Source organism: Cololabis saira, chromosome 1 (genome assembly GCF_033807715.1).
Source record: "Cololabis saira isolate AMF1-May2022 chromosome 1, fColSai1.1, whole genome shotgun sequence".
NCBI lineage: Eukaryota > Metazoa > Chordata > Actinopteri > Beloniformes > Belonidae > Cololabis > Cololabis saira.
In genome coordinates, this window is record NC_084587.1 from 6,468,612 (window position 1) to 6,540,700 (window position 72,089).

At 41.5% G+C, this 72,089-nt stretch overlaps 3 protein-coding genes across 6 annotated transcripts in view; all 3 read left to right on the top strand.

Moving 5' to 3' along the window:
- The window catches only part of rhbdl3 (rhomboid, veinlet-like 3 (Drosophila)), a 180,189-nt gene extending 178,157 nt beyond the window's left edge, over window positions 1–2,032 (top strand). For all 4 annotated transcript variants that reach the window (XM_061732531.1, XM_061732618.1, XM_061732705.1 and 1 more), the window contains one exon: window positions 1–2,032. This exon is cut by the window's left edge and continues 2,355 nt beyond it. The gene's annotated coding sequence lies outside the window, so the exon portion shown is untranslated.
- A 34,522-nt stretch (window positions 2,033–36,554) lies between these two features.
- LOC133453037 (caspase-6-like) lies at window positions 36,555–40,458 on the top strand. The gene is made up of 8 exons (XM_061732913.1): window positions 36,555–36,633; window positions 36,879–36,917; window positions 37,390–37,432; window positions 37,545–37,697; window positions 37,863–37,939; window positions 38,030–38,199; window positions 38,318–38,471; window positions 38,669–40,458. Exons 1-8 carry the CDS (start codon window positions 36,597–36,599, stop codon window positions 38,893–38,895), a joined length of 900 nt encoding a protein of 299 aa, XP_061588897.1. The 5' UTR covers window positions 36,555–36,596; the 3' UTR covers window positions 38,896–40,458.
- A 6,416-nt stretch (window positions 40,459–46,874) lies between these two features.
- Window positions 46,875–49,945, top strand: LOC133453118 (caspase-6-like). Its single transcript, XM_061733034.1, has 5 exons — window positions 46,875–47,070; window positions 47,236–47,312; window positions 47,403–47,572; window positions 47,802–47,955; window positions 48,153–49,945. The coding sequence occupies exons 1-5, from the start codon at window positions 46,955–46,957 to the stop codon at window positions 48,377–48,379; spliced, it is 744 nt and encodes a 247-aa protein (XP_061589018.1). The 5' UTR covers window positions 46,875–46,954; the 3' UTR covers window positions 48,380–49,945.
- Window positions 49,946–72,089: the final 22,144 nt, after the last annotated feature.

Genomic DNA, 72,089 nt, shown 5'->3' on the forward strand with positions numbered 1-72,089 from the left:
AGGTGATGCAGGATCTAAAGCCTCTCTGGCATCGTTCCACCGTTGGCTGGTCGTACGGGCCAAACGGCGGAACTGCAGCCCAGCGTAGCCGCACTTTGCTCCGGGGATGAGCAGCGGACGTGTTTCCAAATCTGCAGCCGGTAAAGAAAACCTGGACACCTTCCCGGTCAACTCTTCTACCCGACGCCAACAATCGCACAACTATGGCAATTAATGAGCCGTGCACAGGCATATGTCAAAAAAATGTTTCTTAATGCACAATATTTTATACTGACCTCACCATACTACGACTTATGCCCATAACCGTGTTGACGTAAGCTGGCGTATTCAGCAAAATAAGTACAAACTGGCTCAGTCATCACGGCGTGACAGGCCTTTAAGGGCAGTTGCACAAGCCTGAACTGGAACTCTGGGTACTGGATCACATGATCTGGTGAAGCACGATAATACAGAGATAGATTAATCATTTAATACATTTAATTTTGTCCAATTTGCTGATTCTTTTTGTCAGACAACAATATTTAATTTTTTTAAATACCTGACATGTCTTGTCGATCCCTTTCGCCTCCATCAGTCACAACATGTCAGGTATTTAAAGAAGCTAAATATTCTTGTCCAACAAAAAGAATCAGAAAATTAAACAGAGATAGATTTAAGGATGCAACGTGAGAATTTACTGTCCAAAAAAAAAGACCTTTGTAAATCAGGAAGCATCTGGGATGGGATTACAACATCAGTGACCTTATTAAAGCCCGTTAAAGTACTTTACACTTTAATAACCCGTTTCTGTTAGTCCATTCCTTCCTATGGGAACCTCCTTAATCTCAGATGTAGCTGCAAACCTGTTCCTTCTGGAGTGTTTAAGGTGTTTATTCGTGCAGTGGTTTTCAGAGCAACCACGGTGCTAGCATCCAGTGCTAACTAGTGTAGCACAAATAAAAGTTATGTTTTTTGATCATGTCTTGAAATTGTATTCACTACAAGAGTCTGCTGTTAGTTATAATAACTTTTTCTAACAGTGAAAAACTAGTCCTGTTAACTGGAAAAATGAAAACTAAAGGTTTTTATAAGACGACATAAAGAAAAGCTGAAATTAACTTTGTTTTAATTTTTGTTTCTTGTTTTTTTACATTTGGCACTTTATTTTTCTATTTACTCTAAGAAAAAAATAGTAGAATATTTTTATCATAAAGCATTGTTTGTATGTTTCTTTCATATCTTTAAATTAAGTCCCTTAAAAACTAAAACTATTGGACTTTTCAAAACTGAGACTAAAACTACGGGCGCACTTGTCAAACTAACGAAAACTAAACTGAAATAATAAAACAAACTGAAAGATGAAATAAAAATAAAAACTATAAAAAAGTTCAAAACTATTAACACTCTGGTTGACGATAGCAACATTAGCATTATTAGCATCAATCTGACCTATTCTTAAAGAACTGTAATTCCTCATATTGAACAGTAGGGGGCGTGTACCGACTTTTATAGGAACATATTGAGGGCGAGAGGAAATCCACTAAAAAGCTTAAATATTCTGGATTCATACTGTTTGATAAGAAGCCAAAGTTCATGTGATTATCAACCCTTATTTTCATTTTCATCTTTTTTTCTGATTTGGGGAATTTATTGTTGTTAACTAATTGTGTGGTAACTTAAAGCGGGCTAGCCCCGAGCCAAAGCTCTCAGACTGTGTTTTAACCTCATGTTACAAGGACGACTGCTTAGCACAAACGTTACAATATCATTAAATACAGATAATAGTTTAACATGCAGTTGTTGCTTTTATTTCCTTCTAACCTCCTGTGGTGATACCGGTTTGTTGTGTTGTGTTGGGTCGATCCTCGTTGTGATGTGTTATCTATATCCTGTATGTACCCTATTTAATTAATGCTTAATTATGGTCTGGGATTGTAGAAAACAAGGGCTACGATACCAAACTGCGTGAGGGGAAATCACTGATAGTATTTTAACATTGTGCATATTTTGTAGATTTGATATGTACATAAAGTGGTTCATTAAACAGTTTTATACAGAAACTAAAAATAGTGTCTCTGGATTTCTAACATCTTCCTTGTCAGTTCATTAATTTTGCTTCTTTTTATTTTCTACCTGTGCTGGGTTTTATGGATAATATCATCTCTCACGGGATTCACATGTTCAGAACAAATGAAAAGTGTGAAACGGTAAGTGTTATCTTTCCTGCAAAAGTGTGGAGTTCTGCAGGTGTGATGGAAATCGTTGCACACTAGATGGAAGCAGGAGGACGAATCTGACCCGAGAACTTAAATGCCATAGAACCAGGGGTGTTTCTAGATCCCCTGGGGGCACTGGGCAGGAGAGACCATGGGGCCCCCCAGAATCATGATGAATGAAGTCCCGGATCACAGATCAGTAAGGGGATATTTTATTTAACAATTAACACATCTTAACAACACTTCTTACCAGCATGGTATTAACCATTAATATAATCAGTACTGGAGTTGAGGAGGGATGAGGGAGGATGGCATCCCCCCCTGAAATAAAAACGGTCCAAATCATCCCCCCTGAAATAAAAACGGTCCAAATCATCCCCCCTGTAAAACTGCCATCCCCCCTTTCCATCCCTTATGTCATTTCATCAATGAATGTGGTTTTACTGCTATTTCAACATTTAGAGTCATCGCCAGAAAAATAACACCAGAAAAATAACTTATTTGACAATTTTCACCTGTTTCAAGTAAATTTTCACTTGAAATAAGTAGAACAATCTGCCAGTGGGACAAGATTTATCTTCTTATTACAAGCAAAAAAAATCTTGTTCCACTGGCAGATTTTTCTACTTATTTTAAGTGAAAATCTACTTGAAACAGGTGAAAATTGTTGTTTTTTCCAGTGATGTCTTGTTTTAAGTGTAATGACATTTTTTTTTACTAAAATGAGACATTTTAACTAGAAATAAGACAAATATTCTTGTTAAGATTGTGAGTTTTTGCAGTGATCCATGTTACTTATCCTGTGAAGGACAGAGTCATATTGATAAGTTCAGAAAAGTGTTTTTTATTGTTGTGTTTTGATGTACTTCTGCGGGGCTCTGAGCTCCACGCCCCGCCCATTTTCGTCTCGACTGCGAATCGGGAAGGAGGGGGAAGTGACGTATGCCGTAAAGCAGTCAAAGTCGTAACGATTTGTAGTTTTTTAGTGTGGCAGGGTTCCTACCATGCTCCTCAAAGTTACATAGTGCCAGTGAAGGCGATACAGACCCCTCAGACCATGACAGAGGTGTCATTAAACCTGTTGGAAGTTGATGTACCATCACAATGACTTTGGAAATATGATATTAAGGTGGAAAAGTTACGTAGTGTCGCTTTAAGTTTGTGTTTTGGAAGTCCTCCCTTCTTCTGCCGGAGGTTACGAGCTCGTACTCGGAGTAGAGGATGTGCAACACGTCTGACAAAAGTCTAGGAGCGCTTCCGTTGATGGATGGGATGGAGGGAGAGCTTTTCAGTCCTTACCCCCGACTGGCAGCGCCTCCTGGGTGGAGGGCTGATACATCTCCAAGAGATGTAAAGGAAGTCCAGATGCCTTGATTCAAGGTGCTTTACATAAAGATTTTTTTTAATGCATTAAAAAGTAAAAAAAAAATTAAACAAATGAGATGCAAGAAATTAAAAGTTGCAGGAGCCCTGCATAGCTCAGTGGGTTGAGTGAGCGCCATTTGTAGAGGCTATGCCAGGGGTCGGCAACCCAAAATGTTGAAAGAGCCATATTGGACCAAAAACACAAAAAACAAATATGTCTGGAGCCGCAAAAAATGAAAAGTCTTGTATAAGCCTTAGAGTGAAGACAAATGGCGAAAGGTGAAATGTTGAGAAAAAAGTCGAAATGTTCAGAAAAAAGTCGAAATGTCAAAGAAATAGTCAAGATTTTGAGAAAAGGGTCAAAATGTTGAGAAAAAAGTTGAAATCTCGAGAAAAAAGTCGAAATGTTGAGAAAAAAGTCAAAATGTTGAGAAAAAGTCGAAATGGTGAGAAAAAAGTCGAAATGTCGGAATGTTAAGAAAAAAGTCAAAATTTCGAGAAAAAAGTTGAAATGTCGAGATTAAAAAGGAAAGGAAAAAGGAAGAAAAAAAGAGAAAAAAGGGAAAAAATGAGAAAAAAAGAGAAAAAAAAGAAGAAAAAAAGATCAAACATTTTTGAAAAAGCTCCAGGAGCCACTAGGGTGACTAAGGTTGCAGTGCATTGTGGGAGATTACTGAAATGCAGCAAATAAAAAGGTTTTTGACTTCTCAGCAATCCTGATGCATTCTGGGAGTTTTGTTCCACAGGTGAGGAACTCGAAAGCTGAACGCCGCCTCATCGCGTTTGGTTTCTAACCCTGGGTACAGGAAGTAGGCGTTGCCATGACGACCTGAGGGACTTACCTCTGAAAGTGGACATTAAAATGTGGAATATTGACCCTTTGAAGGGTCACTTTAAATTCACAACAGAGGTAGAATAAAGAAAGGATCTCAGGTACATCTTTATACCGTGACTCTCTGAAAGGTCCTGGTATCTAGGATAAAGTGTCATCATCAGCAAACATCATTACCCACAAACCTCAGGAAACAAAGGCTCAGTTTGGTGATAAACTGGATTCATCAGGTGATCAAACCTCCGGGGTGAAGGGTGAACTTCTACGGGCTCTGAACAGTAAATCCTGTCACGCACGGCTGCACAAACGCAGGATTTAACCCACCCCACCATGTCGAGAAAAAAGTCAAAATGTTGAGAAAAAAGTTGAAATTTCGAGGAAATAGTCAAAATTTCAATAAAAAAGTCGAAATGTTGAGAAAAAAGTCGAAATTTTGAGGAAATAGTCAAAATTTCAATAAAAAAGTCGAAATGTTGAGAAAAAAGTCGAAATGTCGAGAAAAAAGTCGTAATGTTGAGAAAAAAGTCCAAATTTCGAGAAAAAAATTGAAATGTTGAGATTAAAAAGGAAAGGAAAAAGGAAGAAAAAAAGAAAAAAAGGAAAAAAAGAAGAAAAAAAAGAAGAAAATTAAAGCTGCGAGCAGCGATGAACGGGCCCTCGCACTCAGGGCCACCGCCCCCCATAAGCATATCAGAAATGACACCACCCACGACTTCCTATGTCAAACCATTCAAAAGTTATAGCAGAAAAAAGGGACAACTAATCAGAAGAAGGGGCGGGGCTAATTCAGGCCAATGAAGGTCAAGGACTCCATACAGAATCTGATGACACCACCCACGACTCTCTATGTCAAACCATTCCAAAGTTATAGCAGAAAATCGGGACAACCAATCAGAAGAAGGGGCGGGGATAATTAAGGCCAACGAAGCTTAAGAACTCATTACAGAGTCCCATGACATCACCCACAACTTCCTATGTCAAACCATTCAAAAGTTATAGCAGAAAAAAGGGACAACCAATCAGAAGAAGGGGCGGGGCTAATTAAGGCCAACGAAGCTTAAGAACTCATTACAGAGTCCCATAATACCACCCACGACTTCCTATGTCAAACCATTCAAAAGTTATAGCAGAAAAAAGAGACAACCAATCAGAAGAAGGGGCGGGGCTAATTCAGCCCAATGAAGGTCAAGGACTCCATAAAGAATCTGATGACACCACCCACGACTCTCTATGTCAAACCATTCCAAAGTTATAGCAGAAAATCGGGACAACCAATCAGAAGAAGGGGCGGGGCTAATTAAGGCCAACGAAGCTTAAGGACTCATTACAGAGTCCCATGACACCACCCACGACTTCCTATGTCAAACCATTCAAAAGTTATAGCAGAAAAAAGGGACAACCAATCAGAAGAAGGGGTGGGGCTAATTCAGGCCAATGAAGGTCAAGGACTCCATACAGAGTCCCATGACACCACCCACAACTTCCTATGTCAAACCATTCAAAAGTTATGGCAGAGAAAAGTATTCTAGGGGGCGCTGTTGAGCCGTTAGGCCATGCCCATTAATGCAAACCGTGAAATATCAAATTTATCGCCAAGTCTGTCTTGCATGCAAAATTTGGTGACTTTTGGAGAACTATCAAATATGGACCAATCAGATTTCAAAATGGCCGACTTCCTGTTCGGTTTCGGCCATGGCTCCAAGAGACTTTTCTTTAAGCTGTGCCATGATACAGGTGTATAGCGATTTTGGTGCATGTACGTCAAACCGTATTGTGGGGCTTGAGGCACAAAGTTTTCCGGGGGGCGCTGTTGAGCCATTTTGCCACGCCCATAACAGTCCTGGCTTGCGTGCCAAATTTGGTGCCTTTTGGGGAACTATCAAATATGGACCAATCAGATGAAGGGGGGGTGCGCTTGCTGGCGTCTAGCGTCGCCACGGTAACACTTTTGAAAGAGAAAAGTAATGCGCGTAGTCGCAGGATGGAGACGCACATTTTGATGTATAACACATCTGGGTTCACGATACGGTTCGGGCCGTATTAATTCTCGAAGGAATGGCATATATTGCTCCAAAATTACGCGATTAATTCAGAATGTTCAAAATGGCCGACTTCCTGTTCGGTTTCGGCCGTGGCGCCAAGAGACTTTTCTTTAAGTTGCGACATGATACAGGTGTGTAGCGATTTTCGTTCATGTACGTCAAACCGTATTGAGGGGCTTGAGGCGCAAAGTTTTTCTGTCTGAACCAATCAGATGAAGGGTGGGCGCGCCTTTCGGCGTCTAGCGTCGCCACGGTAACGCTTTTGAAAGAGAAAAGTAATGCGTGGTGTCGGAGGATGGAGACGCACATTTTGATGTATAACACACCTGGGTGCACGTTACGGTTCGGGCCGTATTAACTGCCGAAGGAAGGCATAAATTTCGCCAAAATGACACGATTAATTCAAAATGGCCGACTTCCTGTTCGGTTTCTCGACATGACGCCCAGAGACTTTTCTTTAAGTTGGGCCATGATACAGGTGTGTACCGATTTTCGTGCATGTACGACTAACCGCATTGTGGGGCTTGAGGCACAAAGTTTTCCGGGGGGCGCTGTTGAGCCATTTTGCCACGCCCATTAATGCAAACCATTAAATATCAAATTTTTCGCCAGGCCTGACTTGCATGCAAAATTTGGTGACTTTTTGGGCACGTTTAGGGGGGCAAAAAGGCCTTCCTTTTGTCAGAAAAATAATACAAAGAATTCCTACAGATACAATAGGGCCTTCGCACTGAAGGTGCTCGGGCCCTAAAAAGGAAAAAAAGGTCAAACATTTTTGAAAAAGCTCCAGGAGCCACTAGGGCGGCGCTAAAGAGCCGCAGGTTGCCGACCCCTGGGCTATGCAGTGTCCCCCTCTCTCTCTCTACCTGTTTCCTGTCTACCTACTTTCTCAATAAAGGCCACTAGTGCCACAAAAACCTTTAAAAAAGAAATAAAGGTTGCAGTGCATTTTGGGAGATTACTGAAATGCAGCAAATAAAAAGGTTTTTGACTTGAAGCAAATGAGAGTTTCAGCAGTCCTGATGCATTCTGGGAATTTGTTCCACAGGTGAGGAACTCAAAAGCTGAGCTGGTATCTAGGATAAAGTGTCATCATCAGCAAACATCATTACCCACAAACCTCAGGAAACAAAGGCTCAGTTTGGTGATAAACTGGATTCATCAGGTGATCAAACCTCCGGGCTGAAGGGTGAACTTCTACGGGCTCCCAACAGTAAATCCTGTCACACACGGCTGCACAAACGCAGGATTTAACCCCCCCACCCTCCACCCCCCAGAGCGGCCTCGTAACCACCTTCCCAAACTCCTACCCAGAGATTCGGGCAGTGAGGAGCGAGAGCAGCGTCAGAGTGATCAATGAAAGCACGAGCTCAGAAGAACCGGCTATTATTCATTCACGGGAAGGATCCCTTAAGCTGTCACTGTCAGCCACCGTGGTGGTACGGGGGGGGGGTTCTAAAGAAACAATGAAAAATTCATGGTGTGACCAAGGAAGTCCGCTCGGCTGTGTTACCCACCATAAATCTCCAATTTCAGAGGCAATCATTCACGCTGGCGCGTACGAGAAAGGTCTTCCTGGAAGGCTTTGGAAAGTTTTCTACAGTTACCCCCCCGCCCTCCGGGAAAAGCACCTTCACAAACTTATATGTGATATAATACAAGTTTCAGTTCACACCAGCTCATAAAAACACTGTTTTTGGGTGTTAATTGATCTGCTTACTAATAATTGGATTACTAATCCGTTTCTGCAAACTAATGAGTAAATCCTTTCCTTTCCTTTCTTGCCACTGTTTGGCTTAACGCTTTCTCCCACTAGGGGATTTTTTACCTGCTATTGTTTGTTATGTTTATGGTATATATATATATATACAAGACTGTCTCAGAAAATTAGAATATTGTGATAAAGTGCTTTATTTTCTGTAATGCCATTTAAAAAAAAAAAGTCATACATTCTGGATTCATTACAAATCAACTGAAATATTGCAAGCCTTTTATTATTTTAATATTGCTGATTATGGTTTACAGTTTAACATTAAGATTCCCAGAATATTCAAATTTTTTGAGATAGGATATTTGAGTTTTCTAAGCTGTAAGCCATGATCAGCAATATTAAAATAATAAAAGGCTTGCAATATTTAATATTTAAAATTAGTTGATTTGTAGTGAATCCAGAATGTATGACATTTTTGCCTTACAGAAAATAAAGGACTTTATCACAATATTCTAATTTTCTGAGACACTCCTGTGTATGTATATATATATATATATATATATATATATATATATATATATATATATATATATATATATATATATACCAAAAATATATATATTTTTTTGTATTTTTTTATTTTTTTTTATTTTTTATTTTTTTATTTTTTGTATACGATTTACGTACTTTGGGTTATTTGTGTTGTGGAAATTGAAAGGACCAATAAACTAAACTAACTAACTATGTAATAATTGCTCGGGGTCATGTTCTGGGTCTCTGGAAAGCGTCTAGAGACAACTTCTGTTGTAATAGACGCTATATAAATAAAATGGAATTGAATTGAGTTGAATAAACTTCCCTTTAAAGCACAGTAAACTCGTTCAGTGGTTGTTGTTAGAGGTTGAGTTAATCAATCTGCAGCTTCCCTAATCCAGTGGTTTCAGGTTTTAGATGAGCAGTTACTGCAGGTCAACCCTGAGTTTACTTATAAATACTTATAAATCAACTGAAGACGGATCAGCAGTTCTTCCTCTTGTTAATGTACAGTTTTGTAAACTATTTGTATTTTGCATCTGATTCAATGTTTTGGTGCATCTGCATGTGTGTCTGTATTTAATTACAGTTTTGTGTTTATAACGGCCTTGTTTGAATAAATATATGAATAATATTTGTATATCGTTGTGATTGATTAAGCATCAGGTCCATTTCAGTGATGCTGATATACAGTGTAATCTGATTACTATAATGGTAAATAATGTAATTTCAAGTCCATAATTGTGTCTTTAATATCTTAAATTCATGTTTCATCTCCAAATTAAGTCCAATTTAAATCAGTAACATTTACTATTCATTCCTTTTCTGAGGTGGAGCCAGTACTGGAGTTGAGGGGGATTAGGGGGGACGGCAACCCCTTCTGAAATAAAAACGGTCCAAATCATCCCCCCTGTAAAACTGCCATCCCTCCTTTCCATCCCTTATGTCATTTCATCAATGAATGTGGTTTTACTGCTATTTCAACATTTAGAGTCATCACCAGAAAAATAACTTATTTGACAATTTTCACCTGTTTCAAGTAAATTTTCACTTTAAATAAGTAGAAAAATCTGCCAGTGGGACAAGATTTATCTTCTCATTACAAGCAAAAAAAAATCTTGTTCCACTGGCAGATTTTTCTACTTATTTCAAGTGAAAATCTACTTGAAACAGGTGAAAATTGTTGTTTTTTCCAGTGATGAGTCTTGTTTTAAATGTAATTTTTGCAGTGATCCATGTTACTTATCCTGTGAAGGACAGAGTCATATTGATAAGTTCAGAAAAGTGTTTTTATTGTTGTGTTTTGATGTATTTGATGTAAGCCCAGTGGATATTTAAAGCTTACAGAAGGCTGCATTTAACTGCTGCTATGTCATTCCTGCAGTATTTCTGCAGGTGTTTTGGTCACTGCTATTATTTGTAATATATTATATTATTTGTAATCAGCACAAATTATCTGTCCCCATATGATAAAATCCACCATCCCCCCTGATTGTTTTTTACAACTCGAGTACTGGGTGGAGGGGGGTGTTGGAGCTGGTTATTCTGCTAGAGACTTTGGGACTAGTTAGTAGTCGTGTCAATCCTTAAAAGCACTGGAGTCAATCCTCCAATAGTGTAGAAATAGCGGTAGTGCAGTCGCCACACATATCTGATCTCAGCTGATGGATGAAAACATTTATAGTGAGTTCAACATCATCATCCACTTCTCTGTGTTATTGAGCTGCAGTTGAAAACAAGCTCATATGGAAACTAGAACCAGGATGATGGAATACAATCACGCAGGATCAGGAAATAATAGGTTTGTTTTGGTCTCGGTCTTGAGCTGAACTAGTCTTGGTCTTGATCCTTCCTGGTCTTGGTCTTGGTCTCGGATTAGGGGGTCTTGACTACAAGTCTAGTCTCTACTGAGAGGACTTGTGTCCAGTACTCGAGTTGTAAGAAAAAAAATCAGGGGGGATGGTGGATTTGATCATATGGGGACAGATAATTTGTGCTGATTACAAATAATATAATATATTACAAATAATAGCAGTGACCAAAACACCTGCAGAAATACTGCAGGAATGACATAGCAGCAATTAAATGCAGCCTTCTGTAAGCTTTAAATATCCACTGGGCTTACATCAAATACATCAAAACACAACAATAAAAAACACTTTTCTGAACTTATCACTATGACTCTGTCCTTCACAGGATAAGTAACATGGATCACTGCAAAAACTCACAATCTTAACAAGAATATTTGTCTTTTTTCTAGTCAAAATGTCTTATTTTAGTAAAAAAATCTCATTACACTTAAAACAAGACTCATCACTGGAAAAAACAACAATTTTCACCTGTTTCAAGTAGATTTTCACTTAAAATAAGTAGAAAAATCTGCCAGTGGAACAAGATTTTTTTGCTTGTAATAAGAAGATAAATCTTGTCCCACTGGCAGATTTTTCTACTTATTTCAAGTGAAAATTTACTTGAAACAGGTGAAAATTGACAAATAAGTTATTTTTCTGGTGATGACTCTAAATGTTGAAATAGCAGTAAAACCACATTCATTGATGAAATGACATAATGGATGGAAAGGAGGGATGGCAGTTTTACAGGGGGGATGATTTGGACCGTTTTTATTTCAGGGGGGGATGCCATCCCCCCTCATCCCCCCTCAACTCCAGTACTGCTTGTGTCACCTCTGAGTCCAGATTCACCATGAAACCTAAAACTGTAGTTCATTTCTGGAACTCTGTCTCCATCAAGTGGGTGAATTTAGAACTTAATTAACAAATGCAGAAAAAGAGAGGAAGGAAAAAAAGGAAAAAACATACATATGTAGAATATAAATGTAGGGATTAATTTTCCTGCTGCATCACTAATCCTTAGCCTGAAGTCTGGACCTCGCTGGCCTCACGCCCAGTTCCCTCTCTGTGCTTCCTGATTAAACCTCTCCTGCAGCTTTGCTCAGCCGCTGTGTGTTTGTTGCTCTTTCTGCCCTAATATTTGTCTTCAGGGAGGGATAAACAAACTCATGAGGCCAGCTTTTTCATTGTGGGTAACAGATAAATAGAATAAAAGCTCAAAATGCTCAAAAAAAAAGCATTTGAAGCAGGTTTAATGACGCAAACTGGTCTGGACTGTTCAACATGCAGCTCAGGATGTCACACATGTCCTTACTTTAGGAAGTGTCACGTCAACATTAACAAATAAGGTTTATCCTGTAATTGTAGAGACAAAAAGAGAGAATGGACTGTTTCAAATCGATGTAATAACTACGAATATGCGTCCCAGGTCCAGAATCGCTTAAGGAGATGATGAATAAGGACTTGTAAAGCAAACAAGAAGTAAAGAAAGAGTTCTGAGATGGATTACAAGGTATAGATTTAAGAAATGAATTTAGGAGGAGTAAAAAATGAAAGAACCAGAACGCTCAGAGAGGGTTTCCTCCTTGAAGGTCAAAGCTGCAGTTATTTCACTCATGTTCCACCAAGTTTTAGCAAAATTATCACAACAGTTTTGTATGATCTTGCAAACTAACAGACATACTGTGGTTTATGGGAAATATTTACCTTCTCTCTTCTCAGGCCACTGCCCTTAAAATCATTCCCCTTTATGCCCTTTAAGTGTTTGTCTTCTATCCATCTCTCTTCTCATCCTCCAGCCTCTAATATCTGCAGTTATTAACCCTTGTGCTGTCTTCGGGTAAAGGAAGGAGGAAGGGAAGAAGGGAGGAAAGAAGGACAGAAGGACAAAAATGCATGTATAAGGAAAATGAAAAACAAAATACACACATTTCTTGACAAAAGTGCATGTGTAAGGAAAATGAAAATGAAAATATATTTATCTCTAGACAAAATGCATGTGTAAGGACAATGAAAAACAAAATATATTTATTTCTAGACAAAAATGCATATATAAGGGAAATGAAAAAGAAAATGTAAACATTTCTTGACAAAATTGCATGTATAAGGAAATTAAGAAAAAAATATATACATATTTTTTGACAAAAATGATTTAAAAAAGAGTTGTACATATCTTGACAGAAATGCATGTAGAAGGAAAATGAAAAACAAAATATATACATTTCTAAATAAAAAAAAATATATATATATATAAATATATATACGTGTATATGTGTGTATATATATATATATAAATATATATATGTGTATATGTGTGTATATATATATATATATATGTGTGTATATGTGTGTATATGTGTGTATATACATATATATATATATATATATATATATATATATATATATATATATATATATATATATATATATATATATATATATATATATATATATATATATATATGTATATATATACACACATTATGGCATGCCGTTCAGGAAATTTATATTTGAATATATTGAATGAACCTTGAATATATGGAATGAACTTTGAATATATATATATATATAGCCTATATACCTTGACTGACTTCATCATTACCGCCATCTTGAACATCATATTTGCTGCTGCTGCAAATATGAGCCAGTCAGCTCGCAATCTAGCCACAGAAACCAGAGAAAAAAAATATCAGTATCACGTTATAACAGGAAATGTTTATTGATATAGCAATAAACGTTTCACGTTTATCTACTATTAATCACGTGATACGTGTGTTGTGGCTGGAGTCGGGCCGAGCTGAGTCATGTGTTCCGGTGTTCTGCCATATTTTGCTGCTTTGCCAAAAAATGCTACCTAATGGTTTTCTACCTTTGTAGAGCTACAATTTTATTGTTTTACTCCCTAAACCACGTCCTTTTCCCCAAGTGGTCCTTGTCTCTTGCCAGGCCGTCATTGTAAATAAGAATGTGTTATTAATGACCTGTCTGGTTAAATAAAGGGGAATAGACGAATGAGTATCAAATAAAGCGATAGAATTGTTTTTTTTCTCTCTTTATCATATAATTTTCACAAAGTGTAATGCAATTCATGTCATGGGTAGTGTATTTTGAAGAATCAAATACTCGACATCCCATATCATCCTTTTTACATCGTGCAAGAAATGATTGGTGTCGCAATCAAACTTTGAAAATCGACTGTGCGCATGTGCAGAACCACAAAGTAGCATTTTCTGGCAGGGAGCATGGAATGGCAGAACACCGGTTGTGAACTGGCATCACCACGACCCAAAACATGGATAAAGTTACTCCACTGTTGAGCTTTCTTTGAAATCGCGGTGTACCAGAAGAGTTCCTCTCACGTATGGAACAAAAACATGTAAGTGTAGAAAACTTCTTGTGAAAACTTGATTTCACTGCTGTCAAGGCTCAGTCATGCAGCTAGTATAACCTAGTTAACTTTGGCGCTTTTGCATTAGTACCGCCTTAACTCGGTTCTACCCGCCACGGCCCCATTTTGCACTTTGCACTAGGGGCTGAGACGGGCAGAGCCGCTCCAAGCCGATACTATTTCTGTAACCATTCTGGTGAGGTTCTAATCAGGGCTGAGCAGGGACTTTTTCTGACGTCACCACCCTCCACGCCACTGATTGGTCGGGGGGCGGGGCCGTCAGACGTTTGAATCAGGAAGTGGGAGTCAGCGCGAGAGCGACCCGCGGCTCGCAGCGATTTTATTATACAGCGCAAACGTCTGTTTGGTGATCCAACTCTGAGGTGCAGATGTTCATAAACCTGGGGGCTGAGGAGAGAATTAAAAAAGGGATGTAGACGGGCTGTTTTACTCTCAGCCGATCGCGGTTCCAGCTGATTTCTGATCAGCGCCGACATGAACAAAGGTGTTGCGCAATCGAGTACGTCACAGCTGCTTCACCCCAACCTGCCCACTTCTCCCCTGGCTGTGGAAAAACAAACGGGGACAAACGGGTAGAGCCGCGACGAGCCGAGCGGAGCCGAGCCGGGCTAAGGCGGTACTAATACAAAAGCGCCATATATAGTCAGCCAGCCAGGGTTACCGGGTAACACCGGTACTATGCACAGTTTTGCATCCGTGCCCCGAATTACCATGTGATTTCTATCAAACTTTGATTTTAAAGAGTCATTACTGAGTGTTAAAGGGTTGAGTTGCCGCACGGTGACGCAATTCTAGCAGGGATGCAAAACTCGGCATAACACCGGTGCAGTTACAACAATTACCAGGAGAAAGAGATGCTGGTTCTTCAGGTCCTCTGTATGAACCGAACTGAACCTACATTCAACCAGAATGACCCAATTTATACAAGAAACCACATCTACTAACATTACAACAAAATCAACAGTTATTGGGCTACTTATAAACTGTTAATCCCATACATACACCCCAACATCTCCCAAGTAATCTGTCAACTATTTAGGCAAGGCAAGGCAAGGCAAATTTATTTGTATAGCACAATTCAACACAAGGTAATTCAAAGTGCTTTACATTGACATTAAAAGCGGCAAGACATAATTAGACAGTAAATAATTAGACATAATTAGACAGTAAATAACAATGATATATATATGATTGAATAAGATGATAAGAAAAGAAGTAAAATAATAAAAAGCACAATCTGTTAAAAATAAGGGCAGTAGAATACAGCAGGTACGTTTAATTTAAGAGTACGCTTGAGTAAACAGTAATGTTTTTAACCCTGATCTAAAGGATCTACAGTTGGAGCAGACCTCAGGTCTACAGGAAGTTTGTTCCACCGGTGAGGAGCAGAATAACTGAACACTGCCTCACCTTGCTTGGTTCTGGTTCTGGAACCACAACAAACCAGATCCAGATGAAGCTCAGGGGTCTGGGAGCTTCATAGGAACTAACAGATCAAGCATGTATTTTGGTCCAAGACCATTCAGTGCTTTGTAGACCAGCAGGAAGATTTTATTTTTTTTATATTTAGATTTAGCACTTTTAAAACAGTATTACAACGTGCACAGATTTAAGCTTCAGGCCCCAGTATAGTTGTTAAAGGGAGCCAAGTGTGTGTGTGTGTGTGTGTGTGTGTGTGTGTGTGTGTGTGTGTGTGTGTGTGTGTGTGTGTGTGTGTGTGTGTGTGTGTGTGTGTGTGTGTGTGTGTGTGTGTGTGTGTGTGTGTGTGTGTGTGTGTGTGTGTGTGCACATGGCAGGGTTCCCACAGTGTCCCCTCATTTTATTTATTCTGCTTATTTTAAACTACTATTAAAGTCATGGAAATGGGGTCAAATATTATGGAAATGTTTAGTGGTGGGAGGATGTTGTCTTGTCCTTGAGTTGTAATAATTCTGTATTGACAGATTGATGTCACAGTCATTGACTGTATGGATGATGACACTCTGGCTGGAACATCCCAACATATGGAGATCAGATATCAGCTAGACACTTCTGTATGGAAAATCAAGGTGCAAGTGCAAGAGAACCAAAATAACATTCACTGCTTGAAAAACTAAAGAAAAAGATGGGCATTGATGGGAATGATGATAAGAAATCTGATCAGGAGGAGACGTCTTCTCCAAAACAGAAAATAAGTTATCCAAAAAACAACAGATGGGCTGAAAAGAAAGACCAGCAAAGTTGAGTTAGGGTGGAAATGTAAATGAGGGGGAACAAAGGCCATTGATGTACCCAAAGAATCAATAAAAGCTGACATGTTACAGTATGCTAAAGACCTTTTTTCCCACACGGAAAAAAGAAATTTGGAAAATTTGAGACATTTAGTCATGACATATTAAACTATCAGGAGGAAGCTGTATTTGATGAAAATATCACAGTTGGGGAACTGTGCATGGTACTAAGGATGGCGGAATGTATCAATATGGTTAAGTCTATGGTTTTAGACACGTCATTTTGTGATATTATATATTATATAAGATGCATGTTGCTACTATGGTTGAATGAAAATAAATGAATAGTTGCAGCTTTCAAAGTGAATGTTCACTGTCATTTTTGGTCTTTCATAAAATTTCATTTTTTTCTCTTATGTGTATTCATAGAAACCATATCAAATATTAAGACCTCTCTTGTTCTATATGAATGAAAATAATGACAAGTGCATGACAAATATACTTGATCTATAACATGTTTTATTTATTCTTGAATGATTTTGACATTTTTCATATTTTGGCATTTAACAGAAATCTGTCAGTAAGTGAGTGTTAGTAGTTTCACTGATTATTGTCATCCAAATAAGATTTAAAACAAATCCACATTGGAAACATGAAGGTTGACAAATGTTTTTGGTATCAACAGTGAAAAAATGTCTGTTTTATATCATGAAAACAAAAATAAAGGGATACAAACAACACAACAGTCTCAGAGTTTGGGCAGGAAGAACCTCTTCTCATGATGAGCAGGACACACCTCTGTATGAACTCTACTGCCACGTGGGACTCAGGAGCCTGGCCCCTTCTTGATAGTTTTAAGTGAGCAGATGTGCAGTGCAGGCAAAATATTTTGTTAAACCCATTTAGATATTCTCTTTTTTGCACAGATTAGGACATGCAAACTGGTCTTATACATTTTCCATCTGCCAAACTGGTTATCAGCAAGTTGTTGCATATGACAGCAAATGTGTTGTCACCCAATTATTATTTTTTCCTACTTAATGCAAATATTTGTAAACAAACAAATGTCCATGGTTATTTAAGGTTGATCATTTCTTTGGAATTTAACTGGAATTTGTGTCTTTTTCATTACCAGTGGTGTTTATTGCACTGTGATTGACGGTGCAGAAACAGTCTTTAAAAAATGAATATAGGATATATAGAATATAGGGCTGTGGGAACATAGACACGCTCCCGCACAACCAGTACACTTTATTTCAGTCAGCAGGTCAGAATGCTTGTCTGTGATTTCCAGACAAATATATAAGGCTTTAAAGGTATTAATTGCAATCGTATTCAAAAACATTTATTGTTATACTGGGTGAAATGGTCCTTCCATCCTGAGAGTAGCCAGTGAATAATGTATTCAGAAAAAGGAAAGAAAAAAATCAATCCTCTCTGAAAGCTGTAATCCTGTAAAAACTCTAACCAATCAGTTATTTGCGCACCGAATGGCTCGGATTGGTCAGAAGACCAGAGGCTTGGCAGGAAGGGAAAGAACCAATCAGATGCCTTCATTTTAAACCCCCCCCCCCCCGCCCCCCGTCCTAGGCGCGCACTCTCTTCCAGCCCCCCGTGTCCACTTCCCACGGGTCCTCCTGGGCTCACAGTGTCCCAGTGTAACCCTCCCCTCTGCCACGGACCCCCAGTATGTAGTTATTATGTAGTTATTTCCAGAGCAGCTCGGTCCCGCTGTGTGTGTGAGAGCGGGGAGCAGAGCCGTCGGTCCGGGCTGCTGCTGCAGGACTCTCTGCCCAGCAGCAGCAGCCCGCGGGGATACGAGCAGCCGCAATGAAGCGCTGCAGCAGCTCCGGCTCGGAAGCAGTATGGGGGTCCGTGGGGATGGAGACGTTTCCATCCCGGCGAGAGCGGAGAGTGGTGCGCCGTAGGCGTAGACGCCGTAGGCGTAGACGCCGTAGGCTACGGCACACCGCCACCCGCTCTCCACTCTCGCCGGGATGGAGACGCCAGTGGGTAGGATGCACGTTTGGGTGGGCACAGCACCCCCCTGGCCCCCCTAAAACCGGCCTCGCTTACAGGTGAATGAGACATGGGGTAGTTTTGTTGAAAATGTGCTGTCCAAAATGTCCTGGAAACCTCGACTCCTGCAAATGCACGTTCCCCAAAGTTTGTGGGGGCGTGGCTTTGGACGGAGCGCTGACGGGAGGGGGAGGAGGGGGTGGGACTTAGAGGAGGCGCCATTTTCAAATCTTGCTAGCTCTCAGAAGTTGCATATTGCAACTTTAAGTATGTATGTTCTTAGGAAGGGTATAAGAATTTATCAGCCATTATAAGGCAACACAAGCTGAATACAGTTTCATCACAAGGATAAGGTCCTCTTTATGGCATTCTTGTTTACAAGCCTCCACTGCTTCCCGAGAGACCTCTTTCAGGTGATCTTGTCCTCCAAATAGACGAGGGATGGTGTACATAAGAATTGGACGTCCACTAGGAGCTACTGCATTTCTGCTGTTGTGGATAATGTGGGTATTCCACAAATGCGCACCTTGCTGCAGCTCTTCCTGTAGAAGAAAATACCAGTAAGAACAAAGATTAATGTAATGCTTCCTGTTATGAGTCAATATGCAGGGCTGCACATAATTATTTTGGTCTGGTGCTCAGAGGAGCCCCTGGATATGTGACTTGGGGCTCCAAAAACGCGGTGACCCGTCTCGCCGGATCGATAAAAGAGGGATGCAGGAATAAGTTATAGGCAAAACTATATTTATTCACTTATAAAGATGAATTAACAAATTATGGTGCGTGTTAGTCTGTAGAGTCAGTATAAAAGTTACAGTTTTTATCGGCCAGATTGGGATGCTCATGGCATATTTTGCACATAGAAATAAAGGACGCCCCGATTTCAGCAGCGCAGGAGCCAAAAAAAAGCCCCAAAACTTCTAAACAGCATAAAAATGTGTTTATTTTATATGAAAAAACGTGTTCTTTAATAGCATTGAACTTGCATGACTGTACAGACAGCCAACCATATAGCAGCTGAAATAGCCTCCTATGCTCTGTATGTCCACATCAGCCAAGGTGTAGAATATTGCTTCAGGTGAAGAATATGATGTAAAAGTTAACTTATTTCAATAATTCAACTAGAATATGGTGTAAAAGTTAATCTATTTCAATAATTCAACTTAAAAGGTGAAACTAATATATTACCTAGTCTTATTACATGCAAAGCAAGATATATTGAACCTTTATTTGTTATAATTTTGATGATGGAATTGTTTATTGATTTCATAAAATATTCTTTAATTTAGTTTTCATAAACTGTGAGCCATAATCAGAGAGGAGCGTCTTGCTGGCGCAGGAAACTGCTGCACGCAGTGACGGACACTTGCTGATTTATGGTTCCGCGTTGCACCAACGCAGAGCTTACGGGGTAGGATACGCGGGAACGCGAACGTACGGTGCGCGTCGCCGCGTAACATCATGCAGCCACTTCTCGGCGAACACATGTTTTCTGTTCGATTCGGGTAGTGGTTCAGTTTGGCGTCTCTTTGTAGTTGGTGCTGGTGGAACGCCAAAATAATTACTTAATGGCGCTTGCTTCTTGGACATTTTGACGAGACGTGTCGGGGTTTGTTCAGTAAAGCTGATCCTTACCTCTCTTCCTGCCCAACCCACTGCCGCAACGAGCATGGAGGGGGAGTAAGGACGCGCTGTGATTGGCCAGTACCAACTTTGAGTGGCGGTTCTGGGGAAAAGCTCTCGCAATAGATTTTTTAATATTAGTATTCTGGTCTAGCCACAACCAATAATATGAGACCCAGCTGTTGGTACGCAAAAGCGCTTCGCAGCACAAGATTGACAGCGCACTGTGGATTTTGACGGCGCATGCGCTCTGGCGGCCCACTTATGTGCAGCCCTGAGCATGAGGCTCCTTTTAAGAAATGAGACTCTCTAGCGCCACCCTTCACCACGACGGCCGTCGGGGGTACTGCAGCCAACAGTGAAGCCGGCACGGGAGAACGGGGAGAACGCACATGCAGCGTCATGTGACGTCACATCCGCAGGACAGCGCGGGAAAAGCGGCCCCAGCCTTGCAGCACATTTAGCAGCACACAGCCTGTTCAAGGCAACGGAGAGATACGCTAGAGCAGTGGTCCCCAACCCCCGGGCCGCGGCCCGGTACCGGGCCGTGGATCATTTGGTACCGGGCCGCACAGAGAGAGAAAAAAAAAAAAAAAAAAAAAAGGTTTTTTTTTTTTTTTTTTTAAATTCAAAAATAATTTCTGTAGAATCCCGACTGATGATGGATGACTCTCAAACTGATGGTTCACAATGTTTTTATTCCTTGGATGTAAATACACTGCAAACACACCGTAAGAGCTATAAGGGAATAAAATAAAATAGTTAGTCTTTCTACATTCATATAAGTTTAACTTAAATACAGACCGACGCAGCTGCTCGCTCGGTTGGCAATAAAGCAACCACAATACATGAGCGACCAAACTCAAGCTGGACATAAATACGGTATAAAATTTGCACAAATCCTCATCAGCAGGTGCTTTTTGTGTCAGTTAGGCTCCACTTTAGCATTCCCGACACTAGTTTAGTCTTTCAGACACACTTTCTACTGCTGTTAAACTTTTACCCTTAAAGTCCGAAGCGCCGGATGTTTACGAGGTCTCGGTGAGACGCCTTCAAAATAAAAGCACTAAATATCGGTCTACTTAATATATAACAATAAAATAAAAGCCTGGCTTTAAATAACGTTAATGAGAAAACAAACATAAAAACACATTTATAGAAACACTGATTATATAGGTAATTTACAATTTCCATTATTTCATTTTATTTCTTCAAAAATGATGTTTTTTTATTATTATTATTATTATTATTATTATTATTATTATTATTATTACTACTACTATAGAGAAAATACCACAGTTTTTAATGCCGGTCATTTTATTTAGTTTTTATCAGCTACACCTTTGGGCCGGGAAAATATTGTCAGACATTAAACCGGTCCGCGGTACAGAAAAGGTTGGAGACCACTGCGCTAGAGGGCTCATTCTTTTTGGTTTGGAACGCTTCATCTGACATTATTACTAGAAAACTTAAAATGTTTACGAATTTTTTTCATAAATCCTGCCTCAAGCTCCTTTAAGGCCTCCAAAAAGGCAATTCATTTCTCGGAAGAATAATAATGAGGGAGATCCCTTTGTCTCTGTTATCTGCCTTGAAGAAGGCCTACATGGCTGAAACATATTGGCATTTTTTTTAACTTTTACAAAACCATGATTTAATAAAGGCTTTTTATATTTTTCTATCTTCTTGAGTGCCTCGATTTTTCTAAATTGTTTTTCAACAGAAAAACAACATTCAAGGAACCTGGAAATTACTGAACAGTCTAATTAAGAAAGCCCCAGGTTTAGTTTAGTTTAGTTTATTTCGGTCATGACATCACAAAAAAAGAATAGAAATAAGACGAACATCAAAATAGCTTTTACAAAATTAAGAATAAAATAAAAATGACCACAAGGAAACGATTACACTGTTCAAAGAAAACATTACAAAAAGGTTTCCAATATACAAATAAGATCTAGACTGAAAAAGGTGTAAGCTGAAGCAAAGCTTATTCATTGCCCACCCTCAAAAAGATTATTTAAAGTAAGGAAATAAAAGCAAGAAGTAAGAGATAAGACTGCCAGTAAAACAAATTGTCTCCATGGAGAGAACAAAGATTCCTCAAGAAATAAGAAAAAAAAAAAAAAAGTGCAGTCATCTTTCCTTCATCCCTAAATAATCAAATCAAATCACCAATTAATTGAATACCAAAATCAACACAGCAAGCATCACTGCTCATTAATTTGATATAGAGAAATCATCCTTTCTTTTCTACCTTTTTTTCAAATAAGGTTAAGGTAAATATCAAATTTTTCGCCAGGCCTGGCTTGCGTGCAAAGCAACAAGTATTGTATTACAACTATTTGGTTTCATTTTCAGTGAAAGACAGTTCAGTTTCACTGTTGACAAACACATCCCCAACGGTTACCGAAACTGGAGGCGTTGTCACCAAGTGTGATTAAAAATCTCTAACTGATGGAAGAATGCCAAAACGTGAAATACAGTAAATCATGAAATTTATATTCAAAGTTTAGCTGTTCCTATCCCATGATGTCTTTGGTACATGTTAACAAACATCTAACGCGCAGTAACTAAAATTTGTATCATAGTTATCTACAAGATGTTGAAGAATTCACTTTACTATAAAATTAATTTTTTCTATGACCAAACCATCAAAAAAATTTCCTGATCAAATATAATAATATAGTGTTTTTGATGGTCTAAAGCTTCATCGGAAACTCCTATTTCCCTCCCGGGCTTCTTTGAGGCACACCTGTTTCTCATCTCATCAAGCTCCCCATGAAAAACCGGTTCAACCTCCACTACCGGGGCTACCTGATGTGAGGTTTTCCCCCATGCCTGAGTTCCTTGGTTGTTTCCTTGTTACTGTGGCCAAGCCTGCCTTCTGCCACCGCCCTCTGGATTTAGTTTTGTTTTTTATCCACGAGTGGTTGGTGTGTTTGGAGTTTTTGTTTTTTGTGATAATTTTTGTGACGATTAAACATCGTGAGACTTTTCCTGTGTACACTATCCTCTCTAGCTACAGTGGTCCATACTAAACCCTTCTGAACGTAACAGAACTTTCTGGCCAAAACATGGACCCAGCAAATTAAAGCACATCCTAGCGACCCAAGGGGTTTTGGTCAGACAGCATGACGCCACTCTCCTGAGTGTTTTGGAAAACCTTCAACATCTAACTCCCAGTGTAAGTCAACTCGGTGGACAGAGGGAGAACATGGCTACCCACTTTTCCGCCACAGGCACCGTGTCACCATCAGCGGTGGCTGCTCCACTCCAACATCTGCAGCACCAGCACCAGTGACACCAGCTCCCCTGCCCCGTGAACCCCACATCCCTATCCCGGCTAGGTACACAGGTGATCTAGGGACATGCGCTCAGTTTCTACACCAGTGCTTGTATTTAATCAACAACCAGCATCTTACTTTTCCGATCAGTCCAGGATAGCCTTTGATATGAGCTTATTGGAAGATCGAGCTGCATCCTGGGCTATAGCCATCTCTAATAACAACCCACTACTGTGTTCTGATTTTCAGGCGTTTACACTTGAGATGAGCAAAGTATTTGACCATCCCGTTAAAGGGAGGGAAGCAGCCAGCCGATTACTGTCACTCTGACAGAGTAGTGATTATGTTTCCCAATTTTCAGTAATTTTTCGCATTCTGGCGGCAGAGAGTGGGTCGGATCAGGCAGCCCTTGCTGTATTTGTATTAATTTGGGCACAATTTATGCCATGTCTTCGGCCGTTAAGATTGCCCGAACCGTAACGTGCACCCAGGTGTGTTATACATCAAAATGTGCGTCTCGATCCTGCGACAACGTGCATTACTTTTCATTTATTTAATATTTCATGGTTTGCATTAATGGGCGTGGCCTAACGGCTCAACAGCCCCCTAGAAAACTTGGTGCCTCAAGTCCCACAATACGGTTTGACGTACATGCACGAAAATCGCTACACACCTGTATCATGTCACAATTTAAAGAAAAGTCTCTTGGCGCCATGGCCGAAACCGAACAGGAAGGCAGCCATTTTGAATTAATCATGTAATTTTGGCAAAATTTATGCCATTCCTTCACCAGTTAATACGGCCCGAAACGTAACGTGCACCCAGGTGTGTTATACATCAAAATGTGCGTCTCCATCCTGCAACGTCACGCATTACTTTTCTCAGTCAAAAGCGTTACCGTGGCGACGATAGATGCCAAAAAGAACGCCCCCCCCCTTCATTTGATTGGTCGATATTTGATAGTTCCCCAAATGTCTGAACGAACTTTGCAAAGTGTCAAAAAGTATGAACTGTATTTAAAATTAAATTATAGCTACTGTTGAAAATGAGATGAAACTTGTAAAGAAATGGTTTGATGTAAATAAGTTATCTTTAAACATAAGTAAAACAAAGTTTATGATTTTTGGGAACCGTAAAATAGATAAGGTAGTTAAATTGAGAATAGAAGATACAGAAATAGAAAGGGTGTTTGAGACAAAAATTTTTGGTGTCATCATGGACCATAAATTAAATTGGAAGATGCATATTAATCATGTCAAATCTAAATTAGCTAAATCGATAGCCATATTATACAAGGTAAAAGATATGTTGAACCAGCGTGCTTTATATATTTTGTATTGCACTATGTTTATTCCCTACATTACATACTGTTTAGAAATATGGGGGAGTGCATATTTTACCCATACTAAACCGATCTTTATTCTTCAAAAAAGAGCGGTAAGGATTATCACAAAATCAAGTTATAGAGAACCATCAAATGAACTATTTATTAAATTAAGGGCATTTAAATTCATGGATTTAGTGGAATACAAAATAGCATTGATAATGTACAAAGTGTTCAACAGATTGTTACCTAGTAAAATTGTAAGCATGTTTAAAATAAGAGTAAGTAGATATGAGCTTCGAGGGAAACGTATGATTGAAAAACCAAAGTCTAGGACTAAAATTAAAGATCAATGTATTACTGTAAGGGGTGTAAATATATGGAATGCACTTGATGATAAATTGAAGATGTGCCAGTCGATTCAAGCATTCAAACGTTTGTTTAAGTTAAATGTGTTTGAAAAATATGAGGGATCCAGTAGATGATTCTATTACGGAATTATGTTCGGGATTGTGTAAACAATATGATTTATTTTTTGTACTATGTTTTGTATGTTTGATCTGAATAAGTTGATCATGTGAGAAGGGTAGGCGTAAATAAGCAATAGCTTCAGCCTATTCCTTTTCGGTTAGGTCTCTCTTTTTTTTTGTGAACTAATGCTTTCAGTTGGTGTATACATTAAGAATGACCTGACCGAAATAAATATATTTTCATTCATTCATTCATGTCACCAAATTTTGCACGCAAGCCAGGCCTGGCGATAAATTTGATATTTCATGGTTTGCATTAATGGGCGTGGCTAGAAAACTTTTCTCTGCCATAACTTTTGAATGGTTTGACATAAAGACTCGTGGGTGGTGTCGTCAGACTCGGTATGGAGTACTTGACCTTCATTGCCCTGAATTAGCCCCGCCCCTTCTTCTGATTGCTCAATAGTTGATATTCCCTATTTTCTGGCATAACTTTTGAATGGTTTGACAAAGAGAGTCGTGGGTGGTGTCATCTGACTCGGTTTTGAGTACTTGACCTTCATTGGCATGCTTTAGCCCCGCCCCTTCTTCTGATTGGTCGATATGTGATACTACTTTTTTAAATAACTTTTGAATGGTTTGACATAAAGACTCGTGGGTGGTGTCATCGGACATGGTTTTGAGTCCTTCAAATCAATCAAATCAAACTTTATTTATATAGCACTTCTCATACACATGATGCAACACAAAGTGCTTAACATAAAACAAATAAACATAAAACGTATTAATGCCCCCCTCCCCCCTCCCCGCAGACACAAGCACACTACAATTCACCTAAATTACACACACAGACACACACGCAGACACATGGTGTAGACATGGCTAGGCACAGAGGATCCAGGTGAGGAAACGGTAACAGGGAGCCGTCCACGCCAGGAGGTCTCATCGCCCGCAGCTACAAGGGGGGGGGGCCCTCAGAGACCATCCCGGCCCGGACGGATAGAGGAGTCCACACCACAGCGGTGAAGCCGTGGTGCAGAGCTCCACAACCATCCAGGCCAGAACCACCCCCAGGACGACCCCCTGCAGGCCAGAGTCACTCCCAGCATGGAGGCTCCCCATGAGGAAACACTGGAGATAAAAGCTGCAAGAAAGCAGGATAAAATACTCTAAAAGAGTTTAAAAAGTGTAACATAACATAAAATCCTAAAAGTATGACTAGAAAGCAAGACATTAAAAACTAAAAGAATAAGACAGTAGAATGTATAAAATAGACCATAAATAACGACTAAAATATTTAGATAAAACATGAGATTAAACAAAAATAAAATATGATAAAAAAGGATAAACTAAATATAAAACAGAGCAGTAAGATCCAATAAAAATAAGGGTGAGCATAAGAAATTTAAAAGAGTTAAATGAGTCAGTTAAAAGCCTGATTAAAGAGATGGGTCTTGAGCCTCTTTTTAAAAACATCAACAGTCTCTGCGGCCCTGAGGTTCTCCGGGAGGCTGTTCCACAATCAGGGACCATAAAAACTGAATGCCGCCTCCCCGTGTGTCCTGGTTCTAACTTTTGGTATGGTTAAAAGGCACCGGAGGACCTCAGGGTCCGTGAGGGTCGATAGGGTAAAAGTAGTGCAGACAAATAAGAAGGCCCAAGACCATTAAGACACTTAAAAACCAGTAAAAGAACCTTAAAATCGATCCTGAAGCGCACGGGGAGCCAATGCAGCAATTTTAAAACAGGTGTAATGTGCTCCCGCCCTCTGGTCCTCGTCAGCACGCGAGCGGCTGAATTCTGTAATAATTGTAGGTTCTTAATACTCTTTTTAGGAAGACCAGAGAGCAGGGCGTTACAGTAATCTAAACGACATGAGATAAAAGCATGCATTAGCACCTCCGTGCTGGCCTGAGAGAGAAACGGGCGGACTCTGGCTATGTTCTTAAGGTGGTAAAAACCGATCTTTGTTATGTTTTTAATATGTGGAATAAAAGTGAGCTCAGAGTCAAAAATCACGCCCAGATTTTTAACTGATTTTGAGGGTTTAAAATCCTGTAACTTTGGTAAAAGTTTCTCTCTCTGGCCTTCAGGACCGATGAGTAAAACCTCTGTTTTGCCCTGGTTGAGCTGTAGGAAGTTTGCTGCCATCCATGACTTGATGTCTAAAATACAGTTAAAAAGGGCATCAATTGGCCCAGTGTCATCAGGAGACACGGCGATGTACAGTTGCGTATCGTCAGCGTAACTATGGAAGCTGATGCCGTGTCTCCTGATGACGTCCCCAAGGGGCAGCATGTACAGATTAAAAAGAGTTGGACCTAAAATTGACCCTTGGGGAACCCCACACCTTATCTTATAGATTCCTGAGGAACATGTATCCATACTTACGAAGAAACTACGATCAGTGAGGTAGGACGTGAACCAGTTAAGAACAGTACCAGAGAGGCCGACCAGGTGCTTCAGTCTGTTTAATAAAATGTGATGGTCTACTGTATCGAAGGCGGCGGTTAGATCCAGCAGAACCAAGACTCTGAGTTTTTGGTTATCTAAATTGCACCTGATGTCATTTAAAATCTTTAAAAGTGCTGTCTCTGTACTGTGGTTCATCCTAAAACCGGACTGATGAGCCTCTAAAATGTGTGTTGAGTTTAAAAATTCATTCACTTGATTAAAAACAAGTTTTTCTAAAATTTTACTTAAAAACGGTAAGTTGGATACAGGCCGGTAGTTATTTAAAACATTGGGGTCCAACCCACTCTTCTTCAGAAGGGGCTTCACCACCGCTGTTTTAAAGGCGGCGGGGAAGACACCCGTCTGAAGAGAACAGTTGACCAAATACAAAAGCTGTTCCTCAAAGAACCCATAGAGTGTTTTAAAAAACGGTGTGGGAATGGGGTCTAAAAGGCAGGTTGTGGGCTTTACCTTGGAGAAAACTCTACAAAGTGTCCCCGCATCAACCAAGGCAAAACTCTCCAGTGTTTCCTCAGATAAAAGCACTGATCCAGGTGTGTTAAGAGTTAAAATCTGTTGAGATAAAAGACTGGATCTAATGTCATCAATTTTACCCCTGAAGTGGTCTGCAAAATCCTCACAGAGGGCACCTGTTGCTGTTTTATGGGATCTGTTCAGGTTTCCATTTGTTAGAAAATCTATTGTAGAAAATAGGAATTTGGAATTGTTTTTGTTGTTTAAAATTAGGTTTTTGAAATGGGCGGTTCTTGCTTTTTTAATACTGTTATTGTAATACTTAAGGCAAAAAATGTCATGATGAACTGTTAATTTTGATTTCCTCCATCTTCTTTCGGCACTCCTGCAGTTTCTTTTTAGTTTCTTTATTTCCTCAGTTCTCCATGGGGGTGTAGGTTTTCTGCTAATTCTTTTGGTTAAAATCGGAGCCACTGAGTCCAGCGTTGTTTTGAGTATTTTGTTAAAATTGTCAACGATAAAATCACAGGGTCCTGCTCTGCAGGAGTGTTCTGTAAAATCTGGATAAAATTTGCAGCCACTTCAGGAGTTAGGTAACGTTTCCTCACCGTTCTCACCGGGGCCTCCCGCTGGTTAAAACTGGTGATGTTAAAAAACACGCAGAAATGGTCAGACACAGCCAGGTCCACAACAGAGCACGCACCCAGGGACAGGCCGTAGGTTATGACCAGGTCCAGGGTGCGCCCTCTGCTGTGGGTCGGCTGTGTGACATGTTGCTTAAAATGTAGACAGTTTAAAAGGTTTAAAAATTCTCTAGATACTGGGTCTGAGATGTTGTCTAAGTGCAGATTAAAATCACCAGTTATTAAGATCCTGTTGTAGGAGGTGTGAATAATTGATAAAAGTTCAGAGAATTGGCTGATAAAACAGGTGGAATACTGGGGGGGTCTATAGACCGTTATGCAAAGAATTGGGGGGTTGCTAAAAACAAAAGCATGATATTCAAATGATGTGTAGCTGTTAAAAGAAACTGCATTGGATGACATAGTGATTTTTGTTATTGATGCAGTTCCGCCCCCTCTCCTGTCCCCCCTGGTGGAAAATAGAAAGTTAAAATCTGGTGGGGAGGCCTCAGTGAGAACAACAGGTGCATCTGTGCCAAGCCATGTCTCTGTAAGGAGAATACAGTCCAGTTTCCTGTCTATAATCAAGTCATTTATAATAAAAGATTTGTTTAAAAGAGAGCGCACGTTCAGCACAGCCTTGACCATAATTGGTGCAAATCAGCCCCGCCCCTTCTTCTGATTGGTCGATATTTCATAGTTCCTCTTTTCTGCCATAATCTTTGAATGGTTTGACATAGAAAGTCGTGGGTGGTGTCATTTCTGATAAGCTTATGGGGGGCGGTGGCCATGAGTGCGAGGGCCTGTTCATCGCGGCGGGGGTAATTTGCACCAATTATGGTCAAGGACTCAAAACAATTTCCGATGACACCACCCACGACTCTCTATGTCAAACCATTCAAAAGTTATGGCAGAGAAAAGTTTTCTAGGGGGCGCTGTTGAGCCATCTTGCCACACCCATTAATGCAAACCATGAAATATCAAATTTATTGATTTAACATCCGCTCATCTCGCTTGGAGTACTAGAAGACATGACAATTCCTGGTGCCAACAGGTGGCGCTACAACCGATCCTGAATATTCCACCAGAGATGTGTTCATGCTCAGTGTACGATCGTGCACATACGTTTTCGACCACATCAAATCATGTATTGCTGAGTTACAGCCAATTGATGTTTCATGGCCAGCCTTAAAAATCACCTCAAACTTCGCCGGATCACTACGGTCAAGCCCTCTGGTAAAAACTTGAAAGCTTCGCAATTTAGCGTCGACCATGTGTCTAAATTGTACAAACCAAGTTGTAAGCCAATCCGATAAAGTCTCTAGGAGGATTTGTTAAAGTACGAGGCCTGGAAATGACCAGAATTCATGAAAAATTAAATTTTCTGTTCAAAATGCTGGACTTCCTGTGTAACTTAGAGCATGGGTATAAGAGACTTTTTTGTAGGGCTTTGTCTGATACAATAGACACATAAATGTCATTGCTGCAGGTCAAACCATATTATGGGGCTCGTTGAAAAACATAAAATAGGAGGCGCTATGGAGCCCATTCTTGTCAACCCATGCCTGTCGCCCATAAAATACGTAATTTTTCGCGACTCTGGAAGCGTGTGCAAAATTTGGTGAGTTTTCGAGCATGTTGAAGGAGCATGAGCAGGGCTGCACATAATTATTTTGGTCTGGTGCTCAGAGGAGCCCCTGGATATGTGACTTGGGGCTCCAAAAACGCAGTGACCCGTCTCGCCGGATCGATGAAAGAGGGATGCAGGAATAAGTTATAGGCAAAACGATATTTATTCACTTATAAAGATGAATTAACAAATTATGGTGCGTGTTAGTCTGTAGAGTCAGTATAAGTAAGTTACAGTTTTTATCGGCCAGATTGGGATGCTCATGGCATATTTTGCACCTAGGGTTGCCAACTTTCAGAAATAGAAAAAAAGGACGCCCCGATTTCAGCAGCGCAGGAGCCAAAAAAAAGCCCCAAAACTTCTAAAATGCATAAAAATGTGTTTATTTTATATGAAAAAACGTGTTCTTTAATAGCATTGAACTTGCATGACTGTACAGACAGCCAACCATATAGCAGCTGAAATAGCCTCCTATGCTCTGTATGTCCACATCAGCCAAGGTTGTAGAATATTGCTTCAGGTGAAGAATATGGTGTAAAAGTTAACTTATTTAAAAAATTCAACTAGAATTTGGTGTAAAAGTTAACTTATTTCAATAATTCAACTAGAATTTGGTGTAAAAGTACACTTATTTCAATAATTCAACTAGAATATGGTGTAAAAGTTAATTTATTTCAATAATAAACTAGAATATGGTGTAAAAGTTAATTTATTTCAATAATTCAACTACAATATGGTGTAAAAGTTAATTTATTTCAATAATCAACTAGAATATAGTGTAAAAGTTAATTACTTCAATAATCAACTAGAATATGGTGTAAAAGTTAATCTATTTAATAATTAAACTTATAAGGTGAAACTAATATATTACCTAGTCTTATTACATGCAAAGCAAGATATGTTGAACCTTTATTTGTTATAATTTTGATGATGGAATTGTTTATTGATTTCATAAAATATTCTCTAATTTATTTTTTAATTGGGGTTTTCATAAACTTGAGCCAGAATCAGAGAGCAGCGTCGCAGGTAACTGCTGCACGCAGTGACGGAGACTGGCTGATTTATGGTTCCGCGTTGCACCAACGCAGAGCTTACGGGGTAGGATACGCGGGAGCGCGAACGTACGGTGCGCGTCGCCGCGTAACATCATGCAGCCACCTCTCGGCGAACACATGTTTTCTGTTCGATTCGGGTAGTGGTTCAGTTTGGCGTCTCTTTGTAGTCCCAGCTGTTGGTACGCAAAAGCGCTTCGCAGCACAAGATTGACAGCGCACTGTGGATTTTGACGGCGCATGCGCTCTGGCGGCCCACTTATGTGCAGCCCTGAGCATGAGGCTCCTTTTAAGAAATGAGACTCTCTAGCGCCACCCTTCACCACGACGGCCGTCGGGGGTACTGCAGCCAACAGTGAAGCCGGCACGGGAGAACGGGGAGAACGCGCATGCAGCGTCATGTGACGTCACATCCGCAGGACAGCGCGGGAAATTCGGCCCCAGCACTGCAGCACATTTTGCAGCACACAGCCTGTTCAAGGCAACGGATACACTAGAGGGCTCATTCTTTTTGGTTTGGAACGCTTCATCTGACATTATTACTAGAAAACTTAAAACGTTTACGAATTTTTTTCATAAATCCTGCCTCAATCCTGCCTCGAGCTCCTTTAAGGCCTCCAAAAAGGCAATTCATTTCTCGGAAGAATAATAATGAGGGAGATCCCTTTGTCTCTGAAGAAGGCCTACATGGCCGAAACATATTGGCATTTTTTTTAACTTTTACAAAACCATGATTTAATAAAGGCTTTTTATATTTTTCTATCTTCTTGAGTGCCTCGATTTTTCTAAATTGTTTTTCAACAGAAAAACAACATTCAAGGAACCTGGAAATTACTGAACAGTCTAATTAAGAAAGCCCCAGGTTTAGTTTAGTTTAGTTTATTTCGGTCATGACATCACAAAAAAAGAATAGAAATAAGACGAACATCAAAATAGCTTTTACAAAATTAAGAATAAAATAAAAATGACCACAAGGAAACGATTACACTGTTCAAAGAAAACATTACAAAAAGGTTTCCAATATACAAATAAGATCTAGACTGAAAAAGGTGTAAGCTGAAGCAAAGCTTATTCATTGCCCACCCTCAAAAAGATTATTTAAAGTAAGGAAATAAAAGCAAGAAGTAAGAGATAAGACTGCCAGTAAAACAAATTGTCTCCATGGGGAGAACAAAGATTCCTCAAGAAATAAGAAAAAAAAAAAAAAAAAAAAGGTGCAGTCATGTTTCCTTCATCCTTAAATAATCAAATCAAATCACCAATTAATTGAATACCCAAATCAACATAGCAAGCACCACCGCTCATTAATTTGATATAGAGAAATCATCCGTCTTTTCAATCTTTTTTTTCAAATAAGGTTAAGGAAAATATCAAATTTTTCGCCAGGCCTGGCTTGCGTGCAAAGCAACAAGTATTGTATTACAATTATTTGGTTTCATTTTCAGTGAAAGACAGTTCAGTTTCACTGTTGACAAACACGTCCCCAACGGTTACCACAACTGGAGGCGTTGTCACCAAGTGTGATTAAAAATCTCTAACTGATGGAAGAATGGCAAAACGTGAAATACAGTAACCCTCAAAAAGATTATTTAAAGTAAGGAAATAAAAGCAAGAAGTAAGAGATAAGACTGCCAGTAAAACAAATTGTCTCCATGGGGAGAACAAAGATTCCTCAAGAAATAGGAAAAAAAAAAAAAAAAGTGCAGTCATCTTTCCTTCATCCCTAAATAATCAAATCAAATCACCAATTAATTGAATACCAAAATCAACACAGCAAGCATCACTGCTCATTAATTTGATATAGAGAAATCATCCTTTCTTTTCTACCTTTTTTTTCAAATAAGGTTAAGGTAAATATCAAATTTTTCGCCAGGCCTGGCTTGCGTGCAAAACAACAAGTATTGTATTACAACTATTTGGTTTCATTTTCAGTGAAAGACAGTTCAGTTTCACTGTTGACAAACACATCCCCAACGGTTACCACAACTGGAGGCGTTGTCACCAAGTGTGATTAAAAATTTCTAACTGATGGAAGAATGCCAAAACGTGAAATACAGTAAATCATGAAATTTATATTCAAAGTTTAGCTGTTCCTATCCCATGATGTCTTTGGTACATGTTAACAAACATCTAACGCGCAGTAACTAAAATTTGTATCATAGTTATCTACAAGATGTTGAAGAATTCACTTTACTATAAAATTATTTTTTTCTATGACCAAACCATCAAAAAAATTTCCTGATCAAATATAATAATATAGTGTTTTTGATGGTCTAAAGCTTCATCGGAAACTCCTATTTCCCTCCCGGGCTTCTTTGAGGCACACCTGTTTCTCATCTCATCAAGCTCCCCATGAAAAACCGGTTCAACCTCCACTACCGGGGCTACCTGATGTGAGGTTTTCCCCCATGCCTGAGTTCCTTGGTTGTTTCCTTGTTACTGTGGCCAAGCCTGCCTTCTGCCACCGCCCTCTGGATTTAGTTTTGTTTTTTATCCACGAGTGGTTGGTGTGTTTGGAGTTTTTGTTTTTTGTGATAATTTTTGTGACGATTAAACATCGTGAGACTTTTCCTGTGTACACTATCCTCTCTAGCTACAGTGGTCCATACTAAACCCTTCTGAACGTAACAGAACTTTCTGGCCAAAACATGGACCCAGCAAATTAAAGCACATCCTAGCGACCCAAGGGGTTTTGGTCAGACAGCATGACGCCACTCTCCTGAGTGTTTTGGAAAACCTTCAACATCTAACTCCCAGTGTAAGTCAACTCGGTGGACAGAGGGAGAACATGGCTGCCCACTTTTCCGCCACAGGCACCGTGTCACCATCAGCGGTGGCTGCTCCACTCCAACATCTGCAGCACCAGCACCAGTGACACCAGCTCCCCTGCCCCGTCACTGGCGGTTTTAGGATTTTTCTGAAACAGGGGCTATTATGGGGCCAAATATAACCTTCCAACAGTATTACCACCATTTTCATCCAGAAATAGCGCTGCTTGACTGAACATCAATTGGCGACAATGCAATAAGCACATTATCCAGCAGGTGGCGGTAAAACATGTTGACTGACTAAAAAAAACAGGAAACCAGTGTTTTATCCAGTGTTTTATATCTATGGCTGGAGTGTCCATCAACTATACACTAGGTTACATCCTTAAATACTTGATTCCCTGCCATTGAGCATCTTCTGGACTATAAAACAGCACTCTGGTCTATGGAATTAGAGTGAAATTACTGTGGACTGTCTGTGTGCCAAAAGGCTGGGACTCATTCTTGAACCAATTTGATTCCCATCATAGTCTGACTAAATTTATTTACCCATCATAGCCTTATTGTAAACCAACATGATTTGTATATTTTGTTTAGTGGATTGCATGCATCATATTGCTTTTTTATTTTTTGTTTTTAAATCTTATTATACAATGTAATGCTTCTTGGCATCTGTGGGCTCTTCCAAACTATATCTCACTGTAGTAGACCACTGTTGGTGGTCACGCCGTAGCCACGATCATATACACTGGTCTTACATGTAATAATAATACCATATTCATATTTATTTTCATTTATTGAAATAGTAAAAACATAAAATAAAAACAAAAACAAAACAAAAAATATAGAAAACTGAGGAGTGAAGTTCAACATTATTAAACAAAAGTCCAGATTGCTACCAGTGGTACCCACCGAAAAAACTAGGGATGCACTGAAATGAAAATTTGAGGCCAAAACTGAAGCCGGATAAAATTTAAAGACTCAGCTGAATACTGAGTACCGAATTGCCATTTCTTTTCACAATTGCATAGATTAAGTTGCAATGAAATTATTAACAACAAAAACAGTAAACTAATATGAGTTGAGCCAAGGTCAAGCAGCTGGCGATGCTGTTGCTTAAATTGACCAAAAGGTGGCTCTCTAACATCACAGTTTGTGTACTGTGCGTGACTGAATCTGTCACATTCCTGGTTAGTAATTAAGGAGTTAAAACTCGCCACTTACGGGACTCAGTAGCCAGCAGAAACAGCAGTAGGAAAATGTATTACATTTATTAACTGTAGTACTGCTATTATGAGAAGTTATTTCTCACAGTATTAGCCTAAAGGGACTTACTGCCGCAACGTGTCATTTCAATGTGAAGGCGGCGGCAAGTCGCAACACACCGCAAAACACCGCATTGCATATTCAGCGCCGCACAGAGGCTCCCAAATCGAAATGATTATTGATTTCTGAATGAATGGATAGATACGTCGCTTATTTTTGGCCAATTATTTTTTTCTTTTCTGGCCTGGCGGGGGCTCTCATTGGCCTGGCGGTGCCAAGCCTGTACAATTGTAGGAAACACTGTATTATCATTAGCCTATTATTACAACTCACTCCCTATTGCATCTTCTTTTATTCATTAGTGTAACTAATGAAGTGTATGAAAATACACTCTCACGTGTCGCAGGTGGTCCTAATTGAACGCTTGAAGAGAAGACTGGATTACCGGTAGACCGTTTTGGGCTAAACGATGCAATGCGGTTAGGCTTTCTTTTGGCGTCTCTCTTTTTAATATGAACTGATTAAACTGGTGAAATTTTGCAGTGGATTCCCTGAGTAAGTAAGGACGTACCGTTTTTATGGTGACAAAAGAAGCATCTGTTGAGCTCTGCTTGTTACCTCCGAGTTCCGACACATTCACTCCGCTGAGCGCGCACACACACACACACACACACACACACACACACACACACACACACACACACACACACACACACACACACACACACACACACACACACACACACACACACACACAGCCATGTCGGGGCCGCGGAGTTTCTCTCAATGAAGTCGGCGGTGATCAGAGTAATTGGTGGTTATTATCAGTACAAACGGTTCAGTTTGACATTATTGTCAGTCTGTGAGAAAAACATTTAATTATATTAAAATTGAAAAATAATATTTATAGGCTATAAAAATAATGGTCATTAAAGTAGCCGGCTGGACTTAATTGTGTAGTCGGCTATATGGCCGGCAGCCGGCACTTGTGGAAAGCCCCAATGATGTTTTGTTTGAAATGTGTTTCTCAGGGATAAAGCTTCTTCAGCCGGCATTAATTTATGCTCATTGCTTCCTTGTACACTATGTGTATACATAGTGAATATGAAACCACTGTAGTTTGTAATGCAGACAATAAATATCTTTCCCATGCAGTTGACTATTTATTTATGTATACTATAGTGAATACTTTTAAAACTTTTAAGAATTTTTTTCTAATATATATATATATATATATATATATATATATATATGTGTGTGTGTGTGTGTGTGTGTGTGTGTGTGTGTGTGTGTGTGTGTGTGTGTGTGTGTGTGTGAACCAATGGAACTCTCCAAAATCTAATGACCCAATGACGTTGCAGGGGGGCGGGGCTACAACCTGTCTATATGAGCTGGGTTTTTGGTTGTTTTTTCTCCACGAACACATTCATTTTTCAGAGTCGGACTGGGCGAGGACAGTAAATGAACATGTATAAGAAGAAAGGGGACACCCGTGGAGGTAACAGCTGCACATATTCTCTTGAAATTTCAAACGGATTTAAAACTCAGGCCTGTCGACAGGCCCATTTGAAATTAGAAAAATGAATGCAGCCTGAAGTTACTTTCCCATAATAGGCTTTTTATGGTCACTGAACTTGGGCTGTCACGTTTTTACTAGTATATTTCGCAATAAATTCCTTATTTGAGGCAAGTTTAATAATGGCACGATTTCAGACTGGGTTGTTTTTTCTCTCAACTTTACAGGAAATGTTGCCAAAGACAGCAGCCCAGCAACCAGTGTGGGTGAGTAAACTCACACAGACGAGTGCAGGGTTTGTGTGCATTAAAACAAAAATGAAACAAACCCTCTAGTGTTTTTATGACGTTGTAAAGTGGCCTGACTAGATATATAAGCTGACTATTTCTGCATGAATGTGTCCCGGTGCGTTATTATATTCTACTACAATAAAGTCAGGGTGCTATAGTAGTCTAAACTATCACTAGATCAAGATAAAGGTTTGACTCTTTGATTCTTTGTCATTTGAACCTGAAATGCATTGATGTGTAGTACCGTGTTATTTCTGCGACATTAAACTTAAGGATGACAGCACTCAAAATGAACACTAAGTGTATACAAATAATAATAAAAAGCTCTATATCATGTTGTTGAGACCAAGCTTCTTGAGGTGGTGGAGTGTTGACACATTTGCATGTCACACAAAGACACATTTTAGGTCTAGGTGCCACTGACAAATATTGTGTTTTCTTCGAGCAGCTTACACCCAGAACTTTACAGAGACAGATATTGCCGTCAACAGGTAAAGAAAAAGTTTTTTTATGGAACTTCTTACTTCCTTTTGGTCCAAAACACACTTAATAACAACATTTGTGTGACCTTTTGTTTTTTTCTTAATTTTCTTTATTCTGAAGCAGCCCGGTACATTTGAATCTTGCAGAGGAGTACAGGATGGGCCGCAAGCGGCGAGGCCTTGCCCTCGTCTTTAATCAGGAGCAATTCTTCCCTCGCCTGGAGTTGAACAGTAGAATTGGAACCAAGGCTGACCGCAACAACATGGGGAGAAGGTATCACCTTACTGCCAGCTGCTGGAGGGGGGAACCCTCATTTACTGCCTGCTGAAGAACATGACTGCACTTGTTCAGCTCTTGTGTAACATTAAGATCTCCTGTTGTTTACTGCTTCCTCATGTATTTCCACTCTTGCTAAATCTATTCATGCTTTTCGTTTAGACTGATGGAGCTAAATTTTGAAGTCCGAATTTACGATGACCTCAGGATGGTGGACGTTCTAGAGGAAATCTGTGGAGGTACTCGTGTGCATGATCCCTTATGAGTCTCAAATGATGAATTGGCTTTGGCGTGTAATGTGGCTCAATAAACATCCGACATCCCACCAGCTGCTGAGGAAAACCATTCGGATGCTGACTGCTTTCTGCTCGTTTTCCTGAGCCATGGCGAGAAAGATCATGTTTACGCCTACGACGGCAAGATCGACATCCAAGAAATCACATCCGCGTTCAAAGGGTGCAAGAGTCTTGCAGGAAAGCCAAAGATCTTTATACTACAGGTAGGCGCATACAAAATACAGTCAAGTCCATATGAAAGCGGCGTTAATTGTTTTTAGTTAAACCAAGAGTTCACAAAAAGAAAAACAAGGAAATGAATGTAGCTACGTGTGCCTGCAGGCTTGCCGTGGGAACGAACACGATGAGCCGCTGTGCGTCATCGACGCAGTGGACAGCGAGACAAACGAGACAAACATGGTGATGGTGGACGCCAGCGCCGTGCACACCCTCCCTGCAGGAGCTGATTTCATCATGTGCTATTCGGTGGCTGAGGGTGAGTTCTTCAGGTCTTCTAAGAGTCGTCTGCGTCATTTTCTTGGGCTACTGTGAAGGGTGGTAGAGTCAGACCAACAACTGGACCATGAATACTAACTTAAACACGTATGGCACTCCTAGTTTGACTGTACAATTATCTATGCACCCTTACATAACAGCCAGATAAACATTTGCATCTGTTCTTTTGTTTTAAAGGTTACTTTTCCCACCGCGAGACCGAATACGGCTCCTGGTACATCCAGGATTTGTGCACGATGATTAAGAAGCACGGGAAATCCCTCGAGTTCACAGAGTTGCTCACGCTGGTCAACAGAATGGTGTCGATGAGGAGCGTCAAGAACTGCCGGGACCCTGGTGCTCTTGGGAAGAAGCAGGTGCCGTGTTTCGCTTCAATGCTCACCAAGAAACTCTACTTCCGGTGAAAGAAGTAACACTGTCGGTCCTCAGGCGGTTCCACGAGATGGTCTTATACCAACTCCCAAAGAGTAACCACCAACTGAGCAGAACAAAATGGCTCTCTTCTTTTCTGTCTACTAGCAATGAACATTTTGATTTACATTAGCACTTAAATATCCTCTCATTGACATCCATCAAATTTTCAGTGAGAAAATGTTTTTTAAATTACTGGAAGAACCTTGAATCATTTTCTGTTCAGAATCATTTAGTTTTCTCTCAATTCCTTGCATCATTTGAAGAGGCAAAATTCACTTAGTTTTGATTTTGGATAAGTCGATCACGATTTAAGCAATAATGAAGATTTATTTTCTCTAATGAAGTTCACTATAAATCATTTTAATGGGTTGGCTCCACATCTAATATTTTTTTTACACAAATGGCAGGTATCCAACGCCCGCGGCTGTCACCGTGTCGCTCACACAGCAGTGGGCGTTTCTGACGTGCCTTCGCCGTACATGTTAATGAAAGATTGGTACACAAGGAAGTCATATGCTTTGAAACGGTAAACTTAAACTTCCCTCAGTGCTGCTACCGCGATGTAACACATTATCAACCGATTTAAAAGTAACGGGGCAGTAACGCTGTTGATGCTGCCAACACAAGACGGGTCCCACTTAACTGCCTACAGGTGACAGTAACTGCACATCAGTATTCTGTGTAATTCTCCAGTCTTTCCAAAAAATCTTTATATCATACATCGCCACGTACTGCAGTGTATAAATTGTGCTCCACAAAAGCCAAAACTACTGTACTTCAGTTATTTTAGTGGCTTTTTCTTGTTTTTGTCCAGCCCCCGTGGATCATTTTGCACTTTTAAGAAATTGCTTTTTGCTGTAAAACTATTAGGGACAACATTGTTTATTCAGTTTAAATGACTATGGTAACAGAAAACGACACATCTTAGTTTTTCCTAATGAGCCAAGAGGATAGCCAGACTTCCCATTTGCACTGGCGCCGTACAGAGAAGCCTTCCACTGATGAAACAGGGATTTTTATTTCTTTCCTTTTTCTTCTTTTGGCTTTTGAGCCAGTTGCGGGCTCGTCTTTGAGCCAGATAATCATATTCACACTAATCTTGCAGGGAATGCAGCGGCATGACAACCACAAAAGGGTGCTTTGAGCATTTATGTTTACAGAGTTTTGCTTTCTTCTTCCTCATTGTAAACACCAGGGATCCATTACATGTAGTTCATAAACGACACTGTGACTCGCTTGTAGCTCGCTCCTTAAAAGAAAAGGGAATTCATGTACTGTATGTGCTGTTCAGTACATTTGAAAATGCACATTTGCATCTAAAATTACAACAAACATTTGTGTGAAAGGACCTCAGGGAGGATGGTGTCTTGATTTTTTTTCTTTTCCTTTCTTCTTAAAAGCTGTGTGGACCAAAATCCCTTCCATCTGTGTCAAGATAAATTAAGCTATCAATGTACATGCAGGTCCTGTATTTTTGTAATCAACGTCTTAGGAGTTTGTGTCATACTTTGGTAACTGGTTTGATCTCAAATTCTAGATTAAAATAAATAATTAAATCAAAAACATCCTTTTTATGGCAAAGAGTGTTTACTTCCTTTATTTGTTCTGAAATTGTTTACAAATCAAGCATCTGACTTATTTAACCATACACTGTGTTGTCCAATAGCAGCCTTCAATTGCACAGACAAGGGATTTAAACGTAAACTGTATTTCCATTTTTCAGTTGTCTAACAACTTACACATTTTCAATTAGGCACCATTATCAAGATTGTAAATAACACAGTGGTATGGATTCCAGGTTAAAAGTGTGCCATTATCAAAATGAAAGGGTTAAACTGAGTGAACGTTGAGCGTTTATCCCCGCTCTGTTTATGGCTTTGGGTGGATCTGTTCAAGCGATAGCTGAAGCTGAGTTGGGTATCGCAGACGTTTCAGGTCGTCCTCCACCTGACACATCAGAAACAGACAGGAACCATTCGTTAAATAGGATTTTAGGAAAGCAGTGCTTTAAGATATTAAAAATAATGCACGTTTACTTCTACAACTGTAATGTGAGGTAAAACAGACTGATGGGCGAACCTGAGCCAGTTCATCCCTCAGTTCGTTGTATCTTTCAACACTGAATTTCTTCTTCCCGGCCCTGTAAATGACCTTTAATATGATTATTTCTGTAAATGTGTTTTTGTGTTTGTTTTGCTTATTGGCGTTGTTTGGAGCCAGGCTTTTATTTTGTTATATATTAAGACGAATATTTAGTGCTTTTATTTTGAAGGCGTCTCGCCGAGAACTTCAGCGCTCCGGTATTTAACGGTAAAGTTTAACGGGTGTAGAAACATTTTCTGCAAGACTAAGACCCCGTCCACACGTAGCCGGGTATTTTTAAAAACGAATATTTCCCCCCCTCCGTTTATAAAAAAATTTGCATCCACATTACATTGTTTTAAAAAAAAAAAAACCCCTTCCACACGTAACCGAAGATCTGCGTTTTCGACCACATTCATAAGCATTCTAACCTGTAGATCATCTGCGGCTCCCGGGGAAGCTGCACCTCCGCGGGCTCCGCAGGCCCTACGCCGTAGGGTGCGCGTCGCCGCGTACCCTACGGCGTAGCCTCTGTGTCGGTGTAACGCAGTAAGTGGTGGTCAAGACCAGAGACCATTTATTTAATAAATAGAGAACAGATGCTGGATCATCTGTAGTTCTGTAGTAAACAAAAGTCGCGCGTCAGAGCAGATTTGTTGTTGTTTTGGCGCATAATGTGACGTTCGAAAACGCAAAACTCTGGTTGTGTCCGTCTACACGCATCTACATAAACGGAGTTTTCAAAAATCTTCACTTTGCCCGGAGTTTTTTTAAACCTTCGTTTATTTGCTTTTTCGTGTGGATGACAGGTCCAAACGTAGGAAAATATCTTCGGTTTAGCAGATATCCGCAGATATCCGGCTACGTGTGGACAGGGTATAAACTAGTGTCGGTAGTGCTAAAGTGTGCCTAACCGACACAAAAAGCACCTGGCTGATAAGGGGCACAAGGTTTGTTTTCTTTGTAAATTTTATACAGTATTTATGTATTTATTGAGTTTTGGTTACTGTCATTTATTGTGGTTAACGGTTAAGCGAGCTGCTGTGTCGACCTGTATTTGAGTTGGATGAAACTTGTATGTATATAGTGAGAGTAACTTTGTTTTATTTTATTCCTTCATAGCTCTTACGGTGTGTTTGCAGTGTTAAAGTTAAAGAGTCAACCGTCATCAGCCGGGGATGCTACAGGCCCCTTTGTAAAAGTAACATAGGAACTGTCTGTCTTTAGCCCTTGGATATACAGTATATAATCCTACGGGGAAAAAAACAAGAAAAGATCAGTATTGATGGGGAGGAAAAAGACTGTTCATATGGTTCATTCTGCATGGATCAACTTCAGGTCCAGCCGTCTGGTAAAAATCAAACATTCAGGAAATAAAAAGTGCTCACTGTGTTCCCTGCAGTCATTGCTGTATGCTGCATAATGAAAGCGATGAAACTAAACTAAAGTGTAGAAGGGCCAGAGAAAGGTCTCTGGGCTTGTAATCACAGAAGTTCAAATCATTAACAACTTCTATCATGGAACTGTATCTTCTACTATAACAGCTTCTACATTTTCAGTTAATAACCTTATGTTTTAAGTTTTTAAGCTTTAGTCCAGGGCTGATTATGAATGTTGTCTAATATTCATTATTAATTTGTCCTGTCAGGAAACTGGCTTTTATCCAGTAAAACTGATTCCACTTCAACACATTCCTGAAGTCTAATCCCAAAAGGTTTGGAGAAGGAGAAGGAGATACTTGAGAAGTATCTCACTCACAACTAAAATGCTGTGAATGGTACATTGAATGTACCATTCACCATGTACAGAATGGCTCTTTTTTCTTCTGGGCAAAAAGATTCTTATAAACCGACATGCCACCATCGATTATATCTGAGACTGTAAAGAACGATTCATCGAAGAGTCCCGTTCTTGAGCTGCTGCTGAAGCTCATTGGCCGTTCTCAGCTTGTTACTAAGAGACCAACGTTGTAGGAGCCATATATTGATGTTTCATCTGTTTGATCTGGTTGCCACGGTGATGAAGGAAGTTTGGGTCACGTGGGTCATCACCGTAGCTTATATAAGGAATCAAATCACCTGCACTGGGGAGGAGAGAGGCCAGTTGGGTAGCCGTAATTTTTGTTGACCGCATCTTACTGATCACCCCGATTACACTTTGCAGTGTACACATTTAAAACCAATTAAGCATGTAATCGGAAGGCCGTTGTGGCTGAAGTTTGTCATTAAAAGTATAAAACGTATCTCGGACTCAGCGTGCTTCCCTGTCAGCAGCAGCGCGTCAAGCAAACATACAGGACCCAACAAAACTCTCAAGCGGCTCTTAAAAGTCAAGGAAAGCCGCAATATTTGTCAACAAAAAAGGCATCAAATTTGAAAGCGATCGCTTGCAGCGCAAAGGAATCAGCTGACTCAGTCAGACAGCGGTGACAATCAATCACAGTAAGACAAACGCCACATCATCTGTCATGGAGGCCAGGTAAGATTACCTGTGGATGTGTGTGTGTGGAGAAGGAACCTGGATTGCATCACGTCAAAGTGTCTCCTTAAGGAACAGTTGAATGAATGCTGGTCGGATATGCGCTGTCTGGGCGTTACGTTCGCTCCGTGCGCTGAATGAAGTCTGCACTTTGCTGCAATACGCGAAGCTTTGATGTTTTCAAGGAAGAATGCTGATGCTGCCTTGTTGAAATAATCTACGATATGCTGTGTATTGTGGATGGATTCAAACTATATGGTTCTAAGAAAACTGAATGAAAAGTGATCAAAATGAGTCAAACAAATGATGCTGCCTCCTCGTGCTCTGATATGGCGTCTGTTAGACAACGGGAGAGGAGACTCACTGAAAAGGGTTTGATGCATAAAATTGAAATGCTGCAAAAAGAACGCAAACGTGATGTTGATAAAATAAAAGGTTTAATACCACAGATGAAAGAGTTAATGAAACAAGAGAAAAATGTGTCGGAAGTGAAACAATGTATGGAGACCTTAAACACACTGTGTGAAAATGCTACAACTACACACAGTAGACTGTTACCTTTACTTCCTGAAGATGAACTCATTAAACAAAAAGAATGGTTTTCAACTATCATGAATTACAGCAATACATTTCAAAAGAGCACTCAAAGCTGGATTGTTGAAATTGAACAAAACCCCTGTCAGGAGCACCAGGATTCATCAGAAATTAATGAAGAAATGCAAATTGAGGATGACATTAAACCAAGTGACAGTGTTTCAAATGTCGGAAGCCATAAAACGCTTAAGTCCGAGAGCTCTTCAACTTCTTCCATACGTCTAAAGGCACAAGCTGAGCTGGCAGCCTTAAACATGAGGCAAAGACTATTAAAAGAAAAGCATGCTTTGGAAGAAGAGGAACAACACCTGCGCAAAAGGAGAGAAGAACTCAAACTCAACACTGAAATTGCAGAAAAAATGGCAACGCTGGAAATTCTCAAGATACGAAGCACAACAAGTGGAAAAGTGGCATCAAAGGTTTCTGATGGGATGAAATCATACTTTGAAAATACACAATCTAAGCAGTTATTTAATGTTAACGCAGATGAATTCATTCCAAAACAAATCAAAACAAATACAAACACGAACCTAAATATAACTTCACATGAACAAGACCAAGTGCAACACCTTGTGAACCCCTCATTCAACACACAGGATTCACATGAACAACCAGGATTTAATGCAATGGATCTGGAACCCAGAAATGACATTATTGGCGTAATGATGAAGCAGAACGAAATAACAACGTTGCTAGTACAACAGCAAAGCCTCTCAGCTCTACCTAAAAGAGAAATCCCAATCTATGATGGTGATCCATTGGAATATCACTCGTTCATTAAAGCTTTTGAGAATGGAGTTGAGAGAAACACAACTAACAGCAGTGATCGTTTATATTTTTTGGAACAACACACAAAAGGTCATGCTAAAGAACTTGTGAGAAGCTGTCAACACATAAACTCAGAACGGGGATACATAAAAGCAAAAGCTTTATTAAAGGAGCAGTTCGGTAATGAACAAAAGGTGGCCTCTGCTTACATGGATAAAGCTCTCTCGTGGCCTCCAATTAGAGCAGAGGACGTGAAGGCTCTGCAGGACTACAGCCTCTTCCTGAGAGGCTGCTGTAACTCCATGGAGGATGTGCAGTATCTTTCAGATATGGATATGCCTTCCAACATGTTGTGTGTGATTAAAAAGCTTCCTTACAAACTGAGAGACAGATGGAGGAACCATGCCTATGAGCTGCAGGAACAACACAAGCGGAGAGCTAAGCTCACAGACATTGCTAACTTCATTGAAAAGCAAGTGAAAATTCTGACTGATCCGGTCTTTGGCAACATACAAGACTCTCAATCAATGACAATAAATCGAGGATCAAACAAACCCAAGCTGCAACTTCGTCCTGGAAACGAGGGGAGTAGCTTTGCTACCACTGTAGAACCTGTGGAGAATAATTATCAGTCTGCAAGGAAAGAAAGAGAAATTAAACAAACGGGAAGGAAAGTATGCATCTGCTGTGGAGGAGGACACACATTAGATGTATGTGTACAGATGGGAAGAATGCCACATCAACGGAAGATAGGCTTCATAAAGGAAAATGGCATCTGTTTTGGCTGCTTGTGCACAGGGCACATCAGTAAAGATTGCAGGAAAAGGATTTCCTGCTCAAAGTGCAGCTTTAAACATCCCACCATACTTCACAAGGAACCCGTCAATGATTCCGAGCAGACAGAGAGGAGCCCAGAGCACGTTGACGGTACACTCGTGTCAAGTGGTCTTACAGGGGCTGGAGACCAGGACTGCAAACTGCCCATCGTGCCCGTCCAGGTCAAATCCAACAAAGGAACCAAAACTGTCATCACTTACGCTTTCCTGGACCAGGGGAGTACTGCTGTCTTCTGCACTGAAAGCTTGATGCACAAGCTCCACCTCACAGGGAGGAAGGGACGCATTCTCCTTCGAACCATGGGCCAGGAGAAAGTCGTAAGCAGTAACATAGTGTCAGGACTGGAGGTCGCAGCACTAGAGGGGGACAATTTTTTCGAGCTACCAAGAGCTTACACCCAAGAGTCCATGCCTGTAAACAGAGAAAATATTCCAACTGAAAGGGATATTGAGCAATGGCCACATCTGAAACATATTCACTTACCTCAGATTGATGCAGGAATAGAGCTACTGATTGGAACCAATGTTCCTAAAGCGCTGGAACCACTGGAAGTGGTGTGTAGTGTGGATGATGGACCATATGCCATCCGAACCTTGCTGGGCTGGACTGTTAACCAACCAGTGTGGGTGAGTAAACTCACACAGACGAGTGCAGGGTTTGTGTGCATTAAAACAAAAATGAAACAAACCCTCTAGTGTTTTTATGACGTTGTAAAGTGGCCTGACTAGATATATAAGCTGACTATTTCTGCATGAATGTGTCCCGGTGCGTTATTATATTCTACTACAATAAAGTCAGGGTGCTATAGTAGTCTAAACTATCACTAGATCAAGATAAAGGTTTGACTCTTTGATTCTTTGTCATTTGAACCTGAAATGCATTGATGTGTAGTACCGTGTTATTTCTGCGACATTAAACTTAAGGATGACAGCACTCAAAATGAACACTAAGTGTATACAAATAATAATAAAAAGCTCTATATCATGTTGTTGAGACCAAGTTTCTTGAGGTGGTGGAGTGTTGACACATTTGCATGTCACACAAAGACACATTTTAGGTCTAGGTGCCACTGACAAATATTGTGTTTTCTTCGAGCAGCTTACACCCAGAACTTTACAGAGACAGATATTGCCGTCAAAAGGTAAAGAAAAAGTTTTTTTATGGAACTTCTTACTTCCTTTTGGTCCAAAACACACTTAATAACAACATTTGTGTGACCTTTTGTTTTTTTCTTAATTTTCTTTATTCTGAAGCAGCCCGGTACATTTGAATCTTGCAGAGGAGTACAGGATGGGCCGCAAGCGGCGAGGCCTTGCCCTCGTCTTTAATCAGGAGCAATTCTTCCCTCGCCTGGGGTTGAACAGTAGAATTGGAACCAAGGCTGACCGCAACAACATGGGGAGAAGGTATCACCTTACTGCCAGCTGCTGGAGGGGGGAACCCTCATTTACTGCCTGCTGAAGAACATGACTGCACTTGTTCAGCTCTTGTGTAACATTAAGATCTCCTGTTGTTTACTGCTTCCTCATATATTTCCACTCTTGCTAAATCTATTCATGCTTTTCGTTTAGACTGATGGAGCTAAATTTTGAAGTCCGAATTTACGATGACCTCAGGATGGTGGACGTTCTAGAGGAAATCTGTGGAGGTACTCGTGTGCATGATCCCTTATGAGTCTCAAATGATGAATTGGCTTTGGCGTGTAATGTGGCTCAATAAACATCCGACATCCCACCAGCTGCTGAGGAAAACCATTCGGATGCTGACTGCTTTCTGCTCGTTTTCCTGAGCCATGGCGAGAAAGATCATGTTTACGCCTACGACGGCAAGATCGACATCCAAGAAATCACATCCGCGTTCAAAGGGTGCAAGAGTCTTGCAGGAAAGCCAAAGATCTTTATACTACAGGTAGGCGCATACAAAATACAGTCAAGTCCATATCAGAATCAGAATCAGAATCAGAAAAGCTTTATTGCCAGGTCAGACATAAATCAGACGAGAGAACTTGACTCCGGTTTACACCGATGGCACCATTAATACGGACGCGTATATGAAAGCGGCGTTAATTGTTTTTAGTTAAACCAAGAGTTCACAAAAAGAAAAACAAGGAAATGAATGTAGCTACGTGTGCCTGCAGGCTTGCCGTGGGAACGAACACGATGAGCCGCTGTGCGTCAACGACGCAGTGGACAGCGAGACAAACGAGACAAACATGGTGGTGATGGACGCCAGCGCCGTGCACACCCTCCCTGCAGGAGCTGATTTCATCATGTGCTATTCGGTGGCTGAGGGTGAGTTCTTCAGGTCTTCTAATAGTCGTCTGCGTCATTTTCTTGGGCTACTGTGAAGGGTGGTAGAGTCAGACCAACAACTGGACCATGAATACTAACTTAAACACGTATGGCACTCCTAGTTTGACTGTACAATTATCTATGCACCCTTACATAACAGCCAGATAAACATTTGCATCTGTTCTTTTGTTTTAAAGGTTACTTTTCCCACCGCGAGACCGAATACGGCTCCTGGTACATCCAGGATTTGTGCACGATGATTAAGAAGCACGGGAAATCCCTCGAGTTCACAGAGTTGCTCACGCTGGTCAACAGAATGGTGTCGATGAGGAGCGTCAAGAACTGCCGGGACCCTCGTGCTCTTGGGAAGAAGCAGGTGCCGTGTTTCGCTTCAATGCTCACCAAGAAACTCTACTTCCGGTGAAAGAAGTAACACTGTCGGTCCTCAGGCGGTTCCACGAGATGGTCTTATACCAACTCCCAAAGAGTAACCACCAACTGAGCAGAACAAAATGGCTCTCTTCTTTTCTGTCTACTAGCAATGAACATTTTGATTTACATTAGCACTTAAATATCCTCTCATTGACATCCATCAAATTTTCAGTGAGAAAATGTTTTTTAAATTACTGGAAGAACCTTGAATCATTTTCTGTTCAGAATCATTTAGTTTTCTCTCAATTCCTTGCATCATTTGAAGAGGCAAAATTCACTTAGTTTTGATTTTGGATAAGTCGATCACGATTTAAGCAATAATGAAGATTTATTTTCTCTAATGAAGTTCACTATAAATCATTTTAATGGGTTGGCTCCACATCTAATATTTTTTTTACACAAATGGCAGGTATCCAACGCCCGCGGCTGTCACCGTGTCGCTCACACAGCAGTGGGCGTTTCTGACGTGCCTTCGCCGTACATGTTAATGAAAGATTGGTACACAAGGAAGTCATATGCTTTGAAACGGTAAACTTAAACTTCCCTCAGTGCTGCTACCGCGATGTAACACATTATCAACCGATTTAAAAGTAACGGGGCAGTAACGCTGTTGATGCTGCCAACACAAGACGGGTCCCACTTAACTGCCTACAGGTGACAGTAACTGCACATCAGTATTCTGTGTAATTCTCCAGTCTTTCCAAAAAATCTTTATATCATACATCGCCACGTACTGCAGTGTATAAATTGTGCTCCACAAAAGCCAAAACTACTGTACTTCAGTTATTTTAGTGGCTTTTTCTTGTTTTTGTCCAGCCCCCGTGGATCATTTTGCACTTTTAAGAAATTGCTTTTTGCTGTAAAACTATTAGGGACAACATTGTTTATTCAGTTTAAATGACTATGGTAACAGAAAACGACACATCTTAGTTTTTCCTAATGAGCCAAGAGGATAGCCAGACTTCCCATTTGCACTGGCGCCGTACAGAGAAGCCTTCCACTGATGAAACAGGGATTTTTATTTCTTTCCTTTTTCTTCTTTTGGCTTTTGAGCCAGTTGCGGGCTCGTCTTTGAGCCAGATAATCATATTCACACTAATCTTGCAGGGAATGCAGCGGCATGACAACCACAAAAGGGTGCTTTGAGCATTTATGTTTACAGAGTTTTGCTTTCTTCTTCCTCATTGTAAACACCAGGGATCCATTACATGTAGTTCATAAACGACACTGTGACTCGCTTGTAGCTCGCTCCTTAAAAGAAAAGGGAATTCATGTACTGTATGTGCTGTTCAGTACATTTGAAAATGCACATTTGCATCTAAAATTACAACAAACATTTGTGTGAAAGGACCTCAGGGAGGATGGTGTCTTGATTTTTTTTCTTTTCCTTTCTTCTTAAAAGCTGTGTGGACCAAAATCCCTTCCATCTGTGTCAAGATAAATTAAGCTATCAATGTACATGCAGGTCCTGTATTTTTGTAATCAACGTCTTAGGAGTTTGTGTCATACTTTGGTAACTGGTTTGATCTCAAATTCTAGATTAAAATAAATAATTAAATCAAAAACATCCTTTTTATGGCAAAGAGTGTTTACTTCCTTTATTTGTTCTGAAATTGTTTACAAATCAAGCATCTGACTTATTTAACCATACACTGTGTTGTCCAATAGCAGCCTTCAATTGCACAGACAAGGGATTTAAACGTAAACTGTATTTCCATTTTTCAGTTGTCTAACAACTTACACATTTTCAATTAGGCACCATTATCAAGATTGTAAATAACACAGTGGTATGGATTCCAGGTTAAAAGTGTGCCATTATCAAAATGAAAGGGTTAAACTGAGTGAACGTTGAGCGTTTATCCCCGCTCTGTTTATGGCTTTGGGTGGATCTGTTCAAGCGATAGCTGAAGCTGAGTTGGGTATCGCAGACGTTTCAGGTCGTCCTCCACCTGACACATCAGAAACAGACAGGAACCATTCGTTAAATAGGATTTTAGGAAAGCAGTGCTTTAAGATATTAAAAATAATGCACGTTTACTTCTACAACTGTAATGTGAGGTAAAACAGACTGATGGGCGAACCTGAGCCAGTTCATCCCTCAGTTCGTTGTATCTTTCAACACTGAATTTCTTCTTCCCGGCCCTGTAAATGACCTTTAATATGATTATTTCTGTAAATGTGTTTTTGTGTTTGTTTTGCTTATTGGCGTTGTTTGGAGCCAGGCTTTTATTTTGTTATATATTAAGACGAATATTTAGTGCTTTTATTTTGAAGGCGTCTCGCCGAGAACTTCAGCGCTCCGGTATTTAACGGTAAAGTTTAACGGGTGTAGAAACATTTTCTGCAAGACTAAGACCCCGTCCACACGTAGCCGGGTATTTTTAAAAACGAATATTTCCCCCCCTCCGTTTATAAAAAAATTTGCATCCACATTACATTGTTTTAAAAAAAAAAAAACCCCTTCCACACGTAACCGAAGATCTGCGTTTTCGACCACATTCATAAGCATTCTAACCTGTAGATCATCTGCGGCTCCCGGGGAAGCTGCACCTCCGCGGGCTCCGCAGGCCCTACGCCGTAGGGTGCGCGTCGCCGCGTACCCTACGGCGTAGCCTCTGTGTCGGTGTAACGCAGTAAGTGGTGGTCAAGACCAGAGACCATTTATTTAATAAATAGAGAACAGATGCTGGATCATCTGTAGTTCTGTAGTAAACAAAAGTCGCGCGTCAGAGCAGATTTGTTGTTGTTTTGGCGCATAATGTGACGTTCGAAAACGCAAAACTCTGGTTGTGTCCGTCTACACGCATCTACATAAACGGAGTTTTCAAAAATCTTCACTTTGCCCGGAGTTTTTTTAAACCTTCGTTTATTTGCTTTTTCGTGTGGATGACAGGTCCAAACGTAGGAAAATATCTTCGGTTTAGCAGATATCCGCAGATATCCGGCTACGTGTGGACAGGGTATAAACTAGTGTCGGTAGTGCTAAAGTGTGCCTAACCGACACAAAAAGCACCTGGCTGATAAGGGGCACAAGGTTTGTTTTCTTTGTAAATTTTATACAGTATTTATGTATTTATTGAGTTTTGGTTACTGTCATTTATTGTGGTTAACGGTTAAGCGAGCTGCTGTGTCGACCTGTATTTGAGTTGGATGAAACTTGTATGTATATAGTGAGAGTAACTTTGTTTTATTTTATTCCTTCATAGCTCTTACGGTGTGTTTGCAGTGTTAAAGTTAAAGAGTCAACCGTCATCAGCCGGGGATGCTACAGGCCCCTTTGTAAAAGTAACATAGGAACTGTCTGTCTTTAGCCCTTGGATATACAGTATATAATCCTACGGGGAAAAAAACAAGAAAAGATCAGTATTGATGGGGAGGAAAAAGACTGTTCATATGGTTCATTCTGCATGGATCAACTTCAGGTCCAGCCGTCTGGTAAAAATCAAACATTCAGGAAATAAAAAGTGCTCACTGTGTTCCCTGCAGTCATTGCTGTATGCTGCATAATGAAAGCGATGAAACTAAACTAAAGTGTAGAAGGGCCAGAGAAAGGTCTCTGGGCTTGTAATCACAGAAGTTCAAATCATTAACAACTTCTATCATGGAACTGTATCTTCTACTATAACAGCTTCTACATTTTCAGTTAATAACCTTATGTTTTAAGTTTTTAAGCTTTAGTCCAGGGCTGATTATGAATGTTGTCTAATATTCATTATTAATTTGTCCTGTCAGGAAACTGGCTTTTATCCAGTAAAACTGATTCCACTTCAACACATTCCTGAAGTCTAATCCCAAAAGGTTTGGAGAAGGAGAAGGAGATACTTGAGAAGTATCTCACTCACAACTAAAATGCTGTGAATGGTACATTGAATGTACCATTCACCATGTACAGAATGGCTCTTTTTTCTTCTGGGCAAAAAGATTCTTATAAACCGACATGCCACCATCGATTATATCTGAGACTGTAAAGAACGATTCATCGAAGAGTCCCGTTCTTGAGCTGCTGCTGAAGCTCATTGGCCGTTCTCAGCTTGTTACTAAGAGACCAACGTTATTGATACAGGAAGTGAAGAAGTGGGGAGACTGTGTAGAATGCAGAACACGATGCACAATGCAAATCCATACAGTACCTGCTGAAATGAAGGCTAGAGGGGCATTAAATGGGAGCATTTAAAAAAAAAATTTTATTTAAAGTAACTAAAAAGTTACTTTTCATAGCATTACTTTTTGGTTTCATAGCATTAATTTTTGGTCTAAGTAACTGAGTTACTAGCTGAGTTACTTTTTAAGGAAGTAACTAGTAACTGTAACTAGTTACTATTTTTCAGTAACTAGCACAACACTGGATGTCATACACGTGTTCAGACTCATCTCCTACCTTTTCCAGAGGGGACAACTCTTGTTTGAGGTTGTCCAGCTTCTCCAGCAGCTGCCTCTCTTGCATCAGGTGGTGTTCAGGCAGGTGGAGTGCTGTGTGCAGCAGGTGTACAACATGTTTCATGTCATCCAGTTCTCTGGCATGCTCCCTGGTAGTAAACTCTGGGGCACAGCAAGGTTGAAGACGAGAGGAGAGGCATTATAAACGAGAGGAGGAGCCATACCTCTACAGATAGCCAACATTTATAAGCAGGATTAAGAGTTGTGAAGGAGAATCATGTTTTCCTTTTACCCTTTTCAAGACAGGAGATGTAAACTGTATCATTGATGATGAGGTGGAACTCCTTGTCCAGCAGGGCATCTATGAGTGTGGTGTTGGCAACACGTTCTCCATCTGGCAGAGCAGAAGTACAGTTTGATGCTTTAATTGATTTCATCTAACTTTTTCAGGCTTAAATTAAAAACACAAGTTTGCACACAGACAGACCAGATAAACCAGAAACACAATGGAATCCCCTTATTCCCAAGAATTAGGAAAGTCCATTAGCGCAAACAACAATTCTTATTTATCATGTTTGAATGAGACTCATGCGGAAAACGAGAGACTTCTTTCATTCAAATATGTCTTTATGCCAACCTGATTCACCACAATTTACACAAAATAATAAAAATGGACTTCCGGTATGGCGCAGCAGGCAGCAGCAGCATAAGGCTGCGTCCCAATTGACCCCCTCGCCCTTGTTTTCTTCACTTCCCCTTAATATTGCGTGTTCCCGTGAGGGTAGTGGTGTCCCAATTCCTCTTTTCACCTAGGGGGAGGGGGCATAACGAGGGCGAGGGGCTGAGAATATCCCCTTCAAATCGAGGGTTTTCACATGCTGACTTCGCGAGCGAGGGGGTATGAAAATTTCCCAGAATGCTACGTAACCTACGCCGTAGGCTCTGCGTCGATTTGACTCGCTGACCGAGAAGAGTCGTCTCAGATTGTGACCAAGGGAGCAAGCATTTTTTTGTGAGAAATAGAGAGAAATAATCCTGTGACTCGTCAGATTTGTTTTGGATGTTTCTGATATAATAGTTTTCAGAAACCACCAAGTAATCCAGCTGTTATCTGGGTAATTTACACACTTTCAGATAAAGTTGCAGAAGATCACGCCAGAATAAAGGGATTTATGGTTCCGCGTTTTACCAACGCAGAACCTACGGCGTAGGTTACGTAACCTTTGCCGTAAGTTCTGCGTCGATGTACGCGGCGACGCGCACCGTACGCTGTACCCTACGCCGTAGGCTCTGCGTCGATTTAACGCGGACCCAAGCTCCGGAGCCGGCAAACAAAAATCTCGAAATTTCGGAGCAAATTTCTTAACAGGCGTAGCTACAACTGTTAGATTTCATCTATTAAACCAACATCTTCCTAAATGATTTATTTCAGCCAGCGTAATTCTCAACAGAGCTGCAGGTTTCTCTCCCGGGACGATGGCGCTGTTGATCCGGCTGCTGCTGCTCCCCGGGGCCGGTTACTTTTGAGCCTGAAAAAATATTAAAACTTAATAAAGTGCCATATTAACAGCGCTACAGCTGAAATTAAAACAGCTTTTGGCTCTCAGCTTCCTGGGTAGGGATGAAAACGAGGGGGAGTAGGAGAAATGGGACAGGCACCTGGGCCAAGTGCCCTAGATTTCAAGTGCCCTAAAATCTCCCCCTTCTTTTTTAGGGGTTAGGGAAGAAAAGAAGGGCGAGTGGAGAAAAGAAGGGCGAGTGAAGTTGAATTGGGATTGGGCCTTAGTCTCAGGCTCCCAGATGGTCGCACTTATACCCCTACAAAAATCAGCTATCTGTCTTAAAAAGTTGTTTTTGTAGCATGAGAGGGGGAAATTCAAGAAGGACGAGAGGAAAGTCACAGCAAAAGTTGAGGAAAGACGACAATTCACCGAGCGAAAGTGAAGACACTAGCGACGCCGCTAGCATCCACACTGAGCACGAGGCCATGGAGGCTATTCAGGCCAACATCATTGCCGAGATACAAGCGGTTCGCTCGGTCATGAAAAAAGAGTTTACTGACACAATGGCGCTGTTGAAGGGGGGATTGGCAGACTTCAGAGGAGAAATTAACCAGAAGTTGAGTGCTATCTGTGCTGATTTAAAAGAAGTCACAGACAGAACTGAAGAAGTGGAGCAGAGAGTGGCGGACGTGGAGGATTGGACCGCAGAATCCAGGGAAGTACTGTCCCGCACCCTGGAGCTTCAAGAGAGCATTCAAGCCCACCTGACAGACCTCGAGGCACGGTCACGCCGAAATAACATACGCATCCACGGTATTCCCGAGGAGGCCGAGGGGGACAACATACAGGAATTTATTGAAAAGTTCATTAAAACACACCTGTCCCTTCCCGACCCCTCCCTCGGCATACAGCGCTGTCACCGGTCTATATATAAAGTATAAAATTAAAGAGCTCCGATCGGCTTGGAAAAAAAAAGAGATCCACCATGAAGGTAGACGAGTGTTCTTTGAACAGGATTTCCCGACCGAAATAGTTGTGAAAAGAAAGGCTTACTCTGCCTCCAAAAAGGCACTCAAAGAAAAAGGGATCCGTTTTCAGACACTCTATCCAGTCAAGTTTTCTACGACAGCGGTGAAGTAACATATAGCAGCTCACAGGAGGCAGCGGATGACCTGAAGAAAAAGGGCTTAATCTCGGATACCAGCGGAGCGGAGGCCCAGGCGGAGGGTGCACCTGCGTCGGGAGGGAGACGGCTCCCGTGGGTGACGGCAGGTGCGGCGGCGGGCCGGTGCCGAGACGTGCGCCTGCAACGCATCCAGGACAAGCTCAAGGGGTTCAGGCGAGGGGAAGATGCTAAATGAAAACAACCAACAACTATAAATGACTTCGCGACTGGTAAAAAAAAGACTGGTAAGAATATATCTTGACGCAAGCTCGGACTGCGCTGTGAAATATAAATACAAATTAAACGAACTTTCTAAGTTTAAGCTGTATATTGATAGACCGCAGCTTGGAACCTATGTTGTTTTTATTTTATGTGCACTGCTCTGATTTCATTAAGTCAGAGATGTCGGTTTGCACTGAGAGGGGCCCCTTCAGGGCTTCCCCTCTCAAACTAGAAGTTGAGTTCATACTTCAGAGATGGAAGTCATTATTTTTGGATGTTTATATGTTTAGTTTCATTTTGATTTGCAGACAGAAGTTACAGTGTTCAGGTCATCCAGGGATGTTTAAACGTTCAGGTGAATCTTTTTCTCCTTTGTACTGTTTGAAATGCTCCATCAACATTATAACATAATTACACTTAATGTGAATGGGTTAAATAATCCTATGAAAAGAAGTAAAGAGATTGCCAAAGTTAAAAGAGGCACAAGACATAATTTTCTAGCAAGAGACACACCTCTCCAATGTTGAACATGAGAAGTTGCAAAAGATGGGATTTAAAAATTCATATTAATCTTCATTTGAAAAAGGAAGTGCAAGGGGAGTGACGATATTAATTTCAAACAAAGTAAACTTCCAGTTCTCTTCACAGATCAATGACAAAGGGGGATGTTACTTACTGGTGAAAGGTTTAATTGATCACAAAGAAGTTTACAGACCACCAGGAAATGATAAACGGCTGATCAAAAAGGTCTTTAACACGGAAGTATCAGGCGTGTTGGTGTGTGGGGGAGACTGGAATATTCAACTTAATCCCTCCATTGACTCCTCAAACAAAACAAAAAAATTGAGATCCGAAGCAATACATATTCAAAAATTACTTAAAGAATTGGGCATGATAGTCGTATGGAGAGAGTTACACCCGCTTAATAGACATTTTACTTTTTTCTCCCATCCGCATTCTGTATATTCAAGAATCAACTATTTTTTTATGTTTAATTCAGATCGACACAGGATTACTAAATGTAATATTGGGGTAAGGGATATTTCTGATCACGCAGGGGTATATTTAACACTGCACCTTGACAGTAAGCGCAAGGATACACTGTGGAGACTTAATACTTATTGTTAAGGCAGACGTTTTTGGAGTTTATTTTGAAATGTGCCTTTATTTTGAAATGACGCAAAACCGGAAGTAGCGTCTTATCGCTGTAAGCTACACATCGAGGGGAGCACATGCTGCGGTGATGTCTGCAGAGGTGGAAAAAGTACAAAAATATTGTACTTAAGTAAAAGTACAAATTTTCTGCTTGAAAATTACTTAAGTAAAAGTAAAAAGTACCCATTAAGAAAATTACTTAAGTAAAAGTATAAAAGTACCTCAAATTAAATATAATAAAGTACCAAAAGTACATGGTGTAAAATGTACTTAAGTACAAAACTAAAAAGTAAAAAGTACAAAGTACAAAATTCAAAGTACAAAATTATTTTCAAAAGGATTGCAAAGAAATGAAGAATCCAAGAATTTGCTTACAACTCTAAATAATGGTGATATTATTCTGACCCCTTTAGCGTTTGTTTCCATTAAACCATTTTAATTTCGTCGGCTTGAGCGTCGGCTGCCGCTCAAGGCTGATTTATGGTTCCGCGTTACACCAACGCAGAGCCTACGGCGTAGGGTACGCGGCGACACGCACCGTACGGTGCGCTTCGCCGCGTATCCTACGCCGTACCTTACGTCGATTTAACGCGGAACCATAATTCAGGCTTCAGTCTTCATCGGTACTCGACGCGACAGCGGTTCCTCCGGCCTTTCCGGCCCGCCTCTGCGGCGCAACTCTCCCGGGGGCTGCGGCTCCTTCTCGGGGAGGCCGAGTCTCCCCGTCTGCCCCAGGTGTCTCGCATGGATCTATAATATTAACGGTATTAAAGGTGTCTCGCCACGGACCCGCCGCCGGGCAATCACGGGCAATTCACTCGCCCCCCTTCCTTCCCGTCCGCCTTATCGACGCACACCTACGCCGTAGGCTACGGCGTAGGGTGTGCGTCGCCGCGTACCTTTACGCCGTAGCTCTGCGCCGGTGTAACGTGGAACCATAAATCAGCCCCCGCTGTGCTGTTCTCATGGCTTTAATTTGTAGCGAGTAACGACGTGTCCAATTTTAAATGTAGCGGATTAAAAGTACGATTTTTTCCTTGAAAATGTAACGAAGTAAAAGTAAAAGTACAGAAAAATGAAAGTATCAATAAAAGTACAAATTCTCAAAAATCTTTTTTTTTTTTTTTTTTTTTTTTAACCTTGTCTGCACACATATTATTGATTGATACCATGACGGTAGAAACCAAAAGTGTATATATGTGCATTATTACTATATTTAATATATATACATATATATACGCACACAAATGCGTACACATACATAAATATACACATACAAACCCAGTGTTTTTTTTTTTTGTTTTTTTTTTTGGGGGGGGGGGGGGGGGGTGACGACATCCACTGCCAATCCAGGAAGCAGGAACACACGGAGACACACGTCAAGCACTGGAAATCTGCAACAAAAAAAAAAAACACAAACAAAGCACGAAACCGGCACGGAGCCAACCAAAACAATAACAGCAATCGACCTAAATCTTGAGATCTGATCGCAGTCTGAGCTAAGCTATCGCTACCGCTACCTAAACCCAAAAACTAGAGAGCCAGCATGCAGGTGAACAAGCCAGTGTGTATGTCTATGTGTGTGTGTGTGTATGTATATGATCATGCGTGTGTGTGTGTGTGTGTGTGTAATAAACCAAACAAAGCTCCACCTGAAGTGTATCTATAGTGGGGGAGGGGGGGGAGCAACCCCGCCACCCGCGAGACCAGAGGCCGACACGGAAGAGCCCGGAACCCAGGCCACCGGCAAGTAGGAGGGAGGCAACCCACCGCCTGCGAGGCCCCCCCCCCCCCCCGGCAGCGACCGAGGGGGCCCGCGGGCGGGGCCCCCACGGCGCGGGAAGAAGCAGCCAGGGACCCCGCGGCGGCGGACCGCGACCCAGGCGATCCCCGGCCACCCGGTCCGGGCCGGACACGCGGCCAGGAGGCCCTCACCCTTCAGGCCAACGACCCTCACCCGGCAGGGGGCCAGCCTGCCCGGAGAGATAGAGCCGCCCCAGCCGCCGACGCGGGCAGGCGCACCCGTCCCCCACGAAAGTGGCCCCCCAAGACCCGAGGGGCGCCCCGCCGCAGAGGCAGCGGGGGGGACCAGAGACGGACCCGGAGAGAGGGAACCCCCCAACAAGGCGACACCCGTGCAGGCCCGACAACGGAGGGCCCCAGACCCAGGCATCCCATTCATTCATCCATTCACCTATCAGATAACTATACTAATAATAATATACTATACATAATAATAATAATAATAATAATAATAATAATAATAATAATAATAATAATAATAATAATAATACTACTAATAATAATAATAACCATCTTTGTATAATATAATATTCATAAATTATTAAGTTTTGATGTCCTGCCAATGGAGGCTCAAATCCTCCATGGCAGGACCCTTCCATACCGCATTCTCACCGACACAGACATACAATCACGCACCGTTTGAACGCGGAACCATAAATCAGCCCCTGCTGTGCTGTTCTCACGGCAATAGCCTACATTTTCATTTAATGTAAGACTTTAATTTGTAGCGAATAACGACGTGTCCAATTTTAAATATAGCGGATTAAAAGTAAGATTTTTTTTCCTTGAAAATGTAACGAAGTAAAAGTAAAAGTACAGAAAAATGAAAGTATCAATACAAGTACAAATTCTCAAAAATCTTACTTAAGTACAATAACGAAGTACTTGTACTTCGTTACTTTACACCACTGGATGTCTGTGAGTTCGTCTCCCTCTTTTGTTTGTTCACTCCATGTTTGAAATGATAAATGTGTAAATTAAGTTAATTAAATGTTTGATAAAGGATATTGCTGACCTGAGGGACTGCCACTGGGGAATGACTCTGCCGTTGGTTGAGGAGCAGGCTAAAGTGGTCAGTATTACTAGTTCACATCATTGTTAAATAGGGTGCTAAGCCATATATTTATATGACTACTGCAATTGCTGATGTTGTTTTTTATTTTATACTTGAACATTTAGTTCTACGGTGTTGTTGGTGACAATAAACATCAGTGAAAAGAACCGGAGTCTCTGCATCCAATCAATGGGCGGCATAGTAGAACACTTCTGCATCGGTGAAGACTCCGAGCGGATGAAGAAAGCTGCAGGCCACATGCGGTAAAGGGAAGTGCCACCTTGTGAACTGTTCGTGTGACTCCAAGGGCAAGCAGTCAAGGCTACACAAGCAAGCACATCAAGGAGAGTGTCTTGAAAGTAGTGCAAGTACAACTACCTGCCATTTAGTTTCTAACACACGGACATTTCATTTGCATTTTTCCTTAAAGCTACAGTGGACATTTTTCCTGCAATTGATTATCTAATAAGAATCAAAGAAAAGTAAACTTAGATAAGTAAACTCACCATTCTCCCAGTTAAGTCTAAGATGTTATAAGTTAATATCAAAGTATCGTTCTTATAAGTGAGTGTTTCACATTTAAACTGTGCTGAGTATTTACACTTCGTTAATTTCTATTTCAGCACTCATTTATTGAAGTGTGTTCTATGATGCTGTAATGTTTGATAAGCATTACGTAAAGTTAACCTAAGGTATTCATGGGGATGTATATATATTTCATTTCATTTTCAACATATTAGAAAACAGAATACATTTTATATAGGTTTCAACACATCTAAAACTCTGCACATTTTTAATATGTCACACAAAAGAAGACACCTTTCTGCCAACTGAAGAGGACACTCATGGAGACCTTCAAGAAGATAATAATGCAGAGCAGAATACTCTACGACAACAAGCTGACCCTGATGAGCAAGTTGAAGACACACAATCTCAGGTTGTTGATGTTGACACACAACTGCCTCCAGGAACCAGGAAAACTGGTCGCACAAGAAGGCTCACTGAAAAAGGACAAGCTTTGTTAGATGACAAATTAAAGAATCTAAATGTGAGTTTTGAAAAGATGTACAGAAGATGGAAGTATCACATCAATGGCTTAAAGAGGTCCATTAAGAATAATGATGATGATCTGATTGACGAAATTGCAAATGCAATCAACGCCATCCAAGTTGACATTGACAAAACTTACCTTGAAATAAGAGCCATTTCAAGTCCCGAGCCTGACATTCGGAGTATGAATGATAAATGTCAAGCATTCACTAGGATTGCAAATATAAAGGTTCAACACTTTCACAATGGTGATGATTCAGAAGACATATCATGGCCTGATGCTAAGTCAGTGTTTGACAGTACAGTGTCTAGTGTCTCCTCAGCTCAAACTGCTGAGTCAAAGCCTTCATCCAAGACATCCAGACACTCTTCCATCCTGTCCCTGAATGCAAAACAAGCAGCAGCTGAAGTTGTAGCTACGCAAGAGGTGATAAAGATAACAAATGCACAACATCAACAAAAGGAAGAAATTCAAAGACTTGAAGCGGAAGAACAAATCTTGAAGGCTGAACGAGAAGCTAGAGAAAAGGAAAAGGAAGCAGACAGTGCTAGAAAAAGAGCTCAGTTCATAGCAGAAAGTGCTGATAGGAAAATGAAGCTGGAAGGGAAAAGAAGAGAAGTAGAACGGCTAGAAGAACTTAAAGGTCATGTTGCAGCACAAGCAAGACTGCAAGTTTATTCAGAATCTCTCAACCCACCAATTACGCTTAACCCTTTAATTGATCCATTCTTTCCTTCCCATCAAGCACCAGTTTCTCAAGCTCTTCCTGCCCAACAAGCCAAGCCCAGTCAAGTCCATCACCCACATAAAGTCACATCCCCCCAAAACCCCCTCTCATATCCCTCCAGGTACACATCGCATTTGGTTCCACCACCAGCCATATTTACTCAAGTCCCTGTTAGTCAAGTCATCACCCCAGCTTCACTTCCGCTCATGCAACAAGCCCCACCCACTCAAGTTCCTGCCACTCAAGCATTTTCAACCTCACATGAAGTTCCCAATGACTTTGTGAGAACTCTTGCTGAAGCGATCACAGCTAACCGACTTCCAATCCCAGAACCTGATGTCTTCAAGGGAGATCCTCTCAAGTACAATGATTGGAAGCTTTCCTTCTGTACTCTGATTGATCGCAAGAACCTGCCAACTCAAGAAAAGCTCTTCTTTCTACGCAAGTATGTTGGTGGCTCAGCCAAGAGAGCTATTGAAGGTCATTTCCTTGTAGGAACAGAAACAGCTTATCACGCTGCCTGGGACATACTTGAAGACAGATTTGGTAATCCATTTATAGTTGCCAAATCATACCGTGACAAGATACACACATGGCACAAAATTGGCCCCAAAGACAGTGAAAATCTTCGTGGTGTGTTGATTTTCTGAGCAGTGTAGAATCAGCTATGCCATATGTTCAAGGTCTATAAACTCTCAATGATTGTCTGGAAAACCAAAAGATTACCATCAAGCTACCAGATTGGTTGAGCTCACGCTGGAATAGAGAAGCCACAATTTATCAGGATGAACACAAAATGTTCCCTGAGTTCAGACACTTTGTGAGATTTCTCAATAGGGAGGCTCGAATTGCATGTAACCCCATCACATCTTTGCACGCAGTGAAACCAATTGACCAAGAAAGATCAAAACCAACAGAAAGAGAACAGTCTAAGTATCAAAGAAATCAAAACTTTAGTGCAAAGACTTTCACTACTAATACAAGTGAGAAGACAAGCTTCACTTGCATTTTTTGCAAGAAGAAAGGCCACACTCTCCTTAGGTGTCGCAAGATTATGGAGAAGCCAGTTGAAGAAAGGGTTAAGTTTGTACAACTGGAGAAGTTGTGCTTTGGCTGCCTTAAGATCGGCCATAACTCCAAAGCCTGTACATCCAGGAGTGTGTGTGACGTATGTGGGAAACGCCACCCCACATGCCTACATCAAGATCGTGGGAAAAGGGATCAAGAACAAGCTGTAAGAAACAAACAAGAAAGGTCAAATGAAAACAAAGACAAAAACGAACAGTCTGAACCAATCGAAACACATCAAGTTACCTCTAACCGAGTGGTTCAAGAGAAGACCAGCACTCATACCTCATCCATTGTTCCAGTCTATGTCTCCACGACAACTGAACCAGATAAGGAAGTTCTAATGTATGCCTTATTTGATAGTCAGAGCGACACAACCTTCATCCTGAAAGATGTAGCTGAAACATTGTGTGCCAAGAAAGTGCCAGTAAAACTTAAAGTGTCCACGATAACATCAAAGGCAAAGGTGGTGAATAGCCAAAAGGTGCAAGGGCTACAGGTGAGAGGCATCATGTCTGACATTAAAATCAAACTCCCAACAACCTACACCAGAGATTACATACCAGCAAAAAGATCCCATATACCCACAAGTACAACTGCAAAATCCTGGCCTCACTTACAAGATTTGGCAGATGAAATGTCTCCTAAACTTGACTGTGAAGTAGGATTGTTAATCGGTTATAACTGTCCCCAAGCTTTACTTCCCAGAGATGTCATCACAGGCAATGAAGACCAGCCGTACGCACAAAGGTCTGTGTTGGGTTGGAGCATTATTGGCTACAGCAGCACTGACATTGATTATGACCAGGAGGATGAAATCGGTGTCAGCCACCGTGTCATCATAAAGAAAGTTCTGCCAGCTACAAAACACTCTTCTAAGCTCAAGACTGAGGTCCATTTTGTTTGTAGAAGTCAAGTCAAGGAAATGGTCACTCCAACGGATATGCTTAAGGTCTTAAGGTCAGATTTTACCGAGAAGGTCAGTGAAGAAGTTCTAATATCACAAGAAGATATTAAGTTCTTGACAAAGCTGAAAGAAGGCATCAAGCATAAGCCAAACAGACATTATGAAATGCCGTTGCCTTTCAAAGCAGAGAGGCTAAGTCTGCCTAACAACAAGGTGTGTGCAGAACATCGACCCAGGTGCCTGGGAAAACAGCTCAAGAACCTGGCTGACCATGCCTCTCGTGGACTCACCACAAAGGAGCTTACAGAGTCTAACTGGCTCACAGGACCTAGCTTCTTGTGGCAAAATGATCTTCCCAAGGAAGGAAAGATTAAGGTGGGAGAACTCAATGCGGATGACCCAGAAGTTAAAAGAGCACAGGTTCACACAACAAAGGCGAATGAGGAGAGGTCTCTATCAGACAGGCTTCAGAAGTTTTCAGATTGGAAGAGAGCTATAAGGGCCATAGCAAGACTGAAGCGTCTTGGAAAGGAAGTAAAGGGTCTTCAAACAAGGTCTAACAAAGCTACGACACTCGAAGAGAGAAAGGAGTATCTGTTAAATCTGCAGCAAAGGAGTAAATGGAACAAGGACAGGAGAAATGCTAAAGTGAATGACATTGTCCTGTTGCAAGATGATGGTGTACCAAGAAATCACTGGAAGTTGGCGAAGGTGATCGAAGTCTTCCAAGGAGCTGACGGAAGAGTCAGAAAACTCAAACTGTTACTTAGTGACACAGCACTAGACGGTAAAGGGACACGCACAACAAAACCAGTTTATTTAGAGAGGTCTATACACAAAACAGTGTTATTGCTTGAGGCTGGATAAGTAAGTTATCTCTTAAATGAGATTGTTCTTTGTTAGAAGGTTTATTTCATACAAATGTCTTACAAGGTTCTATTTAGGCCCTCCAGAAAAACGCGATTACGCGATCGCATAATTCATTGCATAATCAATCAAATGGCGCAGATTACGCGGGGATAGATTTATTCCTAAAAGGGCGCATATTTCCCGCGATAATTGCATATGTCCGCGCTAAATATGCGATTATGCGGGGATTATGCGGGGCTCGCTTGATTTCACAATTCACATTTTCGCATAAAGTTTGGAAAAGGGGGAAGTGTTGTGAGTGACACGTCGGGACGCCCGGTCACGACGTGCGGGACCCGCCCGGGGACCTCCGCACCCCTCACAGAAACCGCCACCCCCCAAACAGCAGCTCTCACCCGCGGGGGTGAGAGGAAAAAGAGAGTGCCGTCTCCGCCGAGCCCCCAGCTTGCGCGGTGGTCGCGGCTGCCGGTGGACTCAGGATCCGCGCTGACCGCGCACCACTGCGCCCGCTGCGCACGTTCCCATCCACTTGGGGACCTTGGCAGCGGACGCGTGGGGTGACAAGCTCTGGCTCGTCCCCTCACCGTGCCGGTGCGCCCGGCAATCACCCGAGCACTGAGCCGCGGGCTGGAGGGGAGAGACCAGGCGGGGACCGGCCTCCGGGCTGCGACCGCCCCTCTCCTCTCCGCTCTCCTTTTTTTTTCGTCTACGACCTCAGATCAGACGAGACAGCCCGCTGAATTAAGCATATTACTAAGCGGAGGAAAAGAAACTAACAAGGATTCCCTCAGTACAATCAGCATTCTTTTAATCTGTGTTCTTATGTATTGAGTGTTGTATGTTTTTATCATGGACCTCGAGTCTGACTAATAAACGATGATGATGATGATGATGATGAGTAGCGGCGAGCGAAGAGGGAAGAGCTCAGCGCCGAATCCGCAACTTCCTGCATATTTCGCATATTTTTCAACTTTCCGCATATTCCACGACTTCCCGCATATTCCGCAACTTCCAGCATATTTCGCAATTTCACCGCATAAAAGCACATAAAAAACCTGCACATTTAATCGCAGAATCAATGATTTTTGCCCGCGTTTTTCTGGAGGGTCTATCTATTACTACTGTCCAATCTTCATTGGAAATCACACAATGTGTGATTGGTGGGAGTGTTAAGGCAGACGTTTTTGGAGTTTATTTTGAAATGTGCCTTTATTTTGAAATGACGCAAAACCGGAAGTAGCGTCTTATCGCTGTAAGCTACACATCGAGGGGAGCACATGCTGCGGTGATGTCTGTGAGTTCGTCTCCCTCTTTTGTTTGTTCACTCCATGTTTGAAATGATAAATGTGTAAATTAAGTTAATTAAATGTTTGATAAAGGATATTGCTGACCTGAGGGACTGCCACTGGGGAATGACTCTGCCGTTGGTTGAGGAGCAGGCTAAAGTGGTCAGTATTACTAGTTCACATCATTGTTAAATAGGGTGCTAAGCCATATATTTATATGACTACTGCAATTGCTGATGTTGTTTTTTATTTTATACTTGAACATTTAGTTCTACGGTGTTGTTGGTGACAATAAACATCAGTGAAAAGAACCGGAGTCTCTGCATCCAATCAATGGGCGGCATACTTATCTTTTGAATAACCATCATTGCCAGAAATATGTAAAGGGAGAGTTTCAAGATTATTTGACTCATAATGACAATGGCGCAGTGTCTCCCAGCACACTGTGGGATGCTGCAAAAGCTGTCGTTAGAGGTAAACTTATCATGTGGTCAGTTCAGAAGAAAAAAGGAGAAAGAGAAACAAATTAAGGATCTGACTGAAAGGTTAAAGTTTCTGGAGAGTAAACATGTGGAATACAAGGATACTGAAGTTTTAAATCAGATTCTGGATACCAAACAATCTTTAAACAACCTGTATGAAAATCAGATAGAGAAGAGAGCCAAACTAATTAAACAAAATTTCTATGAGAACGGTGCTAAATCAAAAAAATTACTTGCTTGGAGAATTCGTAAACAACAGGCCGAGAGGTCTGTATGTAGCAGCTGATTTTCTGCGTTGTGTTGTGTTGTTGGAAGTGAGACGCACGCTGGGGTTGAGCATCTATGGGACTTTAATCTTCAGAATAAAGAAAAAACATAGGCGTCACACACACCGAGCCACACTGCAACTCCCCACCGCTCAGTTCAGAGCACACACAGCTCTCTGACACTTTTGTATATAGCACAAAATGTATGTAAAAATACAATGTACTATATTAAACAAAATCAAATATATGCAATACAAATGCATTCAATATTTCTTACACATTTTCCACAGTGTAAAATAATCAAGTAAATTCACCCATATTAACTCATTTTTTTATAGTGCAATATATCAAATATCAAACATGGGAAACTGTTTTGGGAGAAATCTCAATTAGGTTCTAGGAGTGGTCGGCTGTACCAAAATGAATCACACACACACACCTCGCTTTTGCTATAAGATATGAATACATTTATTAGCAAAAAGCAAGCATTTACATAGAAGACATCCACAAAACTACCAGTTTGCTAGGATAATTTGCCAAGTTATCCCCCGCAAATAGCAGGACACACAAAACTACCCGTTTGCTAGGACAACGGGTCAAGTTATCCCCCGCAAATGGCAGAGCACACAAAATTACTCATTTGCTAGGATAAAGTGTCAAGTTATCCCCCGCAAATGGCTGAGCAATATTCCTCACACACAACTACAAAGGGTTTTAAGGCCTCTCTTACCTCGACACAGGACTGGAGAGCCGGGGACAGTCCGGATATAGAGTAAGCCAAGGAAAAAACCGCGCCGGGCGTCCTGCACTGACCCACGGCAGACTCTCACCGGAACTTCCGGTCTTTTATACCTTTCTCGCGGAAGGGGTTGCCCCTTCAACCCCCGCCTGCCAGTTCCCACGCTAAGTCAAGGTTCACACGGGAGTTCTCCCGGACGATAATTCAGGCTTCAGTCTTCATCGGTCCTCGACACAACGGCGGTTCCTCCGGCCTTTCCGGCCTCTGTAGCGCAACTCCCCCCGGGAGATGCGTCTCCTTCTCGGGGAGGCCGAGTCTCCCCGTCTGCCCCAGGTGTCTCATCACGGAGCCGCCGCCGCCGGGCAATTCACTCGCCCCCCTTCCTTCCCGTCCGCCTTATGGTTCCGCGTTAAATCGACGCACACCCTACGCCGTAGGCTTCGGCGTAGTGTGTGCGTCGCCGCTTACCCTACGCCGTAGCTCTGCGCCGGTGTAACGCGGAACCATAAATCAGCCCCCGCTGTTTTTAAATATAGCGGATTAAAAGTACGATTTTTTTTCCTTGAAAATGTAACGAAGTAAAAGTAAAAGTACAGAAAAATGAAAGTATCAATACAAGTACAAATTCTCAAAAATCTTACTTAAGTACAATAACGAAGTACTTGTACTTCGTTACTTTACACCACTGGTTACTGATCACTGGAGTCTTGACCAACAGCTTCATTAGCACATTACACTTTTTTATCTATCAACATATTGAGTTTGTGAACAGAAAAAAATATGAAATAAATAAGATGAGGGAGAGAGCGCGTCATAAAATGACTCACCAGTTCAGAGCATACACAGCTCTCTGACGCTAGGTGGTGCAATGCAAAAACAACATCCCAGGGAAAAAAAGGGGGTACAATTGAGAATCACCATAGGAGGTTTTCTTTTTTCCTTTTACATGAGGAAAAAATAATTTTGGCGAAGTTCACAACACAAAAGAGAGATTTTTAGGGAAAGTGAATAAATAAAACACAATAACAAATTTTGACTCGGTTACATACTCCCCCCTGAACTTCACCAAAATATTCAGCAGTGTACTCCCATATATTAAACTTCTGCAACTAAAGAGAAAATGACTCACAAGGGCTGCGCAACCCTTATGAATACACCTGCAAAAGGGGTGCCTTATACACCACCTCGTACACTATAACTAAGGTAACATCACATGTACCTTTTTTTTCCCAAAATAAGGAGTGTAATAACTATCACTGCTTTGTCACTGCACCTAATACAAACGTCTTTCTGTTCTCGGTGTCTTACAGGGGAGTTAGCGTCAAAGATGAGGACCTAACCAAATCAGACTGAACATATTTTCTTCTGTGTCATATTCTGTATTAACCTATCAACAGGTTTCACTAGCCTGCCCACCCTTGTCCTTATCCTAGACACAGCACTGATTGCTGTGTCAAGGGGGCCGTGGTCACTGGGCATCACACTGGATACACGCATTGCCCTCTGGCTGACACTCTCATCCGGATCAACATCTTCGGCCCCTTCACCATCGTCAGGAGACTCTGAGGGGAGGCTGGGGGCAGAGCTGCCCAGGACCCAATCGGCTGACCGGTCTCCTGTGACGCCCCTTGTCAGCACCTCTGACGCCTCGCTCCGCATCTCATCACAGTTTAGCTCGGTCGACTCAGCAAATGATGGTTCATCCTCATCCTCCAGTTCAAGGGGCAAGAAGTTTGCACAGAAGAGGAGGTTGCGATGCACTACCTTTTCGTGTCCACTAGTGGTATTCTTGATACGGTAGGTGTGACACTTTGGGTACCTTGCAACCACCACATATGGGGTAGACTCCCATTTGTCCACCAGCTTCTTGCTCCCTTTTTCACCTTTATTGGCCAGCAGAATCTGATCTGCCTCCATAATGTCATGACCTTTGACCTTTCTATTTTACACCTCAGCTTGGTGTTGCTGGCTGGCGACAGCATTGACTTGGGCAGATGATAATGCCTCCCTCAAGTTCTCCCTCAACTTCAGGACATATTTGTCATAGTCGGCGACATCACAATCCCTCTCCACGTTGTGGACATCACGTCGACTGGGAGTCTAGGGATCCTTCCATACATTAAATAGAACGGGGCATAGCCTGTTGACTCGTGGGCCATGCAGTTGTAGGCAAAGGTCAATGTCTGCAACATCTGGGGCCATTTCTGCTTTGCTCTTGGAGGCAATGCTCTGATCATGCTTCCCAGTGTCCGGTTGAAGCGTTCAGCAATGCCATTCCCCATGGGGTGATATGCAGTCGTCCTCGATTTCTTCACCCCGGCAATCAGCAACAACTCTCGGATTAGCTGGCTCTCAAAATTAGCTCCTTGGTCGGAGTGGATTCTCTCCGGGAATCCGTAGACACAGAAGTATCTGTCCCAAAGTCGGCGAGCAACTTGCCTAGCTGACTGATCGTGACATGGGAAGGCATGAGCCATCTTAGTAAAATGGTCAGTGATGACCAGAACATCCACATTCTTCCCTGCTGGAACCTCCGCCAACCAGAAGTCGATACAAACTATTTCAAGCGGGCTTGTCGTCTTAACGCTTTGGAGGGGCGCTCTGCCTTCTGGTTCCGGTGTCTTACTCACCACACAGCGCTTGCAGGACCTGACGTACTCCCGGACATCTCGTACCATTCCGACCCAGAAGAACCTCTGTTTAGCTAAGGACAGGGTTCTAGACTGTCCTTGGTGTCCAGCTTCATCGTGGATGCCTTGCAGAGCCTGCTTGACCAATGCTGCAGCGACAACATACTGGTAGCGCTTTTTCCCAGTCAGTGAGTCTTTAAGCACTCTGTACAGGATACCATCCAACATTTTCAGCTTGTCCCATTGCTTTAGTGTTTTCTAAACCCTGAAAGGCTCATTGACTCGCTCTCTCCGAGATGGCCTCCTGCCACGTGTCACATAGTGTATGACCCTCATTAGCGCAGCGTCTTCCTGTTGCTTGTCCTGGAGATCTTTGAGAGAGAATACAGGTAACGCACTTTGGCCTGGGGTGAGCTTTTGCACGTCATGGGCCAACCAAGAGATCACTCTCCCTCTCGACCCCTCCTCCCATTCCATTTGGCCGTTCAACAATGCTGTCACTTCTTCACTGCTCAAGGACTGGCATCCCACCTCAGACTCCCACTGTTTCACCTCTTGACAGTTTGTACTCAGCCGGAAGACATTCTGTATGGAATCGTCTTTGACATGTTGGGCCTCTTCGAGCAAGACACCATGTGGCTCCGCCACAATTCTCTCACTGACACGTGTCTGTACGAATGGTTGTCTGCTCAGAGCATCTGCGATGGCATTCCTGCTGCCTGGGATATACTGGATATTAAAGTTGTATGGTGCCAACTTCGCCACCCACCGCTGCTCACAAGCGTCCAGCTTGGGCTTTGTGAGGATGTACGTGAGCGGGTTATTATCTGTCCAGACAGTAAAAGAATGCCCCTTCAGCCAGTGGCTGAACTTATCACACACAGCCCATTTGAGGGCGAGAAACTCCAGACGGTGGGCTGGGTACTTGGCCTGTGCACGAGTCAGGGACTTGCTCGCGAAAGCAATGGGACGTGCCTTGCTCCCTCCCTCTGGGACTTGAGAGATTACAGCGCCCAATCCATCCAACAAAGCATCTGTTGAGAGGATGAACGGGCGACTGAAGTCAGGATGGGCTAGCACTACAGAACTCAGCAGAGCAGCTTTCAGCTGGTTAAATGCATTACTCTATTCTTGAGTCCAATCTCTTGGGCTGAGTTTCTTAAAATGCATAGAACATCTTGCGTTGGCTCTGCCTGGCGCAGCAGCGGTCAGAGCAAACAGAGGCTTTGCCATACTGGAGCAGTTTTGTATGAATCTCTGGTAGTACATCACCATACCGAGGAAGGACTTGATTTTCTTTGCTGAGGGTGTCACCCCATCCTCCATCATCAGGTCCTCTTCAACCATAGCAGTAATGGCATGCACTTTCTCTGGGTCGGTGGCGACCCCATTCTCGTCAATGATGTGACCCAAAAACTTGACGCTCCGGCGGAGGAAGTGACACTTCTTTGGGGCCAATTTCAGCCCGTGCTCTCTCAGCCGACCAAAGACCATCTCAAGCCTTTTGATGGCTTCATCTTCATTTGGAGCGAAGACTAGCACATCGTCAAGGTAACACAGAAGTGTCAAAAAGTTTTGGTCTCCAAAGATGTTCATCATGAGGCGCATAAAGCTTGCTGGGCTGTTGCATAGGCCTTGTGGTAATCGGTTGAACTCGTGGAGGCCTACTGGTGTGGTGAAGGCCTTGAACTTTTTGTCCTGCTCGTGCATGGGGATGTTATAGAACCCCGATGTCAAGTCCATGGCACTGAATACAGCATTTCCCCCTAGTGCAGCCAAGCAGTTAGCTTGGTGGGGTACTGGATGGGCGTCTTTCACCGTGCGGGCGTTAAGCCACCGGTAGTCCACACCGATACGCAACTCTCCATTCTTTTTCCATACAAGTACCAGAGGAGAGGCCCACTCACTGGAGGATTTGCGTAGTATGTCCCTCTCTTCCATTTCAGAGAGAGCTTCTCTCAACTTCTGGTACTGGCCTGGTGGAACACGTCGGTATGGTAGTCGGAATGGGCGGTCATCTGTTAGGTGGATTCTGTGGACGAAATCCTTGGCATGGCCACAGTCCAGTTTGTCCCTGGAAAACACGTCCTCATACTTCTGTATGAGCTCCACCAGCTGACTCTTCCAGAAGGGAGACACTTCACATGAGTTGATGTCGATTTTATCCAGTCCAAGACTGTTAAGTTTGTCCTGGAGGGTAGGAGCGACAGGGGTGCTACAGGCATGGTCCGTGCCCTTCTGCAGGCCTGATTTTGTGCCTTCAACTTTGTGTCATGGGCGTGGTCCATGTTGAGCTCAAAATCTTCCAACGCCACACATGGCGAAACATCAGCCAGCTTTGTGTTTCTTCTTAGTGTTACAGGCTTGTCACTTGTGTTCACTGTGCAGTGGGTTCCTG

What these genes read in the sequence shown, in the direction of transcription:
- LOC133453118 (XM_061733034.1), top strand. Translation starts at nt 46,955, where the DNA reads ATGGGCCGCAAGCGGCGAGGCCTTGCCCTCGTCTTTAATCAGGAGCAA. An exon ending in CGCAACAACATGGGGAGAAG is followed by an intron (nt 47,071 to 47,235) that starts GTATCACCTTAC and finishes CTTTTCGTTTAG; the next exon opens with ACTGATGGAGCTAAATTTTG. An exon ending in GTGCTATTCGGTGGCTGAGG is followed by an intron (nt 47,956 to 48,152) that starts GTGAGTTCTTCA and finishes TTTGTTTTAAAG; the next exon opens with GTTACTTTTCCCACCGCGAG.
- LOC133453037 (XM_061732913.1), top strand. Translation starts at nt 36,597, where the DNA reads ATGAACATGTATAAGAAGAAAGGGGACACCCGTGGAG. An exon ending in TCTAGAGGAAATCTGTGGAG is followed by an intron (nt 37,940 to 38,029) that starts GTACTCGTGTGC and finishes ACATCCCACCAG; the next exon opens with CTGCTGAGGAAAACCATTCG. An exon ending in GTGCTATTCGGTGGCTGAGG is followed by an intron (nt 38,472 to 38,668) that starts GTGAGTTCTTCA and finishes TTTGTTTTAAAG; the next exon opens with GTTACTTTTCCCACCGCGAG.